The sequence below is a fragment of the Myotis nattereri genome (genome assembly GCF_964212035.1).
Source record: "Myotis nattereri genome assembly, chromosome: 5".
Classification (NCBI taxonomy): domain Eukaryota; kingdom Metazoa; phylum Chordata; class Mammalia; order Chiroptera; family Vespertilionidae; genus Myotis; species Myotis nattereri.
The window spans coordinates 10,611,353-10,665,025 of record NC_138080.1 but is presented as its reverse complement, the minus strand read 5'-3'; the positions used below and the strand labels follow the sequence as shown (position 1 = coordinate 10,665,025).

Sequence of the window (53,673 nt, the reverse complement as noted above, 5' to 3'; positions counted from 1 at the left end):
GATGAGGTGCAGCATAAAGGCAAAGTCATTCTTGACATCGGGAATGTCACCCATGCCGGTCTCCTCCCGAACAGAGCGGAAGGAGTATTCCTTGAGGGGTCGGTGGAAGAGCCAATAGAGTGTATAGAGGCAGGTGATCCCATAGACACACACAAAGGAGATGTAGCAGAAAGCCAGCTTGGAGAAGAGGTGGGCCTTGGTGTGGTTGCAGCAGAAGCTGGCATAGCCCGTGAACCTTGAAGTCTCCACTGTGCAGGCCACCACGAAGCTTATCTTCTCCACATAGATGAGGTTGTAGACCAGGATGGCAAAGAACTTGCAGACTTTGAGCACCATCTGCCTGATGTACATGGTGTATAAAATGTCCCCCTCTTCCACGTGCACTCGGAACTTCTTGACCTTCTCAAACAGGGCTTTGGCCTGTTCCCCCTCCTTCTTGTCCAGCAGGGTAACAGCTGGTGGCTCAGTCACCACCTTCTCGGGCTCTGTCAGCACCTTCTCTGTTTCACCCTCCCCCACCTTCCCTGGCCCTGCCTCAGCAGCCACAGTTGCTGTTGCCTGTCCAGTGGCATGGCCCTTACGGTTCTCCCCCGAGACCTCAGACAGAGCCCGTGTGGTCCATGGTGAATCGAAACACTTGCCCAGGATAGAGGTGAAGTGTTCGATCTTGGAGCTTGTGCCAGGGAACTTGAACCAGAAGCTAGTGCAGACCATAAAGATGAGTGTGTGAATGACAACCAGGTAGGGAAAGTACTTGGGGTACCAATGAAGGGCCTTCTCATAGCAGAGCTGGTTAATGAAGCTGTACTGCTGCAGGTCCAGGTTATTTTTGAGGCCGCTCACTTCCTGGAGACCCTCCATCTGTTCAGGGACCCCCTGCAACAACAGTTGCTGACACGGGGCCTCAGATAAGTTCTCCCGGGGTTCATGACTGGGCAGACAGATGATCTTGTCCTGTGTCACCTATGGATTAGGGAAGAGGGTGAAAGAGGGTGAGGGATCTGGGGAATCGGGAGAGAAGTAGGCTGAGGTGGAAGGCCCTGGTCCCCAACTGTCCCCAGCTGGCTCTGATGACTTTAGAAGAGTCAGTAAACCTGAGTATCAGTCTTTGTCTGAAAAAAAGAGTTAGGTTGAATTGTGTCCCCCAAAAAGATGTTGGAGTCCTAATCCTCAATACCCATGAATGTGGCAGTGTTTCCAGAGCAGATGGAGTCAAGATGAGGTCATTAGGGTGGGCCCTACACCAATATGACTGCCTTTATTTATTGATTGATTGATTTATTAAAAATATACTTTTAGCCCTAACTGGTTTGGCTCGGTGGATAGAGCGTTGGCCTGCAGACTGAAGGGTCCCAGGTTTGATTCCGGTCAAGGGCATGTACCTTGGTTGTGGGCACAACCCCCTGGTGGGGAGTGTGCAGGAGGCAGCTGATCGATGTTTCTCTCTCATCGATGTTTCTAACTCTCTATCCCTCTCCCTTCCTCTCTGTAAAAAATCAATAAAAATATATTTTAAAATATATATATATATACTTTTATTGATTTCAAAGAGGAAGAGAGAGATAGAAATATCAATTTTGAGAGAGAATTTGATTGTCTGCCTCCTGTATGCCTCACACTGGGGATTGGGCCTACAACCTGGGCATGTGCCCTGACTGGGAATCAAACCGTGACCTCCTGGTTTGTAGGTTGATGCTCAACCACTGAGCCACGCCAGCCGGGGTGACTGTGTCCTTTTAAAAAGGGGGAATCTGGACATAGACACACACACGTAGAGGGAAGATGCTATGAAGATATAGGGAGAATATCATCTATAAATCAAGCCCCCAGAACCTAGGAAAGAGGCATGGGACATATTCTCTGTGACAGCCCTGGGAAGAAACCAACCATGTTGACACTTTGATTTCAGACTTCTAGTCTTAAGAACTATAAGATAAAAATTTTCTGTTTAAGCTACCCAGTTCATGATAGTTTCTTATGACAGCCCTAGCAAAGTAATAAGGTAACTGCAGTTCTTACTAGGTTCTAGGGACAAAGTATTATAAAAATATGGACTACCATAGCTATGGGCAGGACTTTGGTGCTGCTGCCAGTGATGGAGAAAATGGGAAGGCTTCAGAATTGGTCTGTAAGTATAGGGGGCTCTGGTTTCCCCTTCCTTGGATAAGAGGAAGATTTCCGAAATTCCCCAGGCCACACCCTCTAGAGCACCGGTTCTCAACCTGTGGGTCGCGACCCCTTTGGCGGTCGAACGACCCTTTCACAGGGGTCGCCTAAGACCATCCTGCATATCAGATATTTACATTACGATTCATGACAGTAGCAACATTACAGTTATGAAGCAGCAACGAAAATAATTTTATGGTGGGGTCACAACATGAAGAACTGTATTTAAAAGGCCAGAAGGTTGAGAACCACTGCTCTAGAGCCCCGCCCCTATATAGACTCCTCTCCTACCCCCTCATTCAGGCCCCGCCCTGCCCCTTCCCTTACCTGGAGGGTGCAGCCAAAGACCCCGATCATGAGCATAGCCACTGTGAGGTATTCGGCCAGTACGTCCCACCAGGGTTTGAGCAACTTGAAGGCAGGCTGCTGCTCTGAGAACTGCTTGAACTCGGCCACTGGAATCATCCTGCCTATGAGAGAGGAGGAAGTGTGGTGCGGAGACCTCAGGCAGTGGCATCTGCTGCTGGCTCCCCCTAGGAGCCAGACGCTGCTCCGGATCTGCACTCTACCCTGCCGAAATCTGGCAGAACCCAGGAGCTGTGCGTCCCCTTTCCCTCTCCCCCAGACCTCACCTCCTTCCTGGAGTCAAGCAACTAATGCTCTCACTACTTCTGCTCCCTGGGACCTCTGCACCAATCTGAACCTGCCTGCCCTTTCAGGGCTCAGGAGGGCTGTCCCCAGCGCCACTGTCCCCCAGCTAGCCTGTGTGTCCTTCTTTCAGAACCAGGGCGTCTCCTACCCTTAACTATGAGCCAGGCAAAAGTCCCTCTGCTGCTCTTTTGACTCCAGACCCTGGGTGTCTGAGTGTCAGGACTGGCTCTCCACCACTGGACGAGAGGATGGCTCAAGGCACAGGACTTCCGGGGCGTGGGCCCTGCCACCCCCTTGAGGGGAGCTCGGGGCACCACCTCCAAACTCCAACCGGAAAAGCCGGCTGGAGCCTGGCTCCGATTACAGGCCCCAGGGACAGGGAGTGGCAAAACTGAAGGCTGGTCAGCCCTTGGGGTGTGTGGCTAGGACACCTGGGTTTATAGAGGGAATGTACCCAGAATCTGAGGCAGAAAAAGACACTTAGGCTCTGAAAGTGTAGGGCAGGGGGTGCCAGGGTGAGTGAGGCTGTGGCAGAGAATCAGGAAATGAAAAATTTGGGGAGAGAGCCAGTGTGACATCTATGACTGAGACAGGACTGGGCGGCCAGCCCACTGCCTGTCCCTGGGTTTCATTTTAGACCAAGGTATCCTTATTCCAGATACAGATGGCCAGGTGCAAGTCACACAAAAGCCACAAGCCTGGACCAGGAGCCCCCCTCTTCTCTCCCTGAGGCTGGAGGTGGGAGGAGAGGGAGGTAGCAAGGCCACCACTGCCTCTGAGGGGGATCCTAGGCCACCCACCTCTCCCAGCATCCATGGTTCCCAATATATAGGCCTCATTTTCTCCCAATGGGTTCCTGGAGCCTGCTCTCCTCATCCTGATAGCTTCACTGGTGCAGGCTGGGCAAGGAAGATAGCATCTGGGCCACCAGCTGGTCCTCCAGCCCTTCACCCATCTTCAGGGGGAACCTGACCCAGTCCCACACCTGCACCAAAGGCTCTGACACTTCCCTTTCCCATCCCCTCATCCCTTGAAAGCCTTGGGGATTTAGTGGGTGGAGATAGAGGATACAGGCCCCACCCACTTAATCCCATCAGAGGTTCCCACCACTGTACCAAGATGGGGATAGGCTAGCAAGATGGGTACATGTCTGCTCACACCCAGACTCTTGGGCTCCCTGACTCAGGCCCTGACTCACCCAGCACCAGGCACACGCAAGGAGGTGCACAAAGAACACAAGATCCCTTATGCAATAGCTCATTCCTCATACTCAGTTTTATACTATCCTAAACAAAAGCCAAGTAAAAATGCCCCAGTGCATCCCAGTCAGTCTTGGTCACCAGGGGATCTGATAGAAACATACCCAGGGCATCTTAACAGCCCCAAGCACCCAAAAGTACATTGCAGCCACCAAAAGGGTCACTTGGGGGCATTTTGAAGTGTACACATTTGTGCATGTGGGCCTAAGTGCACAAACACTGAACTGAGGGGAGACCTAGGACCAGGGAGACACCACACATCCTTTTCCAGTCCCTGCCACTTATGGTTTCCCCTGCCCTGGCTACCTGTCCCTGTAAGAGACACTGCTCAGTTGCTTAACTTAAAAATAGGAACTCTGGGGGCTGCAGCAGGGGACTTCCTACCTGAGTTCCTGCCACATTTCAGGATCCATCTCACAATGGCAGAAGTTCACTTCTGGGGTCCACAATCAGGCAAAAAGAGACCCCTAAGGTCCCCAGCAGATTGCTCAGTGGTTCCCATGGAACAAGGTGCATATATAACACCATCAGAGGCAGACATGAGGGGTTATCATTATGTGTCTCCATGACTCAGACTTGATTGTTGGAACCTGCCATTAAGCTTCCACAGACACAATGCCCCCCCTTTGTCTGAGCAGGGCTAGTGGGAGGGTCCAGAGAAGAGGACTTTCGGGATGGGGGAAACCCTAAGAAAAACAACAATGGGGCCACACACACAACTTACAGCCACCATGTCTCAGTGAGCATGGGTGTTGAAACTCTTTTTCCAGCCTCAAAGGGAGAGAAATAATTTGCGCAAGTTTTTTTGCAATGATTGCATCCATTCTGTTCCATTTTGAGAGAAAACCTCTGGCAGAGACTAGTATCTTTGCCAAAAGAACTTCAGTAGGGGAATATGGAGGTGAGATGGTGGGATGGCTGCTCTGCATGCCAGATTGAAGAAGGGGTCCCTGTCAGCCTAGGATAGGTACATGCCCCCTACCCAGTCTTAGCTCCACCCATCCACACTTGACCCTTAGGCTTCTCCTCTCTTAGGCCCTCCCCAATCCTCTAACCTGCCTCCAAAACACGTGGTGGTGAGGACTCCTGCTCTAGCCCCTATCCCCACCCACAGTCCATGCTAAGAGTAAAGAAAAACACAGCAGCAGTTGTCAGCACCTGTTGGAACAGGCCTTGGAGGGCACAAGGTCCAACCTTTTGACTTTTACATAAGGGAGAAACTGAGGCCTTGGTGGGGGAGGATGGGACTTAGTAGCAGATGGTGGTGGTGGGGGCGGGGGTGGGGGGTGCTGCGGTCACACCTGGGAACTCCCAACCTAGTGCTTTTCCAAGGTGCCCTGCCAGGACTTGGGGGTCTAGGTTCAAGAGTCCCAGAGAGGGCAGCCTGGTGAAGAACCCAAGTGGTGGTTCTGGGGCCTTATGGAGCTCAGAGATGAGTTGTTGCTGTTGTCTCAGAGGCCAAGAAGGGGGAAACATCATGAAGACCCCTTCTCCCCTCCCCCTCCATCCCCACCCTAGGTCGCCCCACAGCCTGTCCTTGGCCAGGTCTGCCTGCCCTGCACCCTTGGCCTGAGCAGGGCCTACCCTCTTTCTGCCCGCACCTTTCCTCAGCTGCCCTGTGCCCCAGGCGGTGGCGGTGGGCTCAGGCCACTGTGCCAGCCATATTTGGGGCAGTCCTCCTGTGGGCCCGACCCCCACCCAGCAACCTGGTTCCCAGCGGTGGAGAGAGCCACCTACTCACCGCTCAGGGTGGAGCTGGGCCCAACTCCTGGGTCCCTGCTCCGGCAGAGTTAGTTCCCGGGCCAGGCTGGGTGAATCAGGGCGGGCGGGACCGTAACCAGGAGCCGCCCCGCCCCGCCCACCTGACGTCTCAGCCCTGCCTCCCTCCGGGTGCTTCCAGGTGGCCCCTGACTCCTGGCGCCCGGGATCGCAGAAAAGGGTGACCTGCTCTCCCCAAGGTGGTCCAGCGGCCGGTCTTAGGAGCAGGGGCCCTGACCTCTGGGCTCGGCTGCCATTGGCTTGGACCTGGCCTGGGTCATACTGATGAGGATCGAGGCATTGCGCATCCGCGGGGGCGCTCTCCTTGGAACCAAACTGTACAGATGGAGTCAGAAAAAGAGAAAGGGTCTCCTCCTTCGCCCACCACAAGGTGCAGCCACCTGGCTTTGAGGCCCAACCAAGGAACCAGTGATCAAGGTCCAGAGAAGAGAAAGGGGGCTCCCACTTCCTGCTCTGACCATCCAGTCAAGGAGCTGAGTAGAATGGGGGTGCTTACATGTTTGTCCACTGGGGTAAGACAGGGAGCACACTGCTGCCAGGTCCTTGGGTGGTCCGTGGATAGGTGCAGGGGGGGTCAGAGGGCTCTGGGAGGTGGGGCTAGAGTCCAGCCTGGGAGGCCAGCTTCTAGGATGACTCTGTCTCCCATGCCCACCCTTTCCTTCCCACAGGGAGGCCTGGGTTGGGTCTTAGACTAGCCCGGTGGTCGGCAAACTGCGGCTCTCGAGCCACACGCGGCTCTTTGGCCCCTTGAGTGTGGCTCTTCCTAAGCCTTAGGAGTACCCTAATTAAGTTAATAACAATGTACCTACCTATATAGTTTAAGTTTAAAAAATTTGGCTCTCAAAAGAAATTTCAATTGTTATACTGTTGATATTTGGCTCTGTTGACTAATAAGTTTGCCGACCACTGGACTAGCCAATTGCCCAATTCAGCCTGGGGGTATAGGCAGTTGAACCTTGATCTGCTTTGACTACAAAAACAACCAAGGGGCCCTGGCCGGTTTGGCTCAGTGGATAGAGCATCGGCCAGTGGACTGAAGGGTCCCAGGTTCGATTCCGGTCAAGGGCATGTACCTTGGTTTCGGGCACATCCCCAGTTGGGGGTGTGCAGGAGGCAGCTGATCAATGTTTCTCTCTCATCGATGTTTCTGCCTCTCTATCCCTCTCTCTTCCTCTCTGTAAAATATCAATAAAATATATTTTTTTTAAAAAAAAAACCCAAGGGAATCTAGACTAGAATGGGGAGTGGTCTAACTTGGGACAAAGAAGCCCCGGAGTTCACCATGTTAGGCTTCCTGAGACCCTGAAACCTTGAAGGTTGGGACTCCCATAGCTTAGATTCCTCTGTGAAACCCTATAATGCATTCCACCCTCTGGTACTCCACCTCTGTTAAGTCTTGGGCTGCCTCTGAGGAGCCATTTGAAACTAAGTACTTTCGCCCTCTTCCTCAGTGGCCTTTTCCTGCCTCCCGAGAAGCTCCTTGATATCTATGCCCTGGGGTTTGTTCCCAACTTTGTTCTGGAATAAGCATCCAGCTTGGCACACTTATGCAAGGGTCTGAGGTCACTGGGCTGGAAGCCCCGTTAGCTCCAGGCAGGGGTCTCTGCTGCTCCTTTCAGTGTCCCCAGCACTTGGAATGGTTCCAGGCACACAGTGGTGTGCATTCAGTTAATGATGAGTGGGTGGACGATTGAGCTGTTATCTTAATTCGGGCTCTTCTAGTTGCAGACTGTGAGACAAGGAATTGGATGTAAATAGCTTATCTGAGAAGTGATCCCAACAAGCACTAATGGTGAGACAGTGGGGAGATGAAAGTGGGAAGGGAGGGAAGCCAGTAAGCTTTAATGAGGGTACATCAATGAGGATGAATGAGCAGGTTGACACTGTGGGCAACCATGGCTCCATTCTTCTGGTGGACTCTGGGAGATTGTGGAAGACACCCAGTTGTTGAAGTTGAAGTACTAATATATCAGATCCTGTTTGTCTTGGCTGAGGGCTGCTCTGCAGAAGGGAAATGGAGGGGCATTAATTCCCTGGTACTTTTGACTTTCCTGGCATGTGGGAACCATGGGTGCTCAGGAGATATGGAGGGGGCTTTAGGCACCTGCTGCACGGATTGACGCTTGAGTGGGATGGATGGGTCATAGGACACACATACAATCTTTCCAGTTGTTCTCCAGAAAGACTATTCACTTTATGTTCCCATTGAGAATGGGTGAAATTTTCCCACATCAATAACACCCAACTTTTAAAGAAAGGTGATAACAGAACTTACCATCTTAACTATTTTTAAGTGTACAGTTCAGTGGCATTAAGCACATTCGCAGTGTTCAGCAAATATCCTCACCACCCATTTCTAAAACTCTCCCAAACTGACACTCTATCCCCATTAAGCATTTACTCCTCTTCCCCCTCCCCAGGCCCTGGCACCCAGGATCTGCTTTCTGTTTCTGTGGATCTGACTCCTCTAGGGACCTCATATAAGTGGAGTCACACAGTACTTGCTCTTTTGTGACTGGCTTATTTCACTGAGCATAATATCTTCAAGTTACATCCATATCTTAGTCTGTATCAGAATATCCTTCCTTTTTATGGCTAAATAATCTTCCATTGTATGGATGGACCACATTTTGTTTAACCATTCACCATCAAGAAACCCTTGGGTTGCTTCCATCTTTTGCCCATTGTGAATAATTACACACAAGTGTGTAAATATCTCTTGGAGTTCCTGCTTTCAATTCTTTTGGGTGGAATTGGTGGATTATATGGAAATTCTCTGTTTACTTTTTTGAGGACCATCCATATTGTCTTTCACAACAGCTGCATCATTTTACATTCCCAACAACAGTACACATGATTGCCCATTTCTCCACATTTTCACCAACACTTGTACTTAATACCCAGCTTCTGAGGTTTTGTGAACCTGAGGTAGTTAGCTAGTTCTGCATAACAAATTACCCCCCAAAACCTAGCAGCTTAAAACAAGCATTCACTCTCTTGCAGTTTCTGAGGGTCCAACAGTCTCCCTCCCCCACCAGCTCCCAGCAACTACTGTTTTGTTTTCTGTCACTATAGATTAGCTTTCATTTTTCAGAATGTTCTGTAAGTGGAATCATACAGTGAAGTCTGTGTGTGTGGCTTCTTTTGGTCAGCAGAATGTTTTTGAGATTTGCCTCTATTTTGAGTGTCCTGGTAGTTTTTTGTTTTTTGTTTTGTTTGTTTTATTGCTGAAGAGTATTCCATTGTAGGGATTGCAGGGTATGCTTTGGTTTGTGTAATCCATCCCCTTGTTGATGGACCAAATTTGGGGAATGGTCTTATATGAGGGCAGAATCCAGATCTCAATTAGATGCAGGATGGAGTCAGTTTAGCCTTGGAGGGACCCTTGCACCAAAGAAGACAACAGAGCAGGGCTCTGGGCAGGCAGCTATGACTCAGGAGGGCACTGCTGGTGAATGGATAATCAGGCAGGCAGGGGAACCAGGCTGCTGTACTGCCAGAAAGTATTCATTCACACAAGTGATCCTCAATAGACCTGGGGATGAAGAGAGGCCTAGAATGATCCAATCCAGAGGGCAGTGCCCTGGGGGCCGGGGGGGGGGGGGGAGGGGAGGGAGTGATGAGGAGGGGTGTTTGAGGAGCACCTCTCCAGGCTGAAGGGAGGGTTCATTGCAAGGATGGGTTCTGAAGATAGGCTTTCACCAGCCAAAGCAGGGTATTCAGTTCTGAGCCTGGCTTCTCTCTTTTTTCTTCCATTTCCTGAACCTCAACTGTGGACACAACTACTGAAGCAAGAAAATGCAAGCCTCTGCTTCCGACCAGGCTAAATATGTTTTTATTGATTTTAGAGAGAAAAGGAGGGAAGAAGAGAGAGAAAAACAATAATGAGAGCTCCGCGGGTGTGACTCAGTGGTTGAGCGTCAACCTATGAGCCAGGAGGTTGCGGTTCCATTCCCAGTCAGGGCACGTGCGCAAGTTGTGGGCTTGATCCCCAATAGGGGTCGTGTAGGAGGTGGCCGATCAATGATTCTCTCACATTATTTATGTTTCTATTCCTCTTTCCCTCTCCCTGCTTCTCTATGAAATTAATAAAAAACATTTAAAAAGCAAGAAATATCGACGAGAGAAACATCCATAGGCTGTCTCCTGCATGCCCTCTACTGGGTATCAAGCCCACAACCTGAGCATATGCCTTGGCCCAGAATCAAATCTGCAATCTCAGTGCATTGGACAACATTCAACCAACTGAGCTACACCAGCCAGGGCAGGCCTGGGGTTCTTTTTATTGGGGTAGAGGGTGGTGCCTAGGGTTTCATGAGCTCACTCTTTATTGGTGAATTTAAAGCATGGAAAGGAAAAAAAATGGCTCAAATGGTCAACCAAAATCTCTAAAACAAAGGACCCTTAGTGGGGAAGACAGCCTGGCTCTTCATCTACTTGTGTGGCTGGCAGTGTGTTTATTGGAGATGGCCATCCTTGAGGTGGCTACCTCTACAATGAAAGTTTAATCAGTCCCTTGCATTACAAAAAATTTAAAAACCCAACTTTCATGGCTCACATACATCATCTTCCCCTCCCCCCATGACAGGTTCACCCTGGTGTCAAGTGCCACCCTTCTTGGTCCTGTGCTTGGAAGCCTCCTAAGTCCCAGGCAAGTATGAGCTGCTTCTGTAATCAGTGTGTGTGGGGGGGTGGGGGGGCACCCTTGCATGTGATGGGGAAAGGAATGGAGCCGAGGGAGCCGGTTCTTTGGGATGGGGCAAGGGGGAGAAAGCACAGGATGTGGGGGGAACACAGAGCTGGGGAGGGCACATGGCATCAGCTGGGCACAGGACACCTGAGGACGGCCATCTCCCTCTTCATACGCCTATGCCTTCCATGCCACAGTCCCCTATCGAGTTCCTCTACTGAGACCACTTGCACGAGTTGATGAAGTCACCAGAATGACACCTCCTACCAGCTGGGCAGCCTTGGACAGGATTTTCTCAGCTCCTTCATGTACTTGTTTTGACACCTCATAACCTCCCATACATAATCTTGACCCCACCCCCACCCCCCCAAAAAATCCTATCTCTGTCAGGAAGCCTTTCCTGACCTCACGGCTTCATGTGATTTAGGTGGGTGTGGAGGTTGGGGGTGCCTTGTCCTGCAGAAGGCTGGGCCACCTCTCACCATATTCAGTTTCTCTCTCCCTCTTGACCTCCCTTCCTTTCTTCCCCCAAATTCAGGATTTGTCCCTAAATTCCCAGGGCTGCATTCTCCCAATAGTCCTCTCCACCTAGGTAGGGATTTTCTTGGGGTCTGGGAAAGCCTTTGGATATGACAGGGGCGGATGCCTCTAGGGACCCAGGGGGGCCTTGCCCCGTAGGTCCCAAAGGCCAGGACAGAGACCAGGGACACTGAACTGCCGGATTGGCCCATGGGGCCGGAGGTGCGGTCCGGCCCCCTGGTTGCCAGGGCCTTGTGCATGTTGTGGTGGGGAGGCCAGATGCGTGACCTCGCGGGATTCCCGCCTCCCTTCCCCATCCCCTCGGGTTCGGTCTCGGCGTGCTCCTGCGCCGCGCGGAGTAGCCTCCCCTCCCTCCAATGCGCGCCTCTCCCTAACCCTCGGCGCGCTCCCGCCACCTTCCTGGGCTGGATCTGGCGCGTGCGCCCCTCGTCTTCTGAGCCCGCGGTCGAGGGGCGGGCCCGGCTCCGGGCGCCACCGCCCCGCAGCCCCCTTTCCTCGCTGCCGTACAACCCCACCCCAGGCGACCCTGCGTGGATGTGCGGGAGGCCGAGTCGGAGGTGAGTGCGGCACTAGCAGGTGGAGTGGGCGGCGCGGACTCAGCCCGGCTGGGTGAGGGCATCTCGCTCCGGACGCGGTTCTTTGTCTCTCCGAGCTGGTGCGCGGGCGGCTGGGGCCGCTCCTCCTCCCGGCAGGTGCTGGCGTCCCTCGAGGCTGGCGAGGGGACCCGGGTGTGCGCTCCCGTCCCCCCACCCCATCTGGAGCCTGTGGGATCCCCCTGTCCCAGAGGCTGGTCGTCTGGGTCCCTAGGGAGCGAGGGGTAGGGGCGTGGATCTCGGGTTCTGAAAGGGAGCCGAGACAGGACAAGGGGGATGGGCTGGGGTAGGCAGGGCCTGGAGGAGGGTGATGGGGGTAGGACTTGGGGGCAACCTTGAGCAGCTGGGCTGGTGAGTGGGTGGGTGGGTGGGAGGGAAGTGGATCGAGGCCGTGGGTGGCGACGCTGGGGAAGGGTCAACGAGGTGCCAGAAGCCAGGTTCCTGCAGGCTGCATAATGGTCCAAGAGCGGGACGCCGTCTTTTCATCAGGTGCGGGATGGACAAGAGAGACAAGGCCAGGGCAGGGGCCGCTGCGCGGACGACGGCTTCTCACCCTCCGGGACGTCGGAAAACCCCCAGGCCCCCAGCGTCTCCTCGACCCCCTCCACCAGTAATCCCCACGGCCCTCAGAGTTCTGGGAGCAGGGGGAGCTGCGGGGCGAGGGCCCCTGGCCGAGCGAGGGGCCGGCGCCCGGCCAGCCGCACTTTCTGAAGCTACTTCCGCGGTGGAACCCACGCGGAGCACCGGGACAAGCCCCAGCAACCCAGGTATCCTAGCCTCTTTCTCCGAGTTCGATCCCATCTCCCTGTACCTCTTTCCTTCTGAGCTATCAGACTTCCTCTACTTCCTGGGGCGCGCTGTTAACTAGGCCTTCTCCGGGCAGCCACGAGGCTCGCAGCGGCGGGGAGAGGGGAGCGGACCCCTGCCAAGATCCCTGACCCAGGCTCTATCTCTCACCCTGGACGAGCCAGCGGTACCACCAGGTAACTCCCCGATCCACCGCCCCCTCCTCCTCGCCCCCTCCTCGCCTCCCTAGGTAAGGGTCAGTGTCACTCTCTGGAATCATTTTACATATGAATTGGGATGTGGGCACACTTGCAGATGACCGGGTGCAAATTGGGTGAAAGCCATTCTAAGGCTGCAAAGGGTCCATGTGTCCCATTTCACAGATGAAGAAGAAAATGTGAACTTTGGAGGTCAAAAAGGAAAGGGGGAGCATGGGGTGGGGAGGTGGGCTCTGCCCTGAGCATGCCCTCCCCACCCTCAGGCTAGGCCCTCTTGGGCAGAAAGGACTCCGGCTCCCAGCTGAGGAACCTAGGGGCAGAGGAAAAACCCCAGAAACTCCCAGAATGAGTGCTCTGAGTGTGGAGACACGGAGAGGTTCGTGATCTGGGGAGGAGTGGGGCTCCTGGGCAGTGAGGGGGACCAGCCTGTAAGTATCGATGACCCCTTTGCCTTCTGCTTTGTCCCTAGACTCTTCCGGTCCCACCCCAGGCGCTCCTTTCCCAGCCATCTCCCACCGGTCTCGGGGTGGGGGTGCTGATGTGGGACTCCCTCGGGCAGCTTCCAATGCCCGGCAACGACCCCTGGCGGAAGCCCCCAGGAAATCAGTGAGCAATGCCCCGGAGCGCAGCACCGTGGAGCCGAGCCCTGCTGCCAGGAGACGACCCAGCTCCTGCGGGGGCCTCCAGAGGCCAGCCTCACGCCTCCTGGCCTCTAGCGCCACCCCTTTGTCCTCCCCAGCCCGCTCCCCGGCCTCGCTGGGTGGAACACCCCGGGCCCTGGGGCGCTCCTCGCAGGCCAAGTCGAAAGGGCTGCAGGCTCTGCGCCCCCCACAGGCCGCACCCTCAAGGAAGGGCGCAGCCATCCTGCAGAGCCTTTCTCCCCCTTTGGCCACTTCATGTCCACGGATTCAGACCGCACAGCTGGCACCGCCTGTCCTTATCACAGCCACTACTCTGCGGGACACACCCCTCACATCTCCCCCCGCCACGCCGCCTTCGCAGGCGCTTACGGGTCCTCTGGCCACGTCCTTTCCGCTAGCTCCGCCTCCCTCTGCTTCACTCTCTCTGCAGAACCTCCCCTCTCCGCCAGCCACACCCCCTTTGCAAACTCCACTCACACACCTGAGTACATCCTTTCCAGAGGCACCCGCCTCTCCCACGGCCACTCTTCTAGCTCCAGTCTCTCCTTCAGGTTCACCTCCTCTGCAGAGTACGTCCCCTACCCAGGTTTCTCCGGCTTTGCCCTCTCCTCCGACTCTCCCGTCTCCCTTGACCACACCACCAGCCACACCCCCTCCACGAGTCCCTCTTTCTCAGTCAAGGTCTCTGCGGAACTTACCCTCTCCCTTAGCCACAGCCCCTCTGCAGGACTTTTCTGCGCTGACCACTCCCCCCGCACTGGCCAGTCCTCTGTCTCCGCCCCATCTTCAGCCCTCGGCCTACACACTGGCTTTACCTCCCACGCAGGACCCTCTTCTAGCCATAGCCCCTCCGCAGGCTCCTCCTTCACTGGCCACGCCTCCAATGCAGACCCCACCTCTGGTCACGCCCCCTCTTCAGGCCGCTCCCTCTTTGGTTCTGCCTCTTCTACGGGCCCCACATTTTCTGGCCTCACCAGCTTTGCAAGCCCCTCCCCTGGACACGCCCCCTCCACAGAGTCCATCTTCTCTGGACACACTTTCTCTACAGGTTTCTCCCTCTTCTCAGACCCTGTCCCCTCTACAGGTCTCACTTTCTCTGGCCTCACCACCTTTGCAGGCTACTCCTGTTCGGTCCAATCCTTTCCTGGCTCTGGCCCCTGTGCAAACCCAAACTCTGGCCTTGCCTTCTCTGCAAGACCCACCCCCTCCAATGGCCACGCCCCCTCCTCCGGCCCCACCTTCTCTAATTTTGTCCCCTCTGCAGGCCCTTCCCTCTCCCCCTGCCTCACCCCCTCTTCAGACTCCACGCCGCCCCCCAACCCCGGGTCCCGATGCCCCGATCCCGGGCCCACGGTTGACCCTGGCGCTGGCCTCGGCCCCGCCGCCCCCGCCCTCGCGCAGCCCGTCCAGTACTCTGAGCGGCCCGGACCTGGCGGGCCACAGCAGCAGCGCCACGAGCACCCCGGAGGAGCTGCGCGGCTACGACAGCGGGCCGGAGGGCGCCGCAGCCTCCCCACCCGCCGACGCGGAGCTCGCCGCCTGCCATCCGGCCGCCTGGAGCCGAGGGCCCGCTCCGCCGCTGGCCGCCCGCCGCACCCCGGGTGAGCAGCCTCTGGGACCTGGCGGAGCTGTGGGCGGGGCAAGGCGCTGGAATGTAGACGGACGGGTGGAAGGCGAGGCTTCGCCGCTCGGGGCGGGCAGTTGGGGCCGGGGCGGAGCTGAGGGACGGGGCGGGGCGGGCGGGGCTTATCGCTCCCTCTGGCTAGTTTGGCTCTTCTCGCTGCAGGAGTGCCCCTGCCTTGGCCTCCAGCTGCTGGGCCTGGCTCTGCTGACGGCCTGTGCACAATCTACGAGGCTGAAAGGCCTGAGCCGGCGACCGCCGCCCAAGGAGCGCTGGATCCCGGGCCCGGACCCGGCGCGGGTGGTGGGAAGGTGGCGGCCGGGACAGGGACACGGGTGGCCTCGCGCGGCGTGAAGCCAGCGCGCCTGGGCGAGCTGCCACTGGGGGCTCTGCAGGCGAGCGTCGTGCAGCACCTGCTGAGCCGGACGCTGCTGTTAGCGGCGACGGAAGGTGCCCCTGGCGACAGCGGCTGTGGCCCCGGGAGCGCTGGGGGTGGTGGCAGCGCGGGCGGCGCCCGGACTGCGCTCAGCGATGCTGAACTGGGTCGCTGGGCCGAACTGTTGTCTCCTCTGGACGAGTCCCGCGCCAGTATCACTTCTGTCACCAGCTTCTCCCCGGACGACGTGGCTTCCCCGCAGGGTGACTGGACCGTCGTGGAGGTGGAGACCTTCCACTGAGTCAGATTCTTCTAACTCCGCCCACCACACTCCACCCCCGCCTTAGCATCCGACCCTCCCGTTACACCTCTTGGTCCCTGGTCTCCTCCTTCTGGAATCCAGGTCTCCGTAGAATTTTGGCCCAAATTCGCGACCCACCCACACCTTTTGCCAAGGCCCTCCCCTCGAGCTTCGCCCCTTTGGCCTGGGACACGCTCCCCAGGAGCCCCGCTTCCTTACTCAGCCTAGCCCCCATCCCATGTGTATAGTTTGCAATAAAGCCAGGACACTGCCGCCTGTGCGTCTTTGTCTTTGCGGGAGGGTGGGGGGGATGAGGCTGAGGCTGTGGTGGGACTGGGCGATGCCAAGGGTGGTCTAGCCAGGCACACCCACCCATGTGCGTGAATGTAGGTTTTTTCCCCATCTGACTAATGTTGGAAACTTTAGGAGGGTCCCAATGGGTGAACTAGTGCGTTCAAGCTCTTCCCACACTGGGCCAGGGGAGCCAGCAACTCCTGGGAGAGGGAGAAGACACGTGGGAGGGGCTCGCTGGGGGTCGGAGGGCCCCTCCTCCCAGTGTGCACCCCCTTACCTTGCATGCCCCGGTGTGTTGGAGGGAGAGGGGGATTGCTCTGTTTCCTCTGGGGACTCCCTACTCAGGGCACACTGCCCTCTGCTTACCCAGGAGGCTGCAGTGCAGGGACCTCCTCAAAAGGACCTCCTATAGGGAGCAGGACCCTCCTGGGACAGTATGGGGAGGTGCCTGTAGGGCAACTTCTTCCAACGCTGGGTAGGAGACCAGGGAGTCTTCACCATGCCCCTTTATGGCTCACAACCCAGGGACCTCACTTACCCTCCCAACTTAGGGTATTCTCCCCAAACCAGGGGTCCTCACTAGAGCCAACCAATATCTTCATTTGTCTCCCCTGATCATAATTCCTTGCCCTTCCTCCCATAACCCAGTCACCCTGACCCTGGATTCCTCAAGCCCCAGCCCAGGCCCTTCTTTCCTAAGTGCTCCTTCAGGAAACACTCCCAGGCCTTTCCTCCCTCCATAAGGGTTTCCTGCTTCACACCAAGAATGATGGAGGCCTGGCAAGGACCACAATCCCCAGGGCAGGTAAAAGGACAGAGCAGGACTCGCTGGGTCCTCAGCCCTTTTTGTGCCCATAGACCCAGTCCTCATAATCCACCCTGCAGCCAGGCTCCTGTCAGACACAGATCACCCAGTTCTGCCTGTCCCCACCCCAGATATGGTGACCTCCCAACCTAGGGTCTGAGGAGAAATTGGCCCTATCCCAGCAGGACCCTACCACCTCCACCCCTGAGAGTCAACGTGTTGAGGGCACACAGCATGCTCCCTCATTCAAGGTCGAGTTCCCTGGCAAAACAGAGGTTCTCTTTCTAGCTGAGCCCTGGCAAGGACCCATGAGTCTTTCCTTCCAGAATGTGAGACAAACCCACAGGTGGGTGCTGGCTTCTTACCTACTGTGCAGTCAGGACCTCAGGGCCAGCCCCAAGAGGGAGCAGGGCAGAACCTCAGTTTCCCCTGGGGCCCTACCCCACCTGGGAAGCCAGTGGGGTGGAGTTACCCTATGAAAGCAGGAAACAGAGTAACTGTTGGGGGGGTCTCAGTGTTAATTCTGTATGTTGGGAATGGTGCATGGGCCCACAGGAGCTGTTTGTTAAGTGATGGGACAATATACGGAACTTGGCTGTCCCAGTGCATCACAGCATCCTGCTCTGCTGCTCAGCAGTCCTGGTTCCTTGAGGGGAGCTCATATTCTCTCTCCCCACTGCCCGGCTCAGTTTGGTCTTTGTCCTGGCCTCCTCACTGAACCCCAACACTATGGTCCATCTGATGGTGTTCCCCTCACCTAAGCTCTCCATAGCTCCCCACTGCCCTCAGTTCAAATAGCAAACTTGGCTTCTGACTAGAGAAACCACTTCCTGATCTGGCCATGCCAACTCTCTCCTGTTCCTTCTATCATGTGCTTCCTGCTGGTCCCTGCCATGTCTTGCCTTTATGCTTAAGCCTTCCCTGATCTTCCTGCTCACTCATCTACTGACCACTTGTCACATCAGCATGAAGGCTCAACTCCTTCTCCCATACCAGTGTTTGTCACCTTCACTACCCTGGGGATCCCTTAGAGCCAGACACAGGGCAGAGCACCAGGAGGGCCTCAGGAAGTATGGCTTAATGAACACAATCAGATTCCGAGACCCCAAATTGCTCCACATCTCTCAGGGGAGGCCCAAGCTGGGTCACCCAGGAGAGAAATCATGCCCCTTGTCCTCACTATCTCGAGCCACCCTTGTGAAAATATCAGGCTATCAGGGTCCATCTGTGACCTGTTCCCCCATACTAACCATCTCTCCCAAACCTCACACAGTTGCTCACTCTGAACCAGCAAATGCTCCTTCCTCTTCTTGCTGCACCCCAACCTGGGCACTTCTTTGGCACCCCTGCTATCCTGCTATAACCTCTACCTTTCTGGGAGGCTCCCAAGGACAAGGATAGCCTGCTCCTCTCCCTATTGTTTTAAGCTGGGCAAGGGGTTGTGGCCCTGAGGCTGTTTGCAGTCCCCTTACTCAGTGTCCCTTGTTTGTGACTGTGTAAATACACTTTATTTTCTATCCCCACCTGGGCGACATGTGGAGTGTGAACAGGCAGTGTGCAAAATGGTGGTGGGCAGTGTGAGAGGCACATGGAAGAGCCCCGCGATGCCCACCCTGGTCCCCAGGCTTTGTAACACTGAGAAGTGGGCAAATGGGAAGGGGTGAGGGGCTGAGCATGAATCCCCATTCCAGGAGGCGCTGAGGAGGCCGCTTCAGGCTCCAGGAGCCCCAGGAGTCAAAAGGCCCTGAAAGGGAAGGGGTCTGGGGGAGCATTGTTGGACTTTGGCACCATTCTTGGCTCTGATTGCAGAGACCACAGGACCACCATGAGGAAGGAGGCATGGGGATGCCACTCCTCTGGGCAGCTTCCTCTCCTGGGGCTTGGCCCTGGCAAAAGGGTGGCGCTGGGGAACCCAGGGAAGAAAGGGAAGTGGAGGCTGGGGACCCCTGGAGAGGAGGCTAGTCTGGGTGGCGGAGCCCTTCCATCACTGGTCAAGATGGGGTGATGAGGTGCTTCACAGAGGAAGATGTAGGGGCACTGGGGACCTGGGTCTCATGACATCCTTTCAGCTGCTCTGGCCCGCCTCCTCCCAAGAAGCAGGGACAGGCACTGTCCTGGCCTGGTTCCTCAGGCTGTGCACACCCCAGGTGACCCTGTACACAGTAAGGGGGACTTTGGTTTCTGCTTGGGCCATGAGGCCTGCATCAGGCAGTAAAGCCCAGCTTGGCCATCTGTCCCTGGAAGCCAGGGATCCCCAGGAACATTGTGAGGTGTTGACATCCAGCCCAGAGTGGCCCCTTCTTCCTCAGGCCTCCTCCAGCTCGTTGGCCCTTCCCAGCAGGGCTACCCTCCTGTTACCCAGGCCTGGTGGGAGGAGGGAGCTTTCTGTTACCAGTCCTGGGACCTCTGTGTCCTCTCGTGCCCTTTCTGTTAAGAGGGGCAGATTTCCAGGCAACTGGGCCTAGAGGGGTACTGACCAAGATGGTTAAACAGTGCTGGGGAAGGTGGGTATGACAGGTACCCTGAGGATCCTCAGGCTCCAGCTCTACCCTCTGCATCCTGCTGTGTCCCTTGGAGTGGGTTTGGAGTTTAAGTGTGGCCCTGGAGGCCCTCCCCCACCCCCAGCTCTAGGCTCAAGGGCAGGGCCTCAATTGTCCAGGCCCTGACTGTAGGGTGTGGCCAGCTCCTCGGCATCGCTGTCTGAGCTGCCTTCACTGTCCTTGGCTGGCCGCTCCAGACTGCGGAGGAAGCGAGCGTCTTGGGGGGACAGCGGGTAGAGTGTATCCTGCAGTGCTGCGCCCACGCCCATGCCCAGCAGCTCCTCATCGGACGAAGGCAGTGAGTCCTCATCCAGATGCCGGGCCAGATGTAGCCCGTCAAAGGCCAGTGGGTCCTCGAAGGATGGCGGGCCCTTCAGTAGTCGCACCTGGGGCAGGACGGCAACTGGATGTGTGGACCCACCTGTCCCTGGGCACCCTCCTCTCCCGCACCCCAGGCAGACACTGACTTCTGGCTGGACACCAAATGAGGATACGCAGGGCTCTCAGGTCCCTCCCGCGCTCACCTCGGCCTTCAGCTCCTCTATCTGGTCCTTGAGCTCCCGGATGTACTGCGAAGAGTCTGAGTGGTTCAGCTGGCCCTGGATGCGGCCCTCCTCCCTCTGTGGGTGAGCCAGGTTACAGGGGGTCAGGCAGCATCCAGGCCTGGAGCACGCTTCATCCCACCCCACCCCCTCACCTGGATCTCCAGCTCTGCAATGCGTTGCCGCATTTCAGCCACCGCAGCCATGCTGTCCGCCTCTCGCAGGCGCACCGCCATCACCTCCTCCTTGCTCTGAGGGCAGTGGGAAGAAGGCTGGTCAAGAGCGAGGCAGGCAGGGGTTGGGGTGGGAAGGCGGGATCCGGGAAGGGGGCACCTTGCACTCGGCCTCTGCCTGCTTGCGGCGGCTTTCACTCAGCTGTGTCTGCAGCCCCTTGTTCTGCGCAGCCAAATACTGCAGCTTCTCTTGCAGCGCCGCGCGTTCTGCCTCTACGCGGTTCAGAAGGTTGCGGTGGATGTGGTCCTGGAGGAGGGAGGACGTGCGGGCGGGGGTCACGGCCTACCCGAGGAAGCAGCCGTGAACACCAAGACCCCGAGAGGGCGGCTGCGGCCCACCTGCGTCTCGAGTTCCACCACGCGCTGCCGCAGCTCTCGGCCCTCGGCCAGAGCCTGGGCCTCGCGCAGACGCACGCTCATCAGTTCGTCCTGCAGCTCGCCCAGGACCAGCTTCCGTGGGGACTCCTTCCAGCGGCCCCCGCGGGACAGATGGGCCTGCCAAGAGAGGCCGGTGGTCAGCCAGGGGCTCTTAAGCATGGAGGGTGGCCGACCTCCTGGTTGTCCCGCAGTTTCCTGTCCATTGGCGAGGGCCTCACCTGCCAGGTGTCGGAGAGCTCCTGCAGCTGCAGCTTCAGCTCCCTTGCAGAGGCCACTGCCTGGCCCTCTCGCACCTTGAGTGCCTTTAGCTCCTCCTGTAGCTGGGCCACGTTGTTCTCATCAGGCAGTGAACTGTTCCTCTGAGGGGGACAGGAGTGGTCAGAGCCTAGGGCAGCTGGTAGCCATGCATCCCCTTCCTGTAGGCCAAGATGCCTTCCCTTATTTCTTGTGGGCTCTACTTGGGGTAGCCCAGCTGGGAGAGGCCCTTGGGAACAGATCCACCTCTGTGGCCCCAGCTGTAGATCCTCACCTATAAAATGGCTGCCGGTGTGGCTCATTTGGTTGGAGCATCATCCCGTACACCAAAAGGTGGTGGGTTCGATTCCTGGTCAGGGCACATACCCAGGTTGCAGATCCAACCCCAGTTGGGGTACATGCAACAGATTTATCTTTCTTTTTTAAAAGTGTTACAGATGTTCCCCCCTTTTTCCTCATTGACTCCCTCCACCCTGCACCCCTCATAGATTTTTCTCTTATGTCAATGTTTGTCTCTCTCTCTCCCCACCTTCCTCTCTCTAAAAATCAATAAAAATAAAATGGCTATAAACACAGTACCTGTTCTCTCACAGGACTGGCTTAGGGCAACACCATAAATCTTACTGCTGAGGACACCAGGCAGGCTGGGTTTGGGACCAGTGCCTTCCCACCTGGGAATCTGAGATCCACTCCTATGGGGCCAGAGCCAGGACCTGCCCCAGCAGAAGCTGAGAAGACTGGACTTTGGCACCTTGTACCCACTCCTTCCCAGGTAGCCCCTCTTCCTGGGAACCCACTTAGGGTCAGCCCAGGCCCTGTCTTGGCTTCCCAAGGGTCAGGGATGAGAGATTTGTGTTCTGGCCTTTGGGAACAAAATCCAGTTTGCCACCCTGGGACCTCACTGACCCTTGTTTGGGTCAGAATCGGGGGAGAGAGCCAGGATCTACTGGGTACACATTTCCCTCCAATGTGGAGGGAAGCCCAGCTCTTGGGTAGCTGATGGGGATTGAGGGCTGTGGCAGAGACACCTGGGAGGCACCAGAGTAGTGCAGGCTCCAGGTGGGTGGGCGGCTTCTGCCAGAGTGACTATGTCCTGCTGCCTGCCCTCTTTTGGCAGCTTTGTAGAAGCTGAGTCAATAGTCAGTGTGAAAGCAGCTGGGGATTGACCCAGGAGGCCTGGGGTCCCCTTTAGGGCTGCAGGCAGGAGAGGGTGGCCCCTAATTTCCCCCTTGGTGAAGTCTCCATGGAGGTTCAGGTGGGGTGAGCAGCCTGGACCTGGGATTTCCCTTCCCTTCCTTCCCTCCTGGAAACTAGAGCCTGGGGGGGGGGGGGGGGCAGCGGGGGCGGGGTGGAGAGACACACAGGTAGGACAGGCTGTCCAGGAAGCCCATGAAAGCCAGTACACTGCTTTCTCTACCTGGTGCATGATGGTGGACGTGCCCTGATGTGTGTGTGTGTGTGTGTGTGTGTGTGTGTGTGTGTCTTTAGGACTTGGGAAGGTCCTAGGGGTGAGCAGCCCACTTCCTATCTGCCCAGACCCTCCCGTAGAGACCATAGGGGAAGCAATCTTGGGTTTCCTGGGACTACTGAAGCAGGATGATCTGATCCCAGGACACTCCCCCATGGTTCCCCTGGCAGCCCCTTTTCCTTGTTCAGGACTGATTATGTACCTCCTTAAGGGCATGCATCACCCCACCTTCCCTCCCCCAGAGTCTCCCAAACACCGGATTGCCCAGCTGCACCTTCTCCATGTCTAGAACCTTGTCCTGCATCTCCCGTAGGGCCCCTAGTGTCTCCATCTCCCGCAGCCTTGACTGTTCCAGCTCAGTCTCCAGGTGGGCCACAAAGTCCTCAGTGAGGCGAGGGTTACCCTGGGGACAGATGGAGAGCTGCATCAGTTCCCAGGCTGCAGCTGGAGGGTGGGCAGCCTTCCTGCCAGCTGGCTGTGAGCTCAGGACTTGCCTCCTACTCTCCAGAGCCCCAGGGCTGGGAGGGGGCTCAGGCTGTGGGTAAAGTGAGGAATCAGGAGAAAAACTGGATCCTCTTCCTGTGCCTTCTGCCTTCATGGGAGGAGAGTGGAACCCCATCACGGGGACCCTGATGACCAGGCCTAGTCTCCTTCCTGAGAAAGTCACACAGAGGGAACCTACTGAAGGGGACCTTCCATGGTCTCAGGATACTCCCGGAGGGATGCTAATGGCTGGTTCCCAGGATTGCTGGGGTGGGTGTGGAGAGGGTGGGGCTCAGGGCTATGGCACTCTGGGCCCTCTTTCTTCACCTCTCTCCTCTCTCTTCCCCCATATCTAAACAGGAAAGGACGGGAAAAGAGTTTGCTGGGTCCCCATTTCACTGCCCTGGTGGCCTGGCAGGGCATTCTCTGGAAGGTGGCCCCTGCCCTCTACTACCACCCCCCCCCCCCCTCCACTGGCCTCCTGTCCAGCTACCCAGGCCTGCTTGCTGCCCTCGACCACTTTGGGCCTCTGACATCCAAGGGTGCCAGTCTCTGCTCACACCCAAGGAGATTGTGCTCAAGGGCCAGTGTCTATGGCACTACCTGCCTCACCCATTTCTGCATCTCCTAAAGGACAGAGTTCAGGAGTGGCAGGTGTCTCTTTAGCCTGAAAGAGGGCATCATGCCAGTGGTGGGATGAGTCCAGCCCCAGTTTCCCCATTGGCCCAGCTGCTTCAGAGCAAGTTGGGGGCCACAGCACTGGCAGGTGAGGGGTGGGAGGTGGACACAGGTGAGAAATGGCGAAGCTCTCTGTCCCTGTCTCCAGGGACAAAGAATCAACTTAAATTCCTGAACTAAAGCCTGAGCCAAGGTCTCCAGGCCTGGGTGAGAGGTCCTCCCAGGGAACTACCCTTCCTTCTCTCCATCCATTGTTTCTTGACACCTGAGGTTTCTCCAAATCAGGGAGCCCACTTCACTGCCAGGCTTTGTTGGGATCAGGTCTGGATTGTAGTGTAGGGGCCCAGGGAACCTACAGCATCTTTCTCTGTCCGTCCAGGGCATGTGTGCACATGTGCATTCTGAACTTGGGGGCTGCAGCCGTTGGCAGGTCAATAGATAAGGAAGAAGCCTGCTGGGTAAATCTGAAGGAAGGTTCTGCAGATCTTTGCACAGTGCTCTAGCCTGTGAGTCCTTCCCACCACTGAGTTCAAGACCCCATAACAGACTTGCACTGCCCACTCATGCCAACCCTGCCAGTTCAGCGTAGTGGGCATAGACCAGAATCTCCTCTGAGAGGGCAAAGTCCTGGGTACTGGAGAAGGGAGCCCACTCCCTTGTCCCTCATCCTAGCTCCTACCCTTCATGGTTGACCCCTGGGGAAGCCCAGTATCTCCGAAGACCTTGGGGAGACACCAAGGAATCACAGGCCCATCAGTCAAGGTTGAATGCCTATGCCAGGAAGAGGGCCCTGCCAAGCACCCCCGAGGGTGGTGGAACATGGAAACCATATTCTCCCTCGGGTCAGGGGTTGCTTGTTGAGGGTGGGGCTGGGGGAGAGTATGCACTGAGCTCTGGGTGCTCTCCCCACCCAAGCGGGGGGTTGGAGTGTGGCCTCACCACGGTGGCCTGCTGGTACCTGCTGCTCCTGCAGCTGCCGGATGGTGCTCTGAGCTTTCTGCAGGTCTTCTGCTGCTGAGCTGCACTGCTGCCGCACCACCGCCAGCTCCCGCTTGATGACATAATTTTCCTCAGCCTCCTGTGCCCGTGTCACCTGTCCCTGAGTCGATGGAGGATAGGGCATGACCCTCTGCTCACACGCCAGGCCCTGCCTCAGGCCCACCTTAGAGGGAGTCCCAAGGGGGGCAGAGGAGTAGTGGGAGAGGGGTGAGGCCTCCTTTACTCAGAGTCTGGGATGGGGTGCCCACGGGACCTTGGAACAAGGGTGAGGGGTAGGCAGGTACAGGACACCAGGAGGAGCCTGGAGGAAGACACCGGTTCTCAACCCCGGGGTCCAAGTTCTGTGGCGCTTAAATGAAGACGGAGCCACAGGCTGGGGCTGCTGACGGCTTTGTCCCCTCCTGACTTCTGGCTGTTGCCCTCTGTCCCAGGGGAGGAGAAGCAAGTCCTTACCCAGGGTGATGGCACACTAGAGCTCAGGCTCTGCTGGTGAGGGTGGGGCAGCTGAGGCCTGGCTCCCCAGGGCAGGGTTGGGAGGTGGAATATGCCTCTCCCCTGGCCTTCCTCAGTTCTGATCTACCCCACCCAGCCTCATCCCCTCACCCCACCCAATGTGGGTCCCCCCCCATTCCATGCTTGGAGCCACCAGGTGGCAGGCGTAAGCTTCCAGATAAAGCCATTCAAGATAAGGCAGCAGCAGAAGCAGGTGAATGAGAGAAGATGGCAGGCCTTGCAGGTGGAAGCAGAGAGTGTGAAAGGCCAGAAGGGATGGTGTATATGTGTGGGTGGGGGAGGCTCAGCAATGCACACACTAAGGCCTGCTGTTGATGCACCCTCAGGCTCCCTGAGCCCTCCTAGGTCCCCACCTGTATGTCCTGGAGGGAGGAAACTTTGTGTCCCTGTGTGTGTACACACACTCACAGACACAGAGACATACCCTCAGTTGCCACATTTGCACACGCACAGCCACCTCCTCTAGATGGAACCTCTGTTTTCCTGAGAAGCAGTCCCCAGCCACCCCCATGCATCGTGCCAGGCCTGTCCCCCTCACCCATGGCAGCAACCAGGGAGGAGGCAGTATTGGCTGTCATGTGTAGAGACTAGGATGGAAACAGGAGAGTCAGAAGAAAAGCTACAGTACCTGGATTAACCTATCAGCCAGAGCAGCGCTCTCCTACCCGGCGAGGGAGTTCCCAGCAACAGGGGGAGGAGGCAGAGCAGAAGGTGCGGGACAGGAGAGGGGGAGAGACAGACAAGAACCACTTGTCACTAACGCAGTGAACTATGTCTAGAAGCAGGGGAGACAGGAGTGAAACCTGAGAACCAGAAAACCAGCATGACAGGACCTGGAGGAAGACCAAAGCCAGAGCCAGTTCCTTCCAGGAGAGGGGTCTGTGTGTGAGCTGAGTGGGAAGTCAGCTGGGCTCACGACTGGGGCCAACTAAGGCCAACTGGGAAAACTCAGCAACTTTGATTTGGAGGCTGAACAAGAATGGAGGCTTTGGGGCAAGGGCAATAAAATCCTGTGGACAACCTGTGGTCCATGCAGGGTCAAGTGAAAATGAGGGTAGAGCAGAAAGAGGGGCCTCCAACTCTACTTTCATTTTTAAAAACAAGATTGGGGCCATGGTCAAGGTTGTGGCACCCCATCATGGATCCAGTGGCAAGAACACCCCCTATTCCTTTACTCCCATCTCCTTCCTTTTGAGGGCAAGGCTTTCAAATTACAGGGTGGGGTGTCTTGTGGCCCAGTTCCAGGCATCTCAGTCAAAGTAGCAGTTCTACCTCCTCCTCTCCACCCAGACAGCCCTGGAGGGCACCGGACACAAATGGGTTGTGGTGATTGGACTTAACTAGGTTATCACTCAACCTCCAGCTCCAAGCTAATTTTCCCCACGGTCAGATTATATGGCAGCTCAAATATCAGTGGGGTTCATGGTAAGGCCTAGGGCAGGAGGCTTGCTGGCCCTCTGGCTGTTGAGTCCTGCTTGGAGCCTGGAGAGTTCAGTGTCTGACAGGCAGGTGGCATACCCCTCACCTTCTCCAGGGTCTCAATCCGCTGTTTCAGAAGTCGGTTCTCTGTTCGAAGCCTCTATGTGGGGAGAGGGGAGAGCATATCAGATCCTGCCTTCCACTTCTATACAGAGGTCTATTCCCCAAGGGGATAGGCCAACTCCCAGAGGCTTACATTTTTGGTCAATGATCCCAAAAAACAGGGCCAATTCCCATTCAGAACGGCCCATTAAATTTTTAAAAAAATATATTTTTACTGATTCAGAAAGGGAGAGGGAGAGAGAGATAGAAACATCAATGATGAGAGAGAATCACTGATCGGCTGTCTCCTGCACGCTCCCGCAATGGGGATTGAGTCCACAACCTGGGCATGTGCCCTAACTGGGAATCGAACTGTAACCTCCTGGTTCATAGGTCGATGCTCAACCACTGAGCCATGCCAGTTGGGCAGATTTTTTTTTTTTTAAATAAGCCTTAGTTCAGTAAAAATAATGCGAGCACTTTTGTGGATACACAATGTGTGTGAGCTGGGGGGTCTGTACCCATGCCCTCCTTGGGAATCTGCTAGTACTCCATGCTCGGGCCTGTCCACTTCCCACAGGGCAAAGGCTTCTGCATTTTGGGGGAAGCTGCTATCAGACAGGCCCCATCCTTCACTACTTTGCCTCCAGCCTCAGAGTTCAATTTTCAGTTGACAAACTCCTCTCAGAATTTGGGTCCAGGGTAGGAGGTCTTGCTGAACACGCATACTTCCTTCGGCTCGGCAACTACATCTTTGTGACCCACTGACAGCCAGCTAGCTGTGCCCAACAATCGTTACTTGCCCCCAGCCAGGGGGAGGCCATCTCCTTTGCTTTTGTCTTCCATCCTGTGCTCATGGATTCTGGTTAGATATTTGTGGTTTTAGGTTTTCCTATGAAGCAACTGCTCGGAGAGATGGCAGACTTGATTGCTGACCTTTGATTTATATCATGGATGGGGAAACTGAGTTGGAATGAGGCAGCGTTTTGCCTGAGCCTCCCAAGCTGTTTCAGAGGGCAGGTCTCTGTCCCTCAAAGTGATCTGGAGCCCAGAGTCTTGACCCATGACCTTTGGATTTCTTTGGCATAAACACAGCCATCCTTGGAGGAGCTGAATGTGCCCTGCAGACAACTCACCTTGCTCCTGCTTACTCCAAAGGGAAAGTATGTGTGTGTGTGTGTGTGTGTGTGTGTGTGTGTGTGAGAGAGAGAGAGAGAGAGAGAGAGAGAGAGAGAGAGAGAGAGAAAGCGCAAAAACTTGGGGGGCTATGTACTAGTAAGAGCGTAACATTTTTTTTCTGTATTTTTGATGCTTGGACATCCTGAGGCCTTGCTAATCCTGGAGAGACTGCCCCTCCCAGGATTTAGCTAATTCCTACAGATAGTAAACAACCTGCTTGACAAGGCAAACCAGCCAATCCACAGTGTGCCCCTTCCCACCCCTCCAAATACACACCTTTCTTATCTAATTCTCACATATAAGCCAATATTTCCCTTCTGAAATTGTCACAGGACAGCTAGGGACCACTCTTGTAGCCCCTGAAATTATTCAAACTAGTCAATCCTAAACTTGCTCAAACATGCCCACCCTGCTTTGCCCATTCCTTTGCTTGAAAACCACAATAAAGGCTCTGGCCCCTATTTTCCCCCTTGATCTCTCTGCCTCCTGACCAACTCTAATGCTTCCCCATATGGCCTTTCATGGCCTGGTGTGCCCTGCCTCTTTGAAACTGTAATAAACTCTTCTTTCAAAGGCAGTTAAAACAAATCCCAGGTATATTTTAAAACAGGCTAAAGGTGAAAGAGCAAAAGACAGGGCTAAGGGAGAAGGCACCTGCCTGAATCCTTTAAGACCTCCTCTCATGGGAAATTTCCAAGCTGAACATGTGGTCCAATGGTCTGCTGTATACCTACCTAATGCTGAGCCCTCATAGTCACCAGATGGGAGCAGGCCTTGTCTGTGTATAAGACACCACACACACACACACACACACACACACACACACACACAGCTTGGACTAGTGCATCAGTCAGGGTGCCACTTCTGAGAAACAGAGATGCTAAAAAATTCAAGACACAAAACTATTTCTGGAAATCCTACAACCAGGGACAGAACAACGATGCTCTCTTTCCCACTCAGGCATGGGTGGCAGGACTGGATTCTAATCTAGGTTTTGCCTTTGCCTTTCTAGAGGATGTGGGGATGAGGGGATGATGATGATAGTGGTGGTGGTGGTGATAATAATAAATTGAACAATAGAGTAAGTATCATTTCCATTTTGCAGAAGGGGACACTGAGAGGATCAGAGAGGTGAATTCATTTTCCCGGGTCACACAGCTGGTCTGTGGTAGAGCTGGCATTTGAACCCTGGTCTGCGGGACTCCAGTCTCAGCCACTGTGGTAGTCTGCCAGTCTATAGACAGAGGACAGAGCCAGGCTGTGTTGGGGTTTGTATTTATGTCTGTCCCCCTACCCCCACTGGACTGAGGACCCTCACTCTCTGCTGTGATTTGCACAAAGTAGGTGCTCAATAAATTTTTGTTGAATGAATAACTAAAATCACGTGTGGAGGGATGAAAGCAGGGGGAGAGGAGGGAAGACTGGGTTCAGAGACTCTGCACACTCAAAAAACCCCTTGTGATATGATTTATAGTAAAAAATATATATTTGGTCTTCCATCCAGTCCTGGCACAGAGCATCTAAAACCAGCCGTGGGCAAACTATGGCCCGCGGGCCGGATCCGGCCCGTTTGAAATGAATAAAACTATTGAAAAAGAAGACCGTACCCTTTTATGTAATGATGTTTACTTTGAATTTATATTAGTTCACACAAACACTCCATCCATGCTTTTGTTCCGGCCCTCCAGTCCAGTTTAAGAACCCATTGAGTCAAAAAGTTTGCCCACCCCTGATCTAAAACCCTGGGAATTTTCTAAGTGAGGAGAGAGATACAGGTGTCTTTTGTTATGTTAATGAGGACTTTTGGAAAGTCCCTTGGCCACCTAAGGATGGGGGCTGGTTCCCAGGGAACCCAACCATGTGTCAGAGAGTTGGAACTTTCAGTCCTATCCCCAGCTCTCTAGGGAGAAGAGATGGGTTGGAGGTTGAATAAATTGCTGATGGCAAATGATGTAATCAATCATGCCTGTGTAATGAAATCCCATAAAACCCCACAGTATGGGGTTTGGAGAGCTTCCAGGTTGATGAATGGTTGTAGGTTCTGTGAGTGTGGTATAAATGGAAAGGGCAGAGAGCTCTGTGCCCTGTCCCCAAACCTGTTCCTATGCATCTCTTCCATCTGGCTGTTCTTGAGCTAAATCCTTTATAACAAACCAGTGATCTAGTAGTAATATTTCTCTGAATTCTGTGAGCCACTCTAGCACATTAATCGAACCCGAGAAGGGAATCACAGGAACCTGTGAACTACAGCCAGCTGGCCAGAAGCATAGGTGACAATCTGGACTTGAGACTGGCTTCTGAAGGGGGGAGTGGCAGTCTTGTGAGACAATGCCCTTAACCTGTAGGATCTGACATCATCTCCAAGTAGTTGGTGTCAGAATTGAGCTGAATTGTAGGACACCCAGCTGGCTTTGGAAAATTGCTTGGTGGTGTGGGGAATAACCCCACATATTGGAGTTGATGACAGAATTGTACCCCCAAACCTAGTAGGGCTGGCTGGCCAGGCACCAGGGGGAGCCAGGGAGCCATGAGTGCAGTACACTGGCCTATCCTCCCTGCATATGGCCCCCGCCTACCTCGGGGCTCCCCCTTACTCCTGACCTCGGGGCTCCCACCTTGAGGGCAGCATTCCTGATGTTCCTCTAGCCCAGGGGTGGGCAAACTTTTTGACTCGAGGGCCACAATGGGTTCTTAAAGTGGACTGGAGGGCCGGAACAAAAGCATGGATGGAGTGTTTGTGTGAACTAATATAAATTCAAAGTAAACATCATTACATAAAAGGGTACGGTCTTTTTGTTTTTTAGTTTTATTCATTTCAAGCGGGCCAGATCCGGCCCGCGGGCCGTAGTTTGCCCACGGCTGCTCTAGCCCCTCAGGCCTGCGGCTGCTTGGGCCTTTAGCACTCAGTTCCCTGGACATGCAGCAATCTCCCCTACACATTTTATCCAGAGTTCTTTCTAGAGTTCATACTCTATACTTATTGGTTCACTGACTGTCTTCTCACTGCAATAGGAGCCCCATAAGGCCACGTCCACCTTGTCCACCTCTGTGTCCCCAGCACCAGGTGAGCCCTCGCTCACACAGAGAGTCAACCCCTCAGAGCCTCAGGGCAGTCTGGTGTGCCTCATGTGCTGGGCAGGGCTGCCCCCTAGTGGCCACCCACTTCTTGCCTTGGGATGGAAGCTCCCAAGGGCCTCTGGTCCCTGTCCCCCTTCCCCAGGAACTCACTTTGATTTCGATCTGCTCCTCCATCTCTTTACTCTTCATGGCTGCATATTCCTTTTCGAGCCTGCAGAGGAGAAGGCTGACACGGTCACTATCCCACCACCAGGGACCTCTTTTCCACCAGCGCCCTGGCTGCTGGGTACTGACCTCTTCATCTTCTTAGGGTTGTACTTGACCTGGTAAGCCTTGAGGATCAGCTTATCTGGGCAGCTGTCGAACTGATGGGGTATCACCTTTTGGAAGTACTGTGGGAACACAGGCAGTCACTGATTATAAGGGTGTGTAGGGGGGCGCCTGAGCCCCTCTGTGCCTGCTGTGCTCATTGCCCTGGAGGAGGGAGGGAGGGCAGAAGCAGATCTGCCTGGGATGTCACCATGTACCCAGTGCAGTGCCTGGCCTGCCTGTTGTGGGTGCTCCATCATTGTGGAGCAAGTGAGTGAGTGTGAGAAGGCATCTGGAGAGAAGCTGCCAGCAGCCAGGACTTCAGTTTGCAGGGGGAAAGCAGGCTGCAGGAGCTCCTGAGGGCAAAGGCCTGGGGGTAGGTTGAGGTAGGGTCTGAGCACAGGGCACCTTCTTAGAGGAGGGGGGAGGCGTGCTGCACCCAGGGCGGTGAGAGGATACTGAAAAGGTTGTAGAATTGGGACAGCCAGGAGCAACCTGGAGGGAAGACCCCTCAGTGGGTCTGCTCGCCTGGGGCCTCTATAAAGGGTTAAGTGTGAGCCACTGGTGGACACAGCTTGCTATTGGTTGGGGCCATGCTGGCTCCTGCTCCCCAGCCCAGCTGGCCCGCTCTAGCAGCTGCAGACAATGAACATTCGTGTCTGTGGACACAACTGTGGCCTTTGTGTATTCTTCTCTGAAGTACCAGCTGGAGGACACTGGGAGGGGGCAGGGGCCTGCATGGTAGGGACATGGCAGTGAGAAGCAGGGAAGCCAGGGTTGGATAGGCCAGTGAGGCTGCCCAGAACCCTCACTCCCTCCTTTGTCCTCACCTGGCCCAGTTCCTAGGCCAAAAACCACACCCAAGGCCCCATGGTTTGGCTAGTATAATTATTTACCACAAAAATTCTGGGGGACACAAAGCTGGGGGCAAGAGAAAGGGGGGAGGTGTGAAACCTCCCAGAGCCAGGGCCTGGGCCTTCCTCTCTCCCCACTGTCAAGCTGCTGGCCCTGTACTTTGTCTGGCAGAGCCTGGAGCTCCTTAGTGCCCAGCCTGGTTCTCTAGGGAGGCTTCAGGGGTCACAGGGGATAGAAAAGGATCAGGCTGCTCAGGAACTCCAAGCGTCTCACTTCACCTACCCTGGGTGGGGGGCAATCCCACCCTTCCTGGGCCCCTGGCCCACCTGGGACATGCCCTCCATGTCCAGCTGCATCAGCTCCACCTGGTTCACCTGCAGCAGGGCGAGGCCTACCCGGAACACGATCTCCAGGCCCTGCAAAGGCAGTGGGGACAGTGCTTCTCCGATCCCTCCCCAAACCCTGGCCCTTCCTTGGTTGAAATTTATTTCCAGTGTGGGGCCTCTGGGAGAGCAAGAGGGTGAAGGGGTCCTGACCTCATACATGAAAATGTCGAAGACACGAGTGGCAACAGGCAGTGGGAAGGTGGTCAGGAAGAGTGTGAGGAACCAGGACGAGGCGTACATGGACGTGTGGAAGCTCTGGGAGCGGAAGTGAGTGTTCAGGTCCGGGAGCTGCTCCTGAGGGGTCAGAGGAGGAGGCCCAGCACTGAGGAGGAGCCTGTGGGCACCAGGCACAGCTGTCCATGCCCACAGGCTCCTTCCACCTGGAAGTGCTGAGTCTCGGTGCTTCTGCCTCCAGGAAGCCTTCTCTGGTCTGCCCTTGGGTCCCTTCCTCTGTGTGCCCTCAGCACTGTGTTTGGGTGAGGCTGAAATATTCCAGAACTCTGAGTAGCATGAGGTGGGGACACAGGCAGGGGTGACAGGAATAGCAGCAGCTCATGGGTGCAGGATGTGCACCTTGGGTAGGAAGTGGCCCATCTGCTCTCCTTTTTGCTCATAGGATCCTCATGATCAGCCTGACAGGGAGCTTCTGAGGCTTGGGGTGGGTTTACTTAACTGCTCACGGTCACTCAGAGAGTGAGCGGTGGGGCGCAGTGTAAACCTACTGCTGGTCAACCTGTATTCCCTGACTTGCAAGTCGTTGTGTCTCCCCGCTGCCCCCTCATGATGCTCTGTGCCCAGCAATGCTCAGGGGATGCCGGTCTGATTGGCCTGAACTTCAGATTGCTGAAAAGTGACAGAAACTGGGGAAATAAGCTGGAGAAAGTATTAGGACCCCCTTGATGTCATTTACTGGAAGAAGGGCCTCTGGTGCCCCTTCCCGCAACCTGCCCTAGGCTTCCTTGCAGACCCAGGAGCTCCCTGGCACTGTCCGGCTACTCTGCTGTAGGGGCTCTCAGCTACCCAGCCTGGGCAGGGCCACTTCTCTGCAGCCCCTGGCCCCCTGCTTGTTGGCACTACCAGGCCCCCTTGACCAACAGCACCTCCCGGTTTTCCGGGCCTGAGGAATGGGGCTTTTATGACCAGGCTTATCCCAGAGCCTACCTCCCATTTCCCCTTCAACCCTCACCCCCACCTGCTGTGCAGTTTCACAGCCCCACCTGTGACAGACTTCTGGAGCAGGCCGTGTGTGTGTGTGTGTGTGTGTGTGTGTGTGTGTGTGTGTGTGTGTGTTCTTCCCTTGCATGCACAGGGAAAGTGTCTGCCAGCCAAGAGTGGCCTCTGTGCCCTGTGGGGACTGCTATTTATAAACAGAAAGGTCTGTGGCTCTCCTGTAATCATCAAAGGCAGGCAGACAACACTTTCCCTCCTTCTGCCATATCACGCTGGGAACAGACAGTGAAGGCGTTATGGGTGTGTCTGGCAAAAGCCACCTTGACCCCTCTGCCCTTGGACTCTGGAAGCCCAGAGCTCTCAGGAGCCCCCACTATAAATGCCTGGCTCTGTCCTATCCCTGGAAGTGTGCTTGGGGGCAATGCCACATGGCTCCCTGGGGACTAGAGCCCCTTTCTGAGCTGGGATCTCTGGATATGATTTCTCAGCCCTGGAATTTTCAGTTAAAAAGACCCACTGGGATGGCTGTGGGCTGCAGAGGAGTGGGTGGTGATGGGCCACCCCGGCCCCACTCACCTGCAGCATGTACTCAAACTGGTAGATGCAGAGCCCCAGCTCAGCCATGCTGGGCTTGAAGAGCTCCCGAAGGCGATACTCCTGCATCAGCCGCACAAACACACAGAAAGCCTCTTCCTCCGGCATCTGAGGGATGGGCAGGTGGGCAGGGGCTGAGTGTGGGCAGGGTGGGAAGGGGACGCTTCCTGCTCTTCTTTTGGACCTGGAATACTGTGCTAGGCCTGTTTCTGCTCTATTTAAGTTTAATGAACGTGGACTGTGTGGGTTGTCTGAACTCTCACAATGAACCTCTGGTCACTCTTGTTTACTGATGGAAAATCTCCTGAGGCTGAAGTCACCTACCAAAGGCCACCTGGCAGGTACTTGATCCCCAGGTCTGGCCACCTCCAGAGCCCATGGTTGGGACACCAGCTGGTCCACTCTCAGTGTCCCTGTTCTCCTCTTCCTAAGCCTGCTGAATTCTCTGGACAAAACCCCAGCCCCACGAACTCCACACTGGCTAACTTAAGCTCCCTGTTGGGATTCCCTGTCCAACCCTGGGAGGTGACCGAGGAGGACGGCCTGCCCCTCTAGACCCTGGACAGTACAGTGGACAGAACAGGCAGCCAGCCCGTCTGTGCTCACCCACTGGGGCTTGGCCTGGGGACTGTCAGAGGTCACAGTGGGACGCAGGGGTAGGCTCTGACAGTGGAGCCACTGGATAGGGGGTTACATTCTGCTTTGTCCACCTCCTGGAAGCACAGCTTAGATGGGCTGGGTCCTGCCATAGCCTGGCCCCAGGCCACCTACCTGCATCAGGAGCAGGCCCACGATGAAGGCACTGCCCTGGCAGTAGCCCACCTCTCGGTCCACCAGAGAGTATGCCTGTAAGGGAACGTGAGTGTCAGGGCAGGGTCCTGCCAGGCTCAGTGACAGCAGGCCAATGTGGACAGTGCTTCTTCATGTAGGGTTGGGGGGTCCTCAGCAGTGGGGGCCTCACCTTCATGACATTGAAGAGAACCTCCTGGCCTAGGCTGTCCTGGCCCTTGAAGAACTCGTGCTCTGGGTAGGTGCGGGCGATGTCCCTGCGGATCAGCTTCTCGCATGGCGAGGACATCTTGAGCAGCTCTGAGTACTGGTTCTTGACTGGCATGTTTGTAGCACTGCACAGGAGCTGCCACACAATGGCCCGGAAGTGGTGCGGGATGCCCTTGTGGATAAGCTCCTGGGGACAGGGTGGGCAGCAGGAGGCCAGACTGGATGCTGTCCCAGTGCAGTCTCCCCAGGGTTACCTAGTCTAGCCCCCAAGATGGGGCTTGCCTATGCCATGCATGTGGCTCAGAGCTCTGCAGAGCCTTTGCACTGCAGACTGAGTCCACACTGCTTAATGTACTTTCCCCAGTTTATCACAGAACATAGTGGGGCAGGAAACAAATAGGTGCCTGAGACGTCAGTGTGACAGCTACTTACCTGGCCAGCCCCATTCACACTCTCTTCCCTCCCTCCCCCTGCCCTGGCAAGGCCCCCTGAAAGTGCTTGCACAACTACACTTCTGTCCCTTTGCCTGTGCTGGGGCCCTGGTGCTGGTGGAGTGTGACCTGCTGTCTGTCCCTGCTGGCCCTCCCACCGCCCACCCACCTCCACCATCCCTGCCACCTTAAGCAGCTTTTCCTTCCTACGCCGCCACTCTTCCCACTCATTGGCGATTCGGCCCCATAGGATCCATGTGTCCTCCTCCAGGTGGCTCAAGTTAGAGGAGGCGGAGGAGCTGGATACGAGAGAGGAGCCGCTGTTCCGCCGGGAGCCATTCATGGAGCGCATTGATTTGGAGTCGGCTTCCAGGAGCCTAGGTAGGGAGGGCAGGTAGAGGCAGTTCTGGGCTGCAGGCATTGCCCACCCTGGTCCCTGGGCTTCAGTGACTCCTTGGGAACAGGTAGCTGCTGAGGAGCCTGGCACCTCTTCTCAGGGATTCCAGAGGCCACCAGGGATTTGGTCTAATTGTTCTTGCTGAGTGACCTTGGCCAGAGCCCTAACTTCTCTGAGCTATGGTCCATCTCCCTGGGTCACTGCAGAGGCTGCATTTGTTTGTCTCAATCTGTGCCCTGTACTGGGCTGAGAAGCATATGGATTAGCTCACTGAGTCTTGTACCACCCATGAAGGGCAGGTTTTGTGAAGAATCATGTTTTATGGATGAGGGTCAGAGAGGGTGAGCAGGTGGCTGGGAGTACTCAGCCAATGAGAAGCTTTATGAAACCTGGGTTTCTGATGCTTTGACAGCGAGGTCCTGGCTGACTCTAGAGGGCCTGTCCCTCCCAGGCCTAGCTAATTCCTAGAGATAGTGAAGGACTCACCTGTTAGTGCATCTTTCATGTGCAAATCAATGAATCCAGAACCCACAAACCCACCACCTCTCCATTACCAGGCTCTCACACTCAGGGCTACTATGTGTCCTGATCACCACAGGCCACCCCTATGTCCCAAAGCAGGCTGAAATTATTCAAACTAGCCCAACACAGGCCTGCCTACCCTGCCTTGCCCAGTCCTTCTTTCAGAAACCACAGTAGAAGTACTTGCCTGCATTTCCCCCTGGCTCCCTCTGCCTCCTGACTGACCCTCGTGCCTCCCTGAGTGGCCCTGCATGGTGTGCCCTGCCTCCTGCTTCTGTCTTCTCAGTGGCAGTCCTCTCCTGATCTGTTGGCTTTGTCATAGCTGAATGATAATAAATCTACATTTTATTTTTTAATAATATTTGAAAAATATTTTTTTAAAATTCAAAGCTATACTTCTGGAAAAAAGGGGTAAGTTTTAAAAATAAGAAAACATAACTGATTAAAATTTCAATCACAATTAAATTAACACAGTAACTTTTTTACAAACTTACCTTGTTATAAAACATTGTTGCCCTGGCTGATTTGGGCTCAGTGATTATAGCGTTAGTCTGTGAACTAAAGGGTCTTTTGTTCAATTCCCAGTCAAAGGCACATACTTGGGTTGTAGGTTTGATCCCTGGCTGGGTCAGGGCGCATGCAGGAGGCAACCAATCGATATGTTTCTCTCCCATCGATGTTTCTCTCTCTCTCCTCTCTCTCTCTCTCTCCCTCTCTCTCTCTCTCTCTCTCTTTCTCTCTCTCTCTCTCTCTCCTCCCTTCCTCATTCCCTCCCTTCCACACTCTAAAAATCAATGGAAGAAATATCCTCTGGTAAGGGTTAACAGCAACAACAAAAAAGACATCGTTTATGAAAAAGGAGAGGTCAGCCCTGGCCAATGTGGCTCAGTTGGTTGGGTGTTGTCCTATGGACCAAAAGGTTGCTGGCTCAATTCTCGATCAGGGCACATACCCAGGTTGTGGGCTTGTTCCCAGGGAGGGGGCATGCAGGAGGCAGCTGATTGATGTTTTACTGTCATATGATGTTTCTCTCTCTAAAAATCAATAAAAAAATCTTAAAAAAGAAGTAATATAACAGGTTCACTTCAAAAGCTCAAGAACCATTATTTAAAAGTAGTTTCAATTATTGCCTCTGTTCCAGAAAAGTTCACTAAGCACACACTGAGAAAGTGTTACTATTTTTAGTCACCTTTCATTTAATAAATACTCATACTCATGGATGTAATTATTCTTCTTCTACAACTCTATGGAAAATTAAAAGTACTTACATGTCAAAGGAGGAAAGCCAGAGCAGATTTAAAGGGCTTCAAGGAGTACTTGTCTGCTAAGCATCAATTTGACTCCCTTTTTAAAAAATTTTTATTTTTATTTTTTCAATTACAGTTTATATTCAACATTATTTTATATTAATTTCAGGTGTACAGCATAGTGATTAGACAATCATATACTTTAGAAAGTGTATGGCTGGTGTGGCTCAGCAGTTGAGAATTGACCTAGGAACCAAGAGGTCACCGGTTAGATTCCTGGTCAGGGCACATACCCGGGTTGTGGGCTCAGTCCCCAGTAGGAGCCATGTAGGAGGCAGCTGATTGAAGATGTTCCTCTCTCATTGATGTTTCTATCTCTCTATCCCTCTCCCTTCCTCTCTCTCTAAAAATCAATAAAAACATATTTAAAAATGAGTTTATTTATTTATTTTTAATTTTTTTCTTTATTAAGGTATTACATATGTGTCTTTATCCCCCCATTACCCCCCCAATAGTTTTTTTTTAAAAAGAGTGTTCCCACCAATATTTCCAGTACCCACCTGGTACCATACATAGTTATTACAATACTAGAGGCCTGGTGCACGACATTCGTGCACTGGGGGTTGTGGGGGTCCCTCAGTCCGAACCTGCACCCTCTCCAATCTGGGAGCCCTCAGGGGAGCCCTCTCCAATCCAGGAGTTTCTGTCTGTCTTTGCAATCATATGAGAACTGTCTGAGACCCCAACTCAGTTTGGTTTGTTGCTCACAGAATAATAGAGGCATGTTTTTTTCCTTTGCTTCATTGGTGGAGATTTCCTGGAAGTTTTAGGATAGCTTCCCTTTAATTTTTCCTAGACACTCTGATTTTACTTATGTCTCTCACCTTTGCTTTTCCTCCATCCCCCACTGCAATAGTAACTTGCTCCAGGCTCACTTTGCTCTAGTGCAGCGGTTCTCAACCTGTGGGTCGCGACCCCTTTGGGGATCGAACGACCCTTTCACAGGGGTCAACTAAGACCATCGGAAAACACATATATAATTACATATTGTTTTTGTGATTAATCACTATGCTTTAATTATGTTCAATTTGTAACAATGAAAATACATCCTGCATATCAGACATTTATATTACGATTTATAACAGTAGCAAAATTACAGTTATGAAGTAGCAACGAAAATAATTTTATGGTTGGGGGTCACCACAACATGAGGAACTGTATTAAAGGGTCGCGGCATTAGGAAGGTTGAGAACCACTGCTCTAGTGTTTAGGAGATCCATCTGCCACCAAAACTATGATTCCCAGCATTCCTGGTGTTCCCCATGTTCTGGGCTTCCACTTTTGGTCCTGGGGCTGCCACCAAAACTACTATTCCCAGAATTCCTGGTGCTCCCCGCAATCTTGGTTTTCCCTTCCTGCTCTGTCTTGGTCTCATGGCCTCCCACTCTGCCAAGCTCTCCCTCTCTGCTCTCTGTCTGGCAGCTTGGGGAGCCAATTTCCCCAAGTGGCTCCACTCTCCGCCGGCTCTCCCGCTCTGCTCTCCACCCGGTGCCTGTGTATGCAAATTAACCTGTCATCTTTGTCAGGTTAATTTGCATACCCACTCCTGATTGGCTGGTGAGTGTCGTGGAGGGATGGTCAATTTACATGTTTCTCTTTTATAATATAGGATTATTGACCCAAATCCTTATGCTATACTTTACATCCCCATGACTATTTTGTAACGATCAATCTGTGCTTCTCAATCCTTTTACCTTTTTCACCCAGTCCCCATTCCCCTCCCTGTAGTAACCATCAGTCTGTTTTCTGTATCTATGAGTCTGTTTCTGTTTTGTTTGTTTACATTGTTCTTCAGATTCCACATATAAGTGAAATCATATGGTATTTGTCTTTTTCTGATTAACTTTAATTTCACTTAGCATAATACCCTCTAGGTCCATCCATGCTATTGAAAATGGTAAGGTTTCATTCTTTTTATATGTATCACAGCTTTTTAAAAATATATATTTTCATAGAGGAATGGAGAGGGAGAGATAGAAATATCAATGAGAGAGAATCATTGATTGGCTGCCTCCTGCACGCCCCCTACTGGGGATAGAGCCCGCAACCTGGGTATGTGCCCTTGACCAGAATCGAACCCAGGACCCTTCAGTCCGCAGGCCAATGCTCTATCCACTGAGCCACACTGGCTGAGACATGTATCGCAGCTTTTTTATCCACTTGTCTATTGATGGGCACTTGAGTTGCTTCCATATCTTGGCTATTGTAAATAACCATGCAATGAACATAGGGGTGTATATATTCTTTCCAATTAGTAGGGAATAAACCTACATTTTAAACAAGGGGAGGGCCAGAAAAAAAAGGTGGGAAGGCCTGACTCCAGAGTCAGAGGCTTTACTCTTCTGTCTAACAATGGCTTGAGAAACACAGCCAGGTTCCAAGATTCACTCTGCTTCTAGAATCCTTGGTCTTCTCATCTGAATGGGGAACTGTCTGTTCACTCAGGGTTAGGAGGATGACATTGCCTCTGGTGGGAGCTATTACTTTGCCCAGGACCAGACTCAGGCATGAGTGTGAGGGAGCATCCAGGAGCTTCTGTTTGGGGCCCAAGCTGTACCCTGCACACCCTCCTCCTACGCCAGGCCCCAACTCACCGGTTCTGCTCTTCCAGCTTGGCTAGTAGCTCCAGCTCATTGGGGCTGAGGTTCTCAGAGTCAGAGGTGGGGGAGCAGGTGGGGGCTGACAGGGCCTCCTGGGATGAGGAGTCAGGGCTCAGAGTGGGGCTTGCCATGGTGGGCAGGCTCATCAACTGCAAGCAGGGCCAGGTCACAGCTCTGTCTGGGGGCCGGAGACACACATGGTTAGCATTGGGTTGGGTTTTCACCTCATTCTGCCAGCTCTGAGTCAGCTGAGCCTGCTGTTCACCTGTGCACATTTCCTCACTCTGGGCTCCCACTTCTGCTCTGTACACTTGGTGTACCCCTCATCCCCATGCACCCCAGCTCAGGTGATGGCCATGCCAGCACCTTCTATTCCAGATGCTGACTACCAGGATCCCTGCCAGTGTGCTCCAGATGCCTGGACAGATACAATAGGACCACAGCAGGGCCCAAGCTGTCCTGTTGTCCATGGGCATGAAGGCCAAGGCTCATCTCCACACCCCAGAGTCTTCAGCAGAGCCTGAGGCCAAGACTTCCGTCACTCAAGACCCCTGCTGGGACCTTGAGGTGCAGAAGCCCCTACTTTGGTGGCCCTTTCTGATAGCCTTGGTCCTTGTCTCCTGCTGTGGTCTGCCCTGGGAGGCCTGCCTCAGCATCTGATCTTCCCTGTCTCATCAACCAAAGTGGTCTGCTAGCACAGCCAGAAGCAATTATTCTTTACTGTTAATTGTCTCGTGCTGCCAATTGCCAGAAGAGTTAACTACACTTGGGCTGGGAAGCCAGGGATGCATCAAAGTTCTGGGAGTCTGTGCTGTGGTGGATACAGAGTGAGAGCCGTAAGTTCTGATGGGTATCCTGATCTTGGCTTGCCGTGTGCCATGCAGGTGTCAGGTCATCTCTCCTATTTTTCCTGGGGATGGTCTGGCCCCACCCTCCTGGGGGGTCCAAGGACATTGGCCTCTCACCTTCTGCCAGTGTCATGAGAGGCAGCTCAGCACCATACCCAAAGCTATGGCTCCAGACTCAGATAGACCTGTGCCTAAAGCGTGGCACCCTCTTAACCAGCTGTGTAGGCGTCTCTGAGTCTCACAGGCCTCAGAGGGTGACTGTGAGAACTGAGTATGCTATGCACGTGGTGTGTGAGAACAGTGCCTGATACTTAGTGATCATTCCATAAACATTCTATTATTATCTATCCTTGGGCCAAGGTTGAGGGCTAGCTGGGAACCAGGGCTTTGGGGTTCCGCTATGCCTGTTGTGGGACATCTGTGGGGGTTGGCATCACCTTGTAGGAGGTTCTAGTCATCAGGAGTGGCTAGGAAAGGGAAGGCTGCTAGGAGCAGGGGATAGTGTTCCTTCTACTCAGTCATTCTGCTTCTGGTGAGCCCAGGTTAGCTCAAAGGGTCTAAGAAGAGAGTGATCCCCAGGGTCATGGTGGCAGGAAGAAAATCCTGCTCCCCTACTGCCACTGTGGGCAGTCCCTTCATGCCCACCCATTCTCCTGCATGCTCTGTACCAGGAGTCCACTATGTGCTCTTGGACCCCACCTGACCTGGCTCTGACAGCTCTGCCTGCATAGGGGCCCTTGCCTGGTCTCTGGAGAGGTGGGAACTGGTCCCCTAGGCAGCAGGGGGATAGTGACAGAATGAACTGTCACACCTGCCTGGCCACCTCAGGTCACTGGGCACCTTCCTGCAGCCTAAGCTTAGCCCCCAGCCAACACCCAAGGGCTCAGGGGTTGGCTGGACTTAATCCTAGCCATGCACTTGATTCTGGCTGCCTTCCCTCATGCTGCCCTGTCACGGGGGTACTATTCTGCTTTCACCTTAAGGGGGTGGGCAAGAACCCTCCCTCCCCAGGACTCTGAGACTTCCCAGGGCCACTGGTTCTGCCTCTGGTTCCTGAGAGCTCTCCTAGTCTGTTGGGTACTAAGGGCTCTGGCTTTTGGTGAGTGGTATGAACTCTAGGTCCTGGTAGAACCGGCTGGCCAGGGACCACCTGTTCCAAAGATCAAGCAACATGCACCACTTAGCTAGGAGTTAATCATTCCTGACAGAGGAACAGTGGGGGCTGCACCAAGGCCTCCTGCAGAGTCAAAGTCTGTGGACAAGAAGTGCTGACCTAGAAGGATCTCTCTGTGAAGGAAGGGGCTGGGAAGGCTGCATGGGTTTCCCAGCTTCAGAGTTGGGAGATAGGGAGGAGCCTCAAAAGCACACCTGGATTTAAGGAGCAGTGGGGGCCACAAAGAAAGAGACTACATGTAGCTAGGGTCATAATCTGGGACACTCTCTCAGTCATGCCTCTTCCTTGCTGAGCCCAGAGCATAGTTGGCCCACCCTCTCCCCTAAAGAGCCTGAGAAAATAATTCAGATCTGAGTTTCCATTAAAAAATAAAGAACCACACCAGGAACCATCCACTAGGAGAGTGTGTTCAGCAATTTATCATATAGTAATGTGTATTTCATTCAGAAAATAAAGTTGACTCAATGCATAGGGCTGAAATTTGCAGTCCGAAAGGTAGAAACTAATGATCCCTCAGGAACTTTCTTTTGACTCATCCCTGGACTCTCTAAACACTGCTTTGCCCTGGAAGCCATCTCCTGGTGAATGTACATACATACACTCAGACACATACTCATACAGGCAGATATACACACTCACTCACAATTTCACACTTATATGTAACTCACACTTGATATACAGGTAGACACACACTCATACACATTCACTTTCACATGCACACACTATCTCATACCCATGCATACTCTTGCATGCACACAGGCATGCATGCTTTCTGCACTGACAAGACCTTGCAACCCTTGGAACTGAGTAGATTCAGATGGACACTGGCTTGCTGCCATCTTAGCTTTGTGAGCAACCTCACCTCCCTCCCCAGAGTGCCATGACTCTTACTGTTTCAACCATTCCTTTCCTGGCACTTACTGAGGGCCAGGCGCTATTCTAGGCATTGAGTGGAACAAGGTGACGAGAATACAACTCTACAGTATGCAGCCATGTCTACCTTGCTAAATGGGCTCGGAGATGCAGAGACAAGGCAGGTCCCCTCTAGGGCCAAGGGGCCATACCTCTAAAATCCACACACAGGTTCCCTCTAGGTCTGGGGTCCCAACTTCAATGCCATTTGCCCCTACTCTAACTCAGCCACCTGAAGGGGGATCCTGGCTCCTGCAGAGTAGGCAATGAGCCACCTAACCCTGCTCCTGCTGGCACCACCATCCACCTCGCTCTCATGGCTTAGAAAGCTGAGCCAAGCAAGAGGGGTGGGAAGAAGACTCTGCTGGTGAGCTGGGCAGGGAGCGTGGGGACAGAGAAGTCCAGATGCCAGACACCTCCCACCTTCTTTTCTCTCTCCCTCTTAGGGAATTTTGGACACTGTCAGTCATGCCTCTTCCTTCTTGAAGTCCTCTCCCATCTAGTTTCCCAGAGGCTGGGCTCCTGGGTCTCCTGCTTCTTTGCCCGTTTTAGCCTCCCACATGGTGCCTCTTCCTCCATAGGCTCTGCCTGGGCCCTTGTCCCTTCATGTTGTTGGTGATCTCACTCTTACGGCTTAAATGACTGAATATATATATGTCAGTGATTGTGACACCTCCATTCCAAGATTTTCCTTTCTCTTGAGAACCAGCCAGATTGCCAAATGACTTCTGAACATCTCCATCAGACCCCTGGCCAGGGCAGGAATTGTCATTGTCTGGGTCCCTGCTACTGCAGTGTCCCCTGCTGGACGTGGCACAACCTAAGAGTTGATAAATATTTGAGGAATTGAACCAACCTGCTCAACCACCAATATTTACTGGATGTCTACCAGGTGCTAGGTACTATGCTGGACTGAAGGCTGGTGGGCAAAGAGACACAGCCCCTGCCAGAGCATACAGGGGAAGAGGCTAAGAAACGGTCACCCAAACTTCCTACTACAGATGGAGACAAATGCTTGGAATAAAAGATAAGGTAGACTGGAAAACAGTCTGGCAGTTCCTCAAAAAGTTCAACAAGAGTTACCACATGACCCAGCAATTCTACTCCTAGACACACATCCACATGTGAACTTGTCCATGACTATTCATAGCAGCATTATTCATAATAGCCAACAAGTGGAAATAATCCAAGTGTCCATTGGCAGATGAATGGATATATAAAATGTGGTCCATCCATATAATGGAATATTAAAAGAAAGGAAGCTCTGATACGTATGAACATCAAAGACATGATGCAGAGTGAAAGAAGTCAGACACAAAAGATCACAAGTGACATGATGCCATTTATATGAAATGTCCAGAATAGGTAAATCCTTAGAGACAGAAAGTCAATTAGTGGTTGCCAGGAACTAGAGCCCAGGAGTGGGAGGAATGGGGTGGGGAAGAAACTGCTTATGGGACTTTTTTGGGGTAATGAAGTGTTCTAGAATTAGTGGTAGAGGTTGCACAACTTTGTGAATATACTAAGATCCATTGAATTATTCATTTTAAAAGGGTGCATTTTATGATATGTGAATTATACTCCAGTTAAGAGAAGGTAAGGGATGGGGTGGGCTGGCAGAGGGACCTGGTGCAGAAGCAGTGGGAGAGGGGTGGGTGCAACTCAAGAAGGGACTAGGCAGGGGCCAGAACCCCACAGGGCATTGTGGGCCAAGGCAGCAATCTGACTGGGTTTGCACTTTAGGAAATCTCTCCTGACCTGCAGTGTGAAGATGCTCCTCCAAGCCAACTCTCTCCTGACTAAAGCCAGCCCCTCCTCCTGCTGCAGGTTGGCCTACCTGGGTCCCTGATGCTGCCACCCACTGGCTCAGGCAAGGCCTGGTACTACCCTCCTGGTGCTTGCTCTAAACCCTTTAGCCACTCCCTACTATGACTTGGAATCTTGGAATCCCAACATTTTTGCATGGTGCACACACCCCTGCCAACCTCACCTCCTCCCATATCGCAGTCCCTCCACACACTTAACCCACAAGGAGCACCTACTTCTTCCTGCCTGTCTTTGCACATGCTGTTCCCTTTGACTGGAAAGGAATTCTCCAAGACTTGGTTTGAGTTTTTTTTTCTGTGAAATATTTCCTGCCAACACCCCACCTCTAGTGTCCTGGTTCATTTCTCTCTTTTCTCTCCCTGAAAATACCTACTCCCTACACCCCAGCCCAAGACATATTCTATGGCAATTACTTCTATATATGCCTGCCTGCTCTACTGGGTCATTCTGAGTATAAGGCCTGTTTTCTTAATTTTCTACTCCAAGCCCACAATGCAGCAACTGACATTTAGTTAGGTGCTCAATAAAGGTCTGCTGAATAAATGAAGATAAAAATATCTGTGCTGTTCAGGCAGGAGATCAAGGTCAACATCAACAGTAATAAGTCATGTTAAGAACATGTACCCTTGATATAATGAGATGAGAAGGGCACTTCACCCCTGTCTTTCTCCCCAGAAAACATCACCCAATTTAACTATGAGAAAAACCGATGGCATATCCTGATTAGGGGACATTTTAGAAAATTCTAACTAGTCCTCAAAATTTTCAAGGTCATAAAAAACAAGGGAAGTCTGAGAAAGTGTTCCAGCCAGGAGAAGCCTAAGATATGATGATGAAATGTGTGGGATCCAGGATAGGGTTCTGGAACAGAAAAAGGATATTAGGAAAAAACTAAGGAGATCTGAATAAAGTGTGGGGTATAGTTAATGATAATGAATCAATATTGGTCCATTAATTATAACAAAGGTACCAGGCTAACCTGGGATGTCACTAATAGGGGAAACTGGGTATGGAGTCTTCAGGAACTCTCTGGACTATCTTCTGACTTTTCTTTAAATCTTAAACTGTTCTAAAATATAAAGTCTATTTTAAAGATAAAGAAGTGACTATATACCAGTGTAGACAGAAAAGTAAAGGACAGGTCTAACACATGAGAGGTGTCACCTTGAGCAGAAGGTCACTCAAAAGGTCCCTTAACTAGGCTGTAGGGGAAGAAAAATTCACACTTGGATTTCTGACTCCCGAGCCTCTGCCCTATATTGATCTGCTGTGCTGCCAATCTCTCCGCATTCTTTTACTTTAGAAATAATATACATGAAGCACTGAGTGTAGTGGGCACTCAGTGAATGGCAGTAATTATTATTACTACTACAGGCCCGGTGCATGAAAATTCGTGCACTCAGGAGTCCCTTAGCCTGGCCTGCACCCTCTCACAATCCGGGACTCCTTGGGTAGGGTCCCTAGGCCTGGCCTGAGATCAGGGCCTATCAGGGCTTTCCTTCCCCCGGCTGCAGGCAGCTGGCCCCACCCCCGCCACTGTCACTGCTTGCCATCTGTGCAGCGCTGCTACCCCCTCCCCTGCCACTGGTGGCCTCCCTCTGCAAGCGACAGGCAAGGGGTGTGATGGCTTGCCTGGCCTGGGCCTCCTTCTGCCGGGCAATTGATTGCTGACCAGCTGCACACCTGCCACAGTTGCTGCCACTGGTGTCCTGGGCCTCCCTCTTTCTTTGCTGGCGGGTGGGGCCAGCCCTACAAGGGGATGTCTGCCTACCTGATTGCCCCTAACTGCTTGTTGGGGGCGGGCCAGTCCTGCGAGGGGCCGAGGGGCCGTAGTGGGTCTGGTCTCTGGTCATTCTGGTTGTTATGCTTTTGATGGCTGGCCTTTTATTATATAGGATTACTGGTTTTGTTAATCCTCACCCGAGGATATTTTCATTGATTTTTAGGGAGAGTGGAAGAGAGAGGGAAAAACAGAGAGAAACATCGATGTGAGAGAAACACATCAACTGGTTGCCTCCTGCATCCGCCCCAACCAGGGCCCTGGCCAGGGAGGAGCCTGCAACCAAGAATACATGCCTTTGACTGGAATTGAACCCAGGATCTTTTTTTTAAAGATTCAATCTTTCTTTCTTTTTATTGATTTCAGAGAGGGAGGGAGAGAGAGAGAAAGAGAGAGAGAGACAGAAGGAGAGAAATGATGAGAGAGAATCATGGATTGGCTACCTCCTGCACACCTCCTACTGGGGTTGGAGACCGCAACCTGGGCATGTGCCCTTGTCTGGAATTGAACCTGGAACCCTTCAGTCCACAGGTCGATCTTCTATCTACTGAGCCAAACTGGCCAGGGCCGCAGTCACTACTTTTTAACAGGGAAAGCTACTGAGTGTGTATGCGCCATCTTTCAGAGGTTGGTATTTTCAGAGGCAGGATAAAGGCCTCAAGTGTCCTTTAATTTTGGCTCCCTTTTCCTTTCCCCCTGGCTTCTGATCCTCCACCTCTAATGATTATGGGGACACAAAATCATTTCTGAATCTGAAGCCTTGAAAGATGATAGCTGACTCCATTTGTCCAGCAGACCATCATGGCCCTGCCTGGCTCTAACTTTGGGGAAAATGTCCTAGTGTCTCAGGTCCTATTCCTTGGCAAGGAGTAGGCAACTGATGGGCCAGCTGCCCCCCTAGGTAACATGGAGAGTAGCTGGAATTCAAAAGCAAGTGAGTAGAAGAATGACAGCTCTAAACCAACCAGTCACTTACTGAGTATCTGCTATGTGCCCTAGAATCACCTGGAACTCAACTGTGAGCAAATACGAGCCCTGCTCTTGTGGGTCTCATGGGCTGGTATGGGAGACAGACACAGATGAAACAATCTCACAAACATGTGGTGCACTGTAAAGTGGAAGAAAAGTGTAGTGAGTCATGCCAACAGGGCCTTGGAAATCTTCCCAGTAGGGTTCAATCTCTTCCTAGCTCTGGGGGGTTAGTTCTCCTATCTAAACCTCCTTCCTTCCACTGTCTTCATTTGGCTTCTAGAGCATGTGTACTGCAGGCTCCCCCAGGCAGGTGGATTTTGCTGCCTTTCCGATTCTTCCAACTATGATTGCTCTGACCAGGGAATTTCCATAGTGTGTGTCTCATGGATCACCTTTGAAACATGAAGGCTTATAGGATGGGGCCCACCAAACGAGGTACGCTTCTCTGAATGCATCATGTTTGCTCCTGCTTCCTGGGCCTCTGTCCAAGCACTCTGGCCGCCTAGAATGCTCCATACATCATACTTGCTCCACCTTCCCTAACACCCCAGAAATGCTCAGGGCCCTTTTCTGCACTCCCCCAGCAGCACGCCGTACATAATTCTGTCTCAAGTTTCCACACAGGAGATAGCAGGATGTGATGTTAAGGGCATAGTGCCGGAATCCCAGTTTCTCCAGGTTGCCTGGAAGATTAAATGAGATACTATGTAAATGGCGCTTGGCACAGGGCCTAGGACAGTGATGACGAACCTTTTGAGCTCGGCGTGTCAGCATTTTGAAAAACCCTAACTTAACTCTGGTGCCGTGTCGCATATAGAAATTTTTTGATATTTGCAACCATAGTAAAACAAAGACTTATATTTTTGATATTTATTTTATATATTTAAATGCCATTTAACAAAGAAAAATCAACCAAAAAATGAGTTCGCGTGTCACCTCTGACACGCGTGTCATAGGTTCGCCATCACTGGCCTAGGACATGGCATGGGCGTGATCAGTGTGCACTAGTGGTTCTACCTCTTGTCTTGAGATGTAGAGAGGGTCTTTAGATGCAGAGCAGGGACACCTTTGACATTCCTTCAGACCCCAATATCTGACTCAACTTCCAGGATGGGGCTTCCCCCAGAATGATCAGTATCTATATTCTGTACAAGAAAGTTGAGATCATGTTCCCCCTTGGCCCGTGTACCCATCAAAGCACATACACAAAAACATAGATGTGTATTCCAGTCTAGGGTAAAGTGCATTGCTATTGTCCACAAGCCCTCACTGGGAGCCTTCTGACCTCACTGCCTCCACACAAGGTCCCACCTTGGGGAGCCTGTGGGGTTCATTTCTTGTGTACCTCATGACCTTCAGCTGTCTTTTCATTCACTTTCTCCCTTCAGCAAGTGGGTAGAACAAACCTCTCCCTACCCAGCATCAGGGGTTCATGTAGGGGGTGGGGGTGGGCACTGCCAGCAAGCAGGCCTCCTACTGCCCTCTGTCCCCCAACACAGTAGACTATTTCTCAGCCCAGATTCAAGCTGGCTTCCTGAGGGGCAGCATGGCCACAGAGATATTCATTAGTGAGGCATCAACTAATTACAACCAGGAAACCAGGGTGGCTAGTGCTTCTGCTAGCACCCATAGATGGGTGACTGCCCTCCTGAACTCCATTGACTCCTTCCACACCGCGCCCAGAGACAGTCAACGCCACATCCTAACCTCACTGGCTCCCATGCAGTACAAACTATTGTTCTAAGGATTTATCCCCCCATTTTCCAGGTGGAGAAGTTGAAGTGCCAAGCCAAGATGTGCTTTTTTCTAGGCCATCCAGAATACACTGGTGAACACCCACAAAGAAGCCTGGTCCTGTTTACTTGGGATTGTCTAGGAATGCTTATGTAGCTTGAAGGAGCCTAGATGGGCAATGCTAGGGCTGGACTGATCTGGAAATCTGCATGGGGCAAGGCCCGGGTCTCCTCCTTACTCCCTGCAGTCTGGCCATGCCAGCTTGCCGGTTCTGTAATCTCCTGTCTTCTCTATCTCACCTCATTCTTGTGCCAGGGCCAAGCCACCTGCAGTTTTTTCAAACCACCAGCAGTTAACCGCAGAAGCTCAGGGGAACCCACAGGTTGGACCCAAGGGCGAGGGTGGTGGGGTGGCAGAACAGACAGGAAGAGACAATACAACCCAGAAAGACACAGGCACAGGGGCTTCTAGCTCCATCACAGCCTAGCTGAGGGAAAAAAGAGCCCATTTTTCCCCTTCTGAAAATATTCCTTAACAAAGAGCTGTCTGATTCTGACAGGCCCAAACCAGACACGCGGGGTCCCAGATGCCAGGAGAGGAGGAAGCTGTTTCATTTTGGCATAACATACTGGTTGTGGGTGAAAGAACTCACAGGGACTGTCAGGGGCTGGGCTGCCCCTGGGCACCAGCACTGGCCCTGCCATCTGAGTAGGTGGGTGTGATGGGGTCAGCATGCTGGTCCTACCAGTCTGGTCAGACTTCAGGACCAGGGCCAGGAGCAGTCTGAACTCCTCTTCCTTGCCAGGGGGTGGAGGGGCATAAATTAGGGGCCAGGCAGCGGTTCTTTTAGGGGGACGGGTGTAGGAGAGAGTGTGAGTGTCCTTTCCTTGGAAGAAGGGCAAAGTGGGGAGAGGTAGATAAAGGGGAAGAAGCCTGCAGCAGGTGTCCACTGGGTTGGGAGATTCTGGGTCACCCAACCACCTCCAGGGTTCCAGTGGGGATGCTGCCTCAGGTAGGTTGGTGTGGCTGGACAGACTGGCTGCCTGGGGCAGGGCAGTCAGCTCACACATCTGAGTCTCTGCCAGACCTGGGAGCACTGGGGACTCCAGGAGGACCTGCGAAGGTAAGGTCCGAGAAGGGGTGTTGAAGAGCCCTGTGTGAGAGAGAGAGTGTGTGTGTGTGTGTGTGTGTGTGTGTGTGGTACCAATTGCCTGGCCTGTGTTGGAGGTCTGAGTTTTTCTGTGTGTGTTGGGGATCCAAGTGTCTGATGTGTGCCTGAATGTTTTTTGGGGGGTGGGTGGGAGGGGTTTCACGGGTATTCTCTGTTTGGGAACTGTTGGCAGTATGTGTGTGCTGTGCGGGGCTCTCAGAACAACTGGGGGGTAGTGCTGAGCATGAGATGAGGGTGGACATCCAGGAAACAGGGATCAAGACGAGTCAAGATCAGGGGTATGTGTGGAGCTCCTGGAGTGTGCGGGGGAGGACCCCAGGACTGCTGAGAGTAGGAGATGGCCAGCAGGCTGAGGTGAGGCCTGTGGGCAGGAATCCTAATTTACAGAGGCTAGGCAAGGGCCAGAAGGGAAGGGCAGGGAGGACTCTGAGGCTGGTGTCTCTGAGGATGGGGGTAGGTCTAGGCCCAGAGAGAGGATGGGAAGTGAGAGGAGGGACAGGGTGGTAAGGGGCCTGCAGATGGGAGAGATCCGAAGGGGTGGGTGGTGTCCTGGGCGCGCAGGGGGAAGGTCTGCGGGGTCGGGGCTGGGGAGGCCCTGCGAGGTCCTGGGAGGGGTCCTGAAGGTCAGTAAGGAGGGTGGGCGGGGGTCACGGGCCTGAGGGGCACTCCCTGGGCGGGGCGGGTGGAAGTGGGAGGCGCCCGAAAGGGTCCGAGGAAGGGCCCTGAGAAGTCGGGAAGCGTCGGGAACGAGAGTGGGTGGAGGTCCGGCCCAAGGCTGACAGCCAGGGTCCGTGCTGGGAGTGCAGAGGGTTCCCAGCGCGGCTTCCGGGGCGAGGCAGCCCGACTCCCGGTCTTGCCTGGCCCCGGCGGGCCGCAGCGAGAAGCCACTTGCCTGTGAAGGGGCCCGGGAGGCCCGGGCCACGCCGCCTCCCTACCTGCGCCGAGCGCGCCGCCATCGCCGTGCCGAGCCTTGCCGTCCCGTTAGCCCCACAGCTGCCAGCCCCGCAGCCCTGGCCCAGCTCCCTTAGCCGCCCCCCGGGACCGCTGCCCCGGCCGGCTCGCCGCTGCCATTTCACCCGCTGACAGGAGCCGCTGCCCCGCCCCCAAAGCCCAGTCAACCAATTCACCGCCCCCAGTTACCATGGCTCCGCCCACAGGCCAGGAGTGACGGGATATTTGGCCATTCCCTAAGGAAGGCCCTGACTACGGCCAGAAGGTTGCCGCCTCTGAGGAGAGAAGCGAATCGAAATTAGGGAAGTAGTGAAGGATGGGTGCTTTTGCCTATCGGAATGTGTAATCCTGTTGATCAACACCTGTCGTGGCCAATAGCGAGGAAAGAGGGGTGTGTCTCTGAGAGAAGGCTGTGGCCCTGAGGAACCCCCTACTGAGGCAGTCAAGCTTTTGGCACTAAGCCCCGCCCATAACCGGCTTTCGCCCAATAAAGAGACGCCCTGATATGTCCATTATCGTCTGTCCCTCAAACCAAGCCTTGGTAACTGTTGGGACTATATAAAGAAGATTGACAACTGAAGGAGGGCGATGAAGTAACACTCTGTAGCCAATGGGATCGTGAGATTGGTGTGCGGTTAACCTCTGGGCGGTGGGACTTGAAACCTACATTGAATGACATAGGGGAGGGTCTTGGGGGCGTGGCCTAGACAGCGATGGGGCGGGGCCAGACAAGGGAGAGGCTCATGGGTTGCGTCTGAGGAGAGGCGTTGCCCGAAATCCCTGAAGGGGAGCTGATGGGACGCATCTTCCGAGCCCGACTCTGTGCTGGGGGCGGGGCGGTAGGGGGTGGGTCACACGAAAGATTCAGGCTGGTCCCCTGCCCTAGTCTATTTTGGCCGGGTCAAGTATCTTCTCTGAGGCTCACACTGCCTTGTGTTCCCCCAGGCTGTGCTATCACTGCTGCACTCCTCTCATCCCCCACCCTCCCCAGTCTGACGGCTGCGGGGGTTGGGGGGGGGGGCGATTAGGGGACATGTAGGGCCTAAGTCAGGTCTCACTGTTGAGCAGGGGCCTGGCACATGGGAACTGCTTATAAATGTTTGATGAATGAATGACTAAATGAATAGTGGTCCCAAGACTCTTTAACAGGGAAGGGAAGAGCGGGGGTGGGGTGGGGGTGGGAGGGATCACTCAGCTGGGGAGGATATGTAGGGACAGTCACTGACAGAAGGCAAGACTTAGCAAAAAGGACATATTTTTCATCCCAAGATGCAGGGATGGGCCTTGCAAGGGTGAGGCAGGGAATGACCCTGTCACAAGAGGGTGACATCATAAATTCAGAATGGAGACTGATAATTGGAAACAGGAGGACTGGGACCAGGACCTTCTAAGGTCTAGATCTCAACCTTCTAAATAGTAGGAAGTTCTGTCTGGTTTGAGGAGCAATGACTGACATCCTTTGCTCCCTGTCCCTGGTCATCTTTCTACACTCTGTCCCATCTACATTTTGTTTCTGTCTACACTTTCTCTGCTGCTGTCTCTACTCTCCCTTTGCCTCTTTATACCTTTCCTGTCTCCCTCTCTCTTACTACCTACATTGTATCTATGAAAATTCTGGAACTGTTAGGAAAAGCCCCAAAACATATTTCTAAAAACTCAGGTGGTAAAAATAAAAATAAATATGCATTCTGTCTCCCTCATAAGCCCATAGCTCCCTCCCTCATTTTCTTTCTTCTTCTTCCCCCCCCCCCCCCGAAAGAACAAATCTTTACCTCCTTCCTTCAAAAGTCAGCTTTTGTGTTGGGTATTCTATAGTCCTGACAGTTACAAGGTGACTTTGGATTTAATGAGTTTGAAGTTGAAATGAATTTATGGACATTGTCTCCTGATTTCTGGGTGGGCCTAGGAGAGGGGGTCACAGATCCCCATGGACATGGTTAGAGATGGGACAAGGGTGTTGAGTCAGGAGGGCAAGGGTGACATCAGGATGTGGTGGGGGCCAAGTAACTAGGGAAGGACAATCCCTGAGCGTGGAAGACTGAGGAGCCATCATGAGGGCCAAAGTCTCAGGGTTTGCCCTTGTTCCCAAAGGTTGTCTCTCAGGAAAGAACAGTTTGGTATGAGACACAACTTCAGAGGAACAGAGA

General features: G+C 53.7%; 3 protein-coding genes across 8 annotated transcripts in view; 1 reads left to right on the top strand and 2 right to left on the bottom strand.

Moving 5' to 3' along the window:
- LRRC8E (leucine rich repeat containing 8 VRAC subunit E) overlaps window positions 1-2,631 on the bottom strand; it is a gene marked incomplete at both ends in the record, with an annotated part of 3,912 nt that extends 1,281 nt beyond the window's left edge. Inside the window, 2 exons of the mRNA XM_081091068.1 lie at window positions 1-963; window positions 2,494-2,631. The exon at window positions 1-963 is cut by the window's left edge and continues 1,281 nt beyond it. Coding sequence (XP_080947194.1) covers window positions 1-963; window positions 2,494-2,631 — 1,101 coding nt within the window. The remainder of the gene's footprint in view (window positions 964-2,493) is intronic.
- A 9,001-nt stretch (window positions 2,632-11,632) lies between these two features.
- PRR36 (proline rich 36) lies at window positions 11,633-15,894 on the top strand. The gene is made up of 6 exons (XM_081091544.1): window positions 11,633-11,642; window positions 12,168-12,445; window positions 12,562-12,661; window positions 12,946-13,058; window positions 13,152-14,924; window positions 15,110-15,894. Exons 2-6 carry the CDS (start codon window positions 12,175-12,177, stop codon window positions 15,619-15,621), a joined length of 2,769 nt encoding a protein of 922 aa, XP_080947670.1. The 5' UTR covers window positions 11,633-11,642; window positions 12,168-12,174; the 3' UTR covers window positions 15,622-15,894.
- Window positions 15,895-18,200: 2,306 nt separating this feature from the next.
- On the bottom strand, window positions 18,201-51,706 carry EVI5L (ecotropic viral integration site 5 like). 6 transcript variants are annotated; one of them, XM_081091543.1, is made up of 21 exons: window positions 51,511-51,674; window positions 40,152-40,335; window positions 37,519-37,594; window positions 35,519-35,708; window positions 34,863-35,087; window positions 34,673-34,747; window positions 33,884-34,009; window positions 32,288-32,431; window positions 32,078-32,167; window positions 30,882-30,979; window positions 30,738-30,798; window positions 26,335-26,388; window positions 25,438-25,470; window positions 24,256-24,396; window positions 22,411-22,539; window positions 20,632-20,772; window positions 20,375-20,530; window positions 20,136-20,282; window positions 19,958-20,053; window positions 19,785-19,880; window positions 18,201-19,646 (listed from the first exon to the last, which is right to left on the bottom strand). In XM_081091543.1, coding segments are annotated over exons 3-21 (2,283 nt in total). In that variant the 5' UTR covers window positions 37,521-37,594; window positions 40,152-40,335; window positions 51,511-51,674; the 3' UTR covers window positions 18,201-19,367. The 6 variants fall into 6 exon arrangements, with proteins under 6 accessions (XP_080947669.1, XP_080947665.1, XP_080947664.1 ...); XM_081091539.1 differs by lacking the exon at window positions 37,519-37,594 and having other exon boundaries at window positions 51,511-51,706; XM_081091538.1 differs by lacking the exon at window positions 37,519-37,594 and having other exon boundaries at window positions 40,152-40,331; window positions 51,464-51,580.
- Window positions 51,707-53,673: the final 1,967 nt, after the last annotated feature.

Bases quoted from the DNA above. Each gene is read 5' to 3' on its own strand.
- PRR36 (XM_081091544.1), top strand. From the start codon at position 12,175: ATGGACAAGAGAGACAAGGCCAGGGCAGGGGCCGCTGCGCGGACGACG. The intron at 12,662-12,945 runs GTAACTCCCCGA...CCCCACCCTCAG, and splicing joins CGAGCCAGCGGTACCACCAG to GCTAGGCCCTCTTGGGCAGA. The intron at 14,925-15,109 runs GTGAGCAGCCTC...TTCTCGCTGCAG, and splicing joins GGCCGCCCGCCGCACCCCGG to GAGTGCCCCTGCCTTGGCCT.
- EVI5L (XM_081091538.1), bottom strand. From the start codon at position 51,531: ATGGCGGCGCGCTCGGCGCAGGTAGGGAGGCGGCGTGGCCCGGGCCTC. The intron at 35,088-35,518 runs GTGGCAGGGATG...CCCTGTCCCCAG, and splicing joins GGAAGGAAAAGCTGCTTAAG to GAGCTTATCCACAAGGGCAT. The intron at 34,010-34,672 runs GTAGGTGGCCTG...CCCATCCCTCAG, and splicing joins TGGGCCTGCTCCTGATGCAG to ATGCCGGAGGAAGAGGCTTT.